Source organism: Helicoverpa armigera, chromosome 10 (assembly GCF_030705265.1).
Source record: "Helicoverpa armigera isolate CAAS_96S chromosome 10, ASM3070526v1, whole genome shotgun sequence".
Taxonomy (NCBI): Eukaryota; Metazoa; Arthropoda; class Insecta; order Lepidoptera; family Noctuidae; genus Helicoverpa; species Helicoverpa armigera.
Genome location: NC_087129.1, coordinates 8,583,701 through 8,655,789, shown reverse-complemented (window position 1 = coordinate 8,655,789; position 72,089 = coordinate 8,583,701). Strand labels below are relative to the sequence as shown.

Below are 72,089 nucleotides of genomic sequence, written 5' to 3'. Positions count from 1 at the left end.
CATAGCTTTGTCTATGGAAGGACCTTGACTTGTCTGTAACCTGATGAGGTATTTTACTTTACAAAGAACATGAATACTCCATTTTTGTTAGCGGTAAGTTCTTGCGCCTTTTTTCGTACGCATGCCAGAACTAAATAAACATAAATTGATGATGAGACAGACACCATACGTAGGTATTTGGATAACCATATTTTAAGATTAGCCCATAAAACTCTACGGGAACTTTTCAAGAGAATCAAAACGATTAGTTTCTTGTCTAACCTAAATGCGTTGGTTGGAAGATTCACGTAACAACTTTTTACTTAGGTATGTTTTTTTCGATAATGTTGGTATAGTATTGAAACAAAAAACAATTGAATAACTTCACAGGCGAAGTTTAAGGTCAAGCCTGTTTGTTTGGTTGCAGCCATTGTTTTTTTTTGTTTGCGATCACGGAAATTGAATTTTGAAGGAGGTTGTTGAGATGATTTTATATGGCTAGATTTTCCTCAAAGGTAGGTATTTGTTAGAACTACTTTAAAATATGTTGTCTTATTCTTCGTGCAGTCAACTAGGTATCTGCTTATCACGTCTGGGAATCCCCCCTATAGGATCGAAGCTGCACACCTTAATTGCCATATCTGGTTGCCTTTTTACGTATTCTTGATCGAAAACTTATACATAAATTGACTATTTAATAATATTTGTACATGTATATTATCAACTGTGTACATAAATTGTTATATAAATACCTTCATGTTAATTCTATGTGTCTATGTCGAACCTACTAACAGTAGTCCATTTAGCATATTGGGATCGGGTGTGTCACTTTTAATGGGAGGTAGTAAACAAATTAAATTACTCACGTCCTGTTAAAAGTGAAGGTCAGTTAGATAGTGGACATGACATTACTACTGTAATTATAACTGTTACATCCGTAGTTGTAATTGTCAAAACAGTTTTAGGTAATTTGTTAATTGGAACAAATATTCTTCTTTAGTGTATTAGAAGTTAAAATTTGGAGAAAAAAATTGAGAGTTAGAAGTTCACCATCATAAATGAAATTAGCCCAAATTAATTCATAGGCCACTGTCGAATTTTGTATGCTGCCATACCGGCAAACAAATTACACGTTGTTTTCTTTATTCGTAACTGACTTCAACATAATTTTTGTGGATTATTTGTTGAATATACTTATTAGATGTAATTTTGCAATCAATATACAAATGCTAACTTTTTGGACACGATTCCTCTAATTCTATACTTATGCAAGAAGAGTAAACCACAGAGCGACTAAAGTATAGACAAACATACACGCATGGTGACATTTCCTTACACAACGTGTAGCAATTACCTCTGTATAGTGTAACACACATGTAAGTGACCTCATTTAAACAATATTGAACTTTATTACTAACAGTTTAAGGCTGAATACTGTTTAAACGGCAAAATGAGAAAGTTGACAATTGAATACCTAGTTGGCAAGCATGTGACAGTGTACCATATTTTTCAAATAAAATATATTTTAGAGTTGTGGTTATCGTCTGATTAGTCGGGCGGTACAAAACATGAAAATCATTCTGTATTATAAAAATACCAACAGTGTAGGCATTAAATGATACTGGACATCCGTTTCAAGTTTTTATTACAACAACAGGATTAGATAACATAACAACCAATTCCATAGTTTTATATGTAGTACTAGTTCCTTTTATAGATAAAACTCCAAAATGAGTCCACTTCATTGTAAAATACCTCCTGTATTTGTGCAATTTTCATATCACACTTTTTTCACAAGTGGTCTGTGATATTTTGAAATAAAAATACGTATTTACAAAACAACACAATGATGAATGTTCCCTTATCGCCTAATCAATGACAAACAGTGCATTTTTTTGCATACCAGATGTCATGCCAGACCAGTGAAATGACTCACAACGACAATCTATTGGATACCAAGATAATATGACCTGATTGTCACTTCTATCTATGACTAAGGGCTATGGTCATTTCATCATCATTTATCATGAAGCCTTTTTGACTTTATTTTTATTGAGTCAACAGGAAACGTCAATTTTAATGGGAATTAGTTCAAAGTAAAGAGTACCTTAACATTATTTTCTACCTTTAAAGAAAGAATGGATCATTTTTAATCTTCGATGTGTATAAAGGTATAGCTAGTAAACCATTATTATCCTTAACTTAGTTTTATTAGAGTTTGGTGTAGCATGTTTTCTTCTCTACAAATTATATCTAGTAATGCTCAAGAAGTCTACTGGCTAACTTCAAAATTACAATCTTATGGTGTCTGTAGACGAGAATCGTAACATTACTTGTAGACTTATCGACGTTCACAAAATCTATCTATCGTTTCTCTAGTTGTCATCATTATGTCCTTTATATCTATCCACGTTCATGTCAACGGAAAAATATGTGGAATCAATTTGTCATAATATGGGCAAGTGATCAGAGGTCATCATCCTCTGAGCTCTTTTCCCAACTATGTTGGGGTCGGCTTCCAGTCTAACTGGATGTAGCTGAGTGCCAGTATTTTACAAGGAGCGACTGCTCTATCTGACCTATACCCCAATATATAATATATAATAGCTAGCGGACGTAGAAACAGCTAGACTGGTATATTTTAGTTACTTCCACAGCATCATGTCCTACGGCATTCTGCTGTGGGGACGAGCTGCTGACATTGAATGCATATTTATCTTACAAAAGCGAGCTGTCAGAGCTATGTACAACTTACGTAGTCGTGAATCTCTTAGGGAACTGTTTAAAAAAATTAATATCATGACCGTACCTTGCCAATTTATTTATGAAAATATCATGTATGTTAGGAAAAACTTACATTTGTTTGATAAAATATGTGATAGACATAATTATAACACTAGAAATAAAAATAAGTTAGCTATCCCGCAGTTTAGATTATCTAAAGTACATACATCTTTCATGGAGTTATTCCCAATTTGTCATTAGTACCGATTGGTCACCAACTATTTTTTCCATACACCAAATCCCGATTGGTCATTCGAGCAAAATAAATAATTTAATATTTAAATTTTGAGTTCCGATTCGTCACCCGCATAAAATTTCACGTATCAGAGTACCGTCAGAAATAAAAGTGTTAGAAGAAATTTTAAATGAAAAACTTCGATGTAGGTAAAGGTTTTAATAGCTCTCATATAAATATAATAAAATTTACATTAAAACACAGGTGAAGACAACATGGGCATTATAGAGGTATAAACCCGAAAATGTGACTCGATACTTTTTGTGCCGGTAACAAAAGTACCAGGGGCCCATAACTAGCAAAGAGATTGTATACATAAAAATGATGAATGATGGTGTAAATTGGTATGTTTATCTACAATTAGGAAAAAAACGTAAAATCCTGACACTCTTGACTGCTATTCTCCTGTAAGTTATGCGGTCCTAGTACACGGTGGGCAGTTCCATGGACACTCGTTGATTGGTATATTACTCATCTGATTTATGCGATCCGTATTTTGGTTTTGGCCGTGCGGTGTGTGACGCCGTTGAAATCGCGATTTTATTAATAGCGTCTTGCCATATTCGGAAAAAACATAACCAACATAAATAAAAAAAACATATTACAATATTGTAAAGCTTATCTTGTTGACAGTACTTTTTACAAAATAAAGTACGGATGACCAATTGGGACTAAGTAAAATAAAATATTTTATTTAATGACAAATCGGGACACGTTTTTTATGGATGCCAAATCACTAAAATGACGAATCGGGCATAACTCCTTTCATGGGATATTGTGTCAAATGTTATAATAAAATACCAGACAACATTCTGGAATTGAATGACTTGCGGTTTAAAACTCATATAAAAGCCACACTTTGTAAGCAAGCATATTATAAATTAGAAGATTACATTCAAGATAAAAATGCTTGGAAACATGCTGGTCCTGCTCCATAGGACATACTGACAATATCTAATTAATTAACAAATTAAAACTACACCAGCAAATAAAATTGTATTCATCTTTTGATTATTTGTTTGTAACTTTGTACCAAAATATAAACCAATTTGTAAATGTGAACACCATGTAGCATTTTAATTGTCACTTTATCCTCATTTGTCTTTGCGATTCTACATGATCTTCGCATGCTTTTACTGTATGTATCAATACATACAAACTGTAATACTATATTATTTTTAAAAAGAGTAACCATGGAGTTTCTTGCCCGTTCTTCTCCATAGGAAGCTACTTTTGGAATGGGCAACTAGAATCAAACTTAGTTATAATTTTGACGTTCATAAGTGCTTGTAAAGGCCTAAATGAAATAAATGATTTGACTTTGACTTTGACTTTGAATACCCCAATACCCCTTGGTTAGTCTTGTGGCAGACTTACTGGCTTCTGGCTACCCGTAACGACTGCCAAGGATGCAGAGGTGATGCAGAGGTATGAGGATCATATTAGGAGGCAAGTTTTGGCTTGTAAACCAATTAGCAACAATTTGTGTGATGACTTAATAAGAGTTATGTTAGTATCCTGTTCATAAAATGCAATTAGTTCAATTAAAATTGACTGCTTTATCTGTCTAGTTCAGACCTGACGAATGTGAGGTCAGAGTTCGATTCCAAGGTCAGGAAGTTAGGCTGTTAGCGGAATTTCCGATTAGCTACCTATATGTCAAGAATGAGTTGTGCCCAGTTGATGTTTCTCTGTTTGATTGATGTTTATTTGTTTAGTTAAGTTATTAAGTCATCGTTTCTATGAATTGAACCAATTCTTACTATATAAAGTATTGTTACTCGTTTTATATAGTGATCAGTATTTCCAACATGTAGGTATGGAAAGCATTATAAAATGACCATTTAATTTAATATCAGGTTTCTCCGCATAGGTATTTTAATTACATTGTTATTTTTATTAAGTCCCGTCTTGTTTTTCTTGTGGTCGATTAAAATAGATACAATGACGTTATGAATTCGCGTCATAGTAATTCAGACACTTGTGGAAATAAATCACCTCTTATCATATTGATTCATTCCTTTTTGAATATGAATCACCTGGTATATTTCTATGACTATCTACTAGACAGTATAGAAACGTAGACTCAGAGTCTAGGCTACTTTTTATCCGAGTGCAGGAAGATTGTTTCCTCGGGATGCAGGAGGAACCGCGAGGAACAGCTAGTTGTGATTATGTTGTAGCGTGACAAAGTTGGCATAGGTACCTATATGAATTCGTTAAAAGTTGTACAGTCAACTTCAGGTTTTATAGGAAAATCGTACTTATTACTATTGCGTTAAGGTGCATGACAGTTACCACTAATGTGCAGTCTACGTACCTATAATAACATAGTAATAACCTGTTTAACATTTTTTTTTATTATTATTGATCGAGTTAATTCTTTCGTCGCATAATGCCAAATCTATAGTATATTTTTTATTTTATCAGTTTACTTAAAAATAATTGCCAAGTCACAACATTATTTTATCAGATAAGTGTCGTTCCGCAAACCAAAAATATTCCCCTTATCTTAACTCAAAACAATTACTTATTGATTGATAAATCATTTATTAAATGACATATTTATCAAAATAGCTGTATGTTGTTATCATTAGAGATTGAGTAGCGGTCTAATCTAATTACCATTAACTATCACATACATTCTATGTATAAGTGGTTACATTACAACAAAGGGTTCTTATATTCCTTTAGTCCGTCTGCCCTTCACCTAGTTACTGTTACTGTTACAGCCTTTTTAACGTCCCACTGCTGGGCTGTGGCCTCCTCTCACACGGTATTACGTCAAAATGTAAAATTAATATTTCCAAAACTTTTATTTAAAAACATTACCCTCCTTCTTTGGCAGTCGGGTAAAAACAGCGCATCAATCTCTATTTAGCAAGGACCATAAAATATATTTTAATTAGCACAAAAATAGGATCCACAATCACATGTAAAACGGATAGGTAATCATGAGTATAATAATACCTACTTTATAATACCAAAGATAAAACATGCCCATATAAAACTTTACAAAATATTACCCGCAATATAGTATAAAGTAGCTATATTAACACTAACTTATCTATTTATTCAAAAGCAGCTTCCTCCTGCGGTTCACCCGCGATACGAGGAAACTCCTTCCCGTAAATGGATAAAAAGTTGCCTAAATACTGTTCTAATATAAAATCTATGTTACTGACCAGTTTCATCAAAATTCCTAGTTTAGTTTTAGCGTAAAAGAATGGCAATCATCCATATATACAAGTTTTCATATTTGTAGCACTGGTAGGATCATCTTTTAAAATAATGTATTTAATAAGACCGTGCTAAAAACAGGTGGATTCTTTTTTAAATTATTTAATTCTGAAATTGTTATCCAAACAGTGATTTCAGAACTGTGTGCCCACGTTTGACCTTGTACAGTCAACTTCAGATCAGTGGTAACAGTTTTATAGGAAAATCGTACTTATTACTATTGAGTTAAGGTGTATGACAGTTACCACTGATGTGCAGTCTACCGTACCATCAACTGTTTACACATTTGCTTATCAAACATTTTATTTGCAGATAGCTACCATGAATATCGTGCCCGTCGGACCTGAACCTTCCCAGATCACGTGCCCATCGTGTCGGGCGACCATCGTCACGAGGGTCGAGAGGAAAGCCACCACCAAGACTCATGTCATCGCACTGCTGTTGTGTTTGTTCCTGTAAGTATTTGTTTTTGGTAATAATTGAAGCGGTTTTTTTAGGAGTCACTTGCGATTTGAGGGAACAAAATAAGTAGCCCCAATGAAAATTATGAAAATATAAATATGCTATCCTGCCCCAGGGTGATAAGAATACAGTTCCTTTCGGATTTCTTACCGACTTCCTAAAACAAAGGAGATTTTCATCACGGACGTTTGTGTTCTAATAATTACTTCATTGTTATTTAAAACTGGCCGATTCACTTCGCATACCCTTATAAATAAAGTAGTTTAACTTTGTAACTTGTCTTATACCCAGTTCTTAAGATTGGCGTGTTCAAGCCAACGAACAAACATAGTCTATAGCTTTATGATATTATAAGAAGGTATAGATATAAATATAAAAAATATATAAATATCACGAAGATCACGAGTACAAGTTAATTTATAGATACTATTTTTAACTATTATTTTTTTTTTTTGTCATCAAATCTTTGGTTAATGTTTATTAATTACAATACTAATATTTACAATACATATTTACAATAAAAATCAAAAACTATCCTAGTAAAACAAACAACTAAAAAGCGTCAAAAAATTCGTCCCCATCGCTGTCAACTGGGAGCGTGCCCAAGAGGCTGGCAGCATTACCTCGTTGGATCGCCATGCTGATTCTTTGTCCGAGGTAATAGCCAGCCTTCTGGTCACGAGAAGCGTCAACCAGTCGCCTAGAAAGATCTTTAAATAGAATGTGGGCATTCGGACCCCACGACCCGAGGGTTTCAACCCCAAACGGTTCGAAAATATACTATACTATTAATTATATAGGATTATAACCTAGCTAATATCACATGATATGGCACCAAGAAAAATTGTATAGATGTAGATAAAAGTGCGTATCTAAATGCGGCTGCAGTGTATTTTTTTTATTTATAGTTACCGTATTTTATGAAGTAAGAACGCTCTAGAAAACAAGTTTTTCATTTTTCAATGCCTTGCACACTATCATAAAGTATATACAGCCATTTTATCTCAAACCAAACAGTAATTTTATAACATGCTATGTTCATCTGAATAAACTAGTATCATCTACGATAACAATGTTGGTTTTGGCTTGAATGCGATACAGTAGGTACTTACATAATTATTATGATAATTATAATATGGTCGTCTACCGGACTGGACTTTTATTTATTTATTTATTTATTTATTCGAGTTTTAATTTTCGAGGTTCCGTCCTAGAATATCACAAATAAACACACACATAAGGTTCTTAATAATATTAGTACATGAAGACGTACATATAAAAAATATTCAACCCTTTTATAGAAATTGCTGAAATTATTGTTTTAAATTATTCCAAAAAGTATTGTTTTAAAAAACTGTTGTTTAAATACTAAAACATTAAGGGAGAACAATATGCCACTTAGGTACATTATTTTGTATACCTGGTCGATATTAATATTTCTTAATTACCTTGTTCAATTACTAACGTTATCTATCACTTATCAGTAAGTGCATATCAAATTAGTGCTAATGCTATGCTTGCCCTGTAATTTATTATCTAGCTTGTCTATGCTAAGTGTTTACAATATATTACCTATTTGGTTTCCCCGTGGTTTCACCCACGTTCCGGGAAAACCATTTTTCCTAATACTTTTGGATTTATTATATTAGGCATTATTCACATAGGTACCTAAATAATATAGTTTGAGGTAGACTAAATGTCAAATAACATAATCCAGAATAATTTTAGTACCTAGCCATAAGTTTGGATATTTTAACTCACTAATTGAATTGCTAATTTTACCTTAAATGTTTTAGTTCTGTTATAGATATGCAAAATAAACCGGTTATGTCATCGCAAAACATGTGAAAATTGATACTAAAATGTAAAATTGTTATGTCACCGCCAACTCGATTCACATTCCTTATTTGTTTCTATGTGGGTTTTTAAATTAGCTAATGCCTAAACATTCAGCCGACAGTTGGCCAACATCAAATGTATTCAAAAACCATTTTTTTTTGAAGAATACGTGAATTCAATGAAAGTATTTAGTTGATCTGATACTTGTCAAACATTTGATTGTTGTTATGTGCACTCCCATACATCTCCGTATTTATCGAGCGCTCGATCAAACAGTCGGCCGACTAAAAAGTCTCTTTCGTAAATGAATTTTTGCCTGTCAAGTAAAGCATTTAACACTTTAGAAATTGTTCAACGTTCGTGACTATAAAAACGACACGTGATTTGAAAACCTTTTCCTCGGTTCAGATTTTGACCTTGGTTATAAACATCAATACACATTACTGTAATAGATTGTTGATACAACAATTCAAAATAAATCAACAGGTAATGTTATATCGATCTTCACTAATAATAGATAGAATGAAGACGAAGAATTCAAGCGATCTTTCCGATAGGTTGTTATTCTTCTCCACGAACTTACGACATGAATATATTAAAATAAATCTCTTTGTGTTACATACACAGACTTGAAAAGTCCAATGAAGTTATTATTTAGGTCGGGTAGAAGATAAATCATACAATGAAATAGGTAAAAACTAAAATGTTGTTTTATGTACCAATTGTTTACAATTTGTATTTAATGAAGCATAAAAAAACTAACCTATTCATATTCCATTATGAAGGTAATAATTATGTCTCATTGTTATGTATTTTATACATAATGATCAAAGTACAGTCACAAAATAGAACAGAAGTCAATCTCATGTATGTACTTCACTTTTCATGCCTAAACTCGGCGGTCGCGCTAGGGCTGTCAACTTTTTTATAAAACTAACGTGGTAGTGGTACTAGTATCTAATTATTTGATTTGTTATTGAGAATAAAACAGGAAAAATGAATTATAAACCAATACCTAATAATAAAATATTTAATGTGGCTTACAAGAGGTTAATAAACACTTTCAAAGGAAATTCGTTTGAACGAGATACCGAACTTTTTTAGAAACCGCAATTTATAATTTTGTTATTCATAAATATATACTTACCCTACTCTTTACTTGCGAAAAAAATATTTTTGTATGTAATGGGTTGGTACAGTCCCTGAATCTGAGCTTGCTTCTGCCTACAGAAACCTTGATGTGCGAGTTTTATTTCGTCTACCTTACAACATACTCTCGCCATGATCACAAAAATTATCAACTCCTACTAGTATCTAATAATCTTTGAGGGTAGGTTGGGAGGTTCGCCTGGGTCGACACTAGCAAAACTTATTACGGCATTGGGCGCTTACCTACCCACCTAACTGTACCTACCAACTGCGTTTATTAAACGAACCATCGAAATATGAGAAAATAAGCAGGTACATACTATAGGTAATACGGCAGGCTAAAAAAACGACTGTTCACTGTTTATAGTTGTATTAAAACAACCGTCCACTGAACAATTTAATACGACTTTTTTTGTTGCTCCATTATTACTTTTTCTTTTGTTATTAAAATTAAAAATATTACAGTCACATTACAGTTAGTATCACAACGCGTGCACATTTATTTACCTTGTGTGTGGCGCGCGTATCTCAAGAAAACGACAGCCGCGCTCGCACTGTTTTGAGTTGTTTTGAGACAGCGCGTCTGTGAACACGCACACATAGACACCTATGTCTGCGTGACTCGAACGCGCTTTGTATGTAGATTGACTTCTGTACCTATGTATTTTGTGGTACAGTCACAATCATTACTATTATTTAACTGTCAAAAACGGTAACTCTCTATGCAATATATGTATATGAAAACGCAAGCTATGACGTAATAGATTTTTTAAAATCAAACTGTATTTTTATTCAGTTTATATTATCAACAAAAAAAAATGAAATCAATTATTGAAAATTACATTATTCTAAGATACTTTACCAAATGAATATGACAACGTACCTAACTTATTTACTTTTGAACTAGCCAACTGAATAAATATGTGGCAACTGTATTATACTGTGTCAGATAGCTATTTAAGCTAAAATATTAATAACAAATTTTTGTTACAGTTGTTGGCCGTGCGTCTGCGTTCCTTACTGCACGAACTCGTGTCAGAACGCCGATCACTACTGCCCTAACTGCAGTTCCTACTTAGGAACGTACCAACGATAGTTCACTACAGATCTTCATACATACAGAACACTTGAGATGGAGAGAAAATATGCCTTGATAAGTACACAACATTAACCTCTTGTATGTCGCTAATTATGAAACAATAGAAAATCAATTGTCTCTCGCGTATCTGCGCTCCGACATACAACGGGTGAAGGTAATTTTTGGTGAATAGAGCGAGCATAATATATGAAATAAAAATAATGATTTAGGTACATATTTCTGTTACGGATTTTAAAATAATAGTCCCGTATTTATTTATTAAGGTACGGAACATACATTTTTAAGTTTGAAAGTACAATTTTACTCTCCCTCTCAAACTGTATTATGTAATATTAAGTATCGCATAAGAAAATATTTACCATATTTTGTACTTATAGAGTTTATAGTGTTCTTACTGCATTTCCCATTGTTATGGGGTTGAATTTTATCTCTATCTATTGTGGATATTTGTCATTATACGGTTAGGTGTTGTCGTAACGTGTGCATAATATATTTCCATGAGAATATTTAAATAAAGTGCCTGTATTGATGTGCACTTATAGATGTATCTTGTCAAACTTTTGTATTTATATTTTTATCTTTGTTTAAACAGATAAACTTTCACGTTATTTACATACATTATTTTCCATTTAAGAAGTTGCCAGAGTTGCAATTTAAAACTATATCAAAAAGTTGATATATAAGAAGAGTTTCTATTTTTGTTTACATCATATATATCTTTTTGAAGAATGTCACATGAGATTACACGAATTATAGGATAACAAAACACCATTATAAATCTATTCTACTCTCACTACGTAAATCACAACCAAGCAACGTGTGCTGCCAAAGCATTATGATCTTTATTCCAATGCAATAAAGTCGTAAATACTGTAATGCTATCGCACAACCTTGTCTTGCATTTTTTCAGGATTGATAAAAACCTATTTTTAAGGAAGGTGTTTGAAACAGATTGATTGATGATAATTGAAGTTGTCATTTTTTTAATAAACTTTTTGTGATATTGTTTTTCTGTGTTTCATTTTGAGCTAACGGCTTACAGTGGCTGAAGTTCATAGTCATTTACACAAATGTAAAAAGTTGTAAAGTAAAAAATAATACGAAAAAAGTCACCGTAGTTTAAAGGAAAGACCTAGAACACCTGATTTAAACACAGAAATCGTTTGTGCGTAAATATTCAAAGTTTTTATATGGAAACGTGACCTCACGAAGCCGAGGGTAGTTCCGCAATAAACTGAGCCGAGTGTTTCCGCACATAAAAATATCTGTCACGTGCTTCCCCGTGCGGCCGCTGTGGCGCTAGTGGCGCACGGAATGAGGTTTTATGTAAACGATAATGGTCTATGGTTGCCAGTATTTGTGAGCAGATATCGGTTCTGAATTCAAAAGATTTGGAATGTTTGGTAGAACTAGGATAAGAATGGTAACGATATTATTTTTTAATGCTATAGAATGGTTTTTTCGACGTCTTTAGGCTCATATTGCTCCTAGTATGTACAACATTGCCTAACATAAAAACCATCTTATTTTACAACAATATAGTATTTAAACGGGAATTAAAATTTCTAATGATGAAGTAGCTAAAAATGTGCCAGCCCTAGTTTAGAAACGATTTCTATTCTAAAGATAGAAGGCATGTGGTTAGGTTAGTACCTAGCCGGTAGTTAACTAGTCACTTCACAGGAACAGTCAGTAAAACACAGTTTTTCACGCGTGTTTTAATGATGCTATAGTTAGCATAGTAGCTCTTCATGTCGGATTTTTATGGTCAAACTCATCTGTCCTTTTTTTCATCTAACGATTGACGATTGATTTATCGGACCTTCTGTGTATGAAGCTTAAAAATCTACACACGTTAAAAAACGCAGTTTTCAATTCACAAGAATTCATGTTGAAAAATAAAGTTGCATCTGTGGTATTACAAATTCTGGGAAAAGTCAATTTGTAAAACGTCCATATCTCAGCTAGGTCCGATTCTCCGATTGTCATGTTTGCAGTTCGTTTGATGCTAGAAAAAGCAGTTAGAAAAATAACAAAATGCTCTAAACATACCTATAGCATGGGCAAGGTAATTATACAATTATAAATTGCGTTATACATAATGTGGAAATTGGCTATGTTTTTTATTTATTCACTGTTATTTAGGTTTCGTTAGTAATAACCCAAACTTGCAATAGATTGCAATAGATAACCTAAGAAGCCTAACACTACTAGCAAAGTAAAGCCCAAACAGACAGAGATGCTCAACTTGCTAAAATCATTTCCATAGCCAGCACATCGGCCGTTGTACACTCCCCTTTGAACTGCAATAATTAAATTGCACCGTCTCTACCAACCAAGTTGCGGCTTCACTTCAATAGACAAACTTTATCGCTAACCGACTTAAGATCTGCTCGCTGTATATGGTGTTTCAGGAATGTATTGAAACGGGTTGCCTTGCCAGAGCTTGCCTTGAGTTTGGTCTAAAGATCAGCAGTAAGTTGGAATTACATCAGTGGTTTAAGGCTGCGTTCAAACCAAAGTGACTATCAGCCGCCGAATGTCAGCGTCTATGCATATTACGCATGACGTATATTAGATGTGAACGAAAAAGTTGTAACGGTCGCTTATATTCGGCGGCTAACATTCAGTTTGGTTTGAACACAGCCTAAGTGCCGTAATACGGAACGTAATGTTAGCCTTGTACATAAGGTTAGGTTAGGTTAGTTGATGATTGCATCAGAGTATTGTGTTACACTTAGGTTCAGATATCTTGGTACAATTTTGCCGGAAAGTTCCCATTTGATAAAATGAAGGCTAAATTATCCAGTTACTGCGAATGATATTTTGTAAAGTCTTTTGAAAATAAGTATAAAAATGCTTTCATCATTAAATCATAGTATATTATATGAAGTATATTATGTCGGAAATACTGCGAGAGAGATTTATGAACGAAAGAGTATTCTGTTTTGAACATTTTATTTTGTAACAAGTTAAGTTTTTTAATAATTTTATTACCGTAACTGCTATCAAACCGTGGTAATTGTGTTGTAAATAAATAAACAGATAAATCAAATGTCTGTCTATCAAATGTACATTAGACCATGATATTTGATAAATGTAATTCCCTTTCAAGATATGATTTATCAATCTGCGATAAGAACCTTAGGCTGCTTCTCGAGTTAACCAACTTTAAAAAAAAAACTTTTTTGTATGTCCACTCGATGTTCGGGCTAAGAGGCTGTTTACAGCTTAACCGGACAATTCCCTCTGGATACCTAGAATTTAACGCCTTCAGCAATAGAGGCTAATTAAAAAAGTATCCCCATACACATTTAAATATACAACTAATGGTTAGTTGCTGAGCTCCGAATCAGCTATAAATATGATTATTTTATCAAAATTATTTTATTTCATTTGGCTATTTGTAGAGGACATTGTTTGCTTTCGCAATACATGGTTTTATATTGAATGATTGATAAAACTGGTAAGTATTTTCAATTTAAACGGTCGGGGGTTTCCCTTATAATTTACGAGCGTTGATAAACTATACTTGCATCACCGACAAATTGGTAATCATATTTAGAACCCCAGGTCTGTAGTGATAATGTTTGTGGTTATATTATGAAAATGTGACATAAGTATTTTTTTCATCATCGTCATAGGTTATTCTGTTATGAAAACTTGGAAAATATTAATATGTAAATATCTAAAACTAACGAAAGTATAACATAACGATTATGTTCAGTGTACTATACAATACCTAGACTTTATATTTGTAATTTGTCAGCAGAATAATCTATTAAAATATTGCCCATAAGGACCATAAGGTCAATATTGGAATGCTGGTAATGAATGGTAATTACTAGGTCTGCGTGATTATTCGAAAGAGTTACCGCGATCCTAGTAAATGAAGGACTACAGCTACAACTATGACTTTATATTCTTGAACTTCTTTTTACAGATAAAGCATCGAGTGGAAATATTTTTTAAAAGTTACTTGTAAATTGTAATCACTTCTAAAGATAAAATTGAAATATTTTCAAGACTCTGCAATTGTTTAATGTTTGCATCGTTATTGCTTTATCAGGTACTTACTGTTTATCCAGCTGATAAGATAGAAGAAATACCTAAATTACACTTTATGGTACACCAAATTCAATGACCATAGTCCGTAATAAATTGCAAGGTTTCATTAGGTAATTTATCAAACGATATGTTGGAAGATAGTGATAGATTAGACATAGGTTATAGATGTTATATTTCACGAAAGTGTTTAATTGTGTAAGTGAATTTATATTTTGATATTGTTATTTTAAAAACCGACATCAATTTGCTTTTAATAGATGATAATCATTTTGAAAAATTAAGGTCCTTAACCTGATGTACATGGTTTTTGATTGATAAGCCTTAACAGATTTGACCCTCTCACACAGCCGGTTATTTTGCTTAAATGTCACAACAAGGCCACTATAGCATAGTTTGTTGACCTTCCCTTTTAATGACTCGTTGCTACACATTTTCAATGGCATTTATTATCTCTATTTGCAGGTTTCCGGACTGAGATAAATATTTTATAATAGACATTGTTCCGAATAAAATTAAATTATAAATTTAAAAAAACCCCCGACCCAAAAAAAGTACGCAATAATTTTGACAAAAGGTTAAAAACTCTAAACCCTATAAAAAGCAAAAAATAACTTTTAACACTACGTAAACTAAATTTTGTCGTGTCGGGGGACCGCTCTAATTCATTACTTTAGATACGTGTTTTTTTTTTTAAACGAATGTTGTAATTAGGTAGGTATCATTTGATTTATGTAAGTATTTATGAAGGTAAAAAGCGGTCCCCCGACACGTCAAAATTTAGTTTACGTAGTGTTAAAAGTTATTTTTTGCTTTTTATAGGGTTTAGAGTTTTTAACCTTTTGTCAAAATTATTGCGTACTTTTTTTGGGTCGGGGGTTTTTTTAAATTTATAATTTAATTTTATTTCATGCTTTTTAAAGGAGCTCCTTAATTTTTCCTTCTTTCATTTAATTTATTTTTTCTTAAGATGGGGTCGCTATATGCGATCTTGGCCAAAGGAAGCTGTTTAACAATCCTCATGACAAACTGGCTCTGGGAGAATTGCATTCTAGATTTTCAGCAAAAATATAAATCGGTTTATCCGTTTAATTCCGGCATTCCAGGGTTTCATCCGCCACATCCCATTTCCAGCATCAGGTTCTCGTCAATCAGAAACATGAAGAGAACTCGTCAAGACAAATTCAACGAGCCCAAACTCGATGGGTTTACTAAAAGGCAGTTCAGGGTTACGTCTCCTACCTTCGTGCCCTAACAGCAGACCAGCTCAGTGGTTCCAAAAGACATTAGTGTTTCAAATTTCAGATCCCACATATACTTGCAAGTAAACTGAGCGTGTAACATTCCTATCACATCTAGCAAACGAGCTGATGACCTTGAAGACCTGAACCGATTTCCACCAAACATAGCTAAGAACACTCCCGACTGACATACCTTTTAAACAAAAAAAAACGCATTACAATCGGATCATCCGTTTGGGAGCTACGATGCCACATACACACACACACACACACACACACACACACACAGACACGTCAAACTTATAACACCCCGTCGTTTTTGCGTCGGGGGTTAAAAACATTTTGTGTTGAAATTCGAGTCACACTACATAAGTACATATGATGATAGCTTAGTGGTACCATTTAACAATCAAACCTTCCTTTTCGATTCACATGCGGAAAAAATACTTTAATATAAAAGAAAAAGGAATAGAAAAAGTACCTAATATTTTTGTGAAAGTTTTAAGGGCTACATTTTAAAGATAACGGTTATCACAGACGTATGTCCAGCCAAAAGTATTGCGCGTGTCCGAAATGAAGGTCGTGATAACAATTGATAACAGTAAGAATAAGACTAATCTTTATTTGCTAAAGTCAAGGATTTTTCAATAGATAATTTGAACTATTTCACCTATAAGACCGAACTCACATATTTATGTCTGTTAATTTAGCAATGCGTCCAATTTCTCGGTCTATATCTATACTAATATTATAAAGAGGAAAACTGTGTTTGTTTGTTTGTAATTGATAAACTCAAAAACTACTGGACCGATTTTAAATATTCTTTTTTCTTTTTACCATTAGGAAGCTGTACTATCTGCGAGTAACATAAGCTATATTTTATCCCGGTGCGGGCAGTAGCCCCCACGGGACGCGGGTGAAACCGCGGGAAAACGGCTAGTCTACTATACAACTGCAGTTTACTTTGTTGCTTAGGAGTTCCTTTTTCAAAAATGTTGGTGAAGCCCGTACAACCTAACGACCAAATCGTGTGATTAGAAGTACTATCCACAATCCACATATCGTAAAGGACAATATATTTGAATACTTATAGAATCTTTTATCAGTGCTGTAACAACAAATTCTCGTGTGTTTCGCCCGTCAAAGGACACTATATTTGCATTGTCGCCGGTTCCGACTGATAGTGCCCGATCACATGCTATTGCTTTCTATCGTTGGAGTCAGTTCTGCGAATAAAGTTGACCGGATCGACAACAGTGGATAATGTTCATTTAGGAGAACATTTAGTAGTTTTAACATAGGAATTAAAGCGGCTAAGAAAAAGTTAGAAAAACGTAAGATAGAGGAAGAAACACTTTGCATTCTGATAAGAACAATCAATTGTTTCCCTACAATTAGACAATGGTACCAAAGATTCTATAGGAAATCAGTTTTATTGTATCATGTAAGTTAGGGGTCTATCAGTGCATAATTTCGTTACAGTTCTGGATTGCCATGTCTGCTTTACAAACTTAGTTCACTGTTAATGCTTACACTCATTACCTAAGCAATTGGAAATATTTCAATCAATGGTTGTTTTCGTCTTTACACGTGTGGATATAATTATAAATAGAAATCAATTTATAAAATTATACTGACGTAAGTGACGAAATAAGCCATGTGGCGTCAAAGATTTATTGAAAGTATTTTTAGATAGTAGAGTATTTGATAGAAATAGCAGCTGTTAGGAGCTTGCCCAGAGAAGTCACACTACCACTACTATGTCCATAAATAAGTATCTACTTACCATAATTTTGCTGCCAAGCGTTGATGGTAAGTCCCTGATAAAAGACAAAACGACATACTTTAATATTTGAGGATGGTCTTTAGGATGTCAATGTAACTTCAACGAAAACTTCAATATGCTTAACCCCATATCCCCGCACTAACCCCGTATTGTCTTAGACCACGGAAGAAAAAGAACGATCTTTACCTTCCGTCGTGGTTTGGTCAAGCAGTAGGTCGCTCTAAGCGCTATAAACAAAGAACAAACGCTTTTGAAAAGCTATATTGATTACTGCTTACCAGTTCTCAAATTACATAGCGAACCAGCCACTCAATAGCAATTCGATAAAATGCTTCCAAAAACAGCAGATAATCCAGTGAGCTATCACCGAACAATGAAAACAAAGGCCAGTCACAATATCATCAGAATTGCACGGCACATGCATTTCAATGATTTGAAGTATTCGTGCATTACGCCAGCGACAGTTTCAAGCGGTATTTTTGAGGTATTTTGTAAATTGAATGCTGCATACAGCCGCTTCAGCGCTGCATTTTGAACCCCTGTTATGTAGGAAAGCAATAAAGCGATTTATTGTGTGCTTGTTGTTCAGTTGGCAGTTGTTTTGTGTAGAACCTTTTTGGAAGATTATCAGTAGAAGCTTCAGGTTTATACGTAGAGAGATAAGTGTTAATATTTTTTTTAGATTGTTTCAAGGAAATGACTGCTTGTCTTTTACTAAGGCATTTGATGTAAAGTATTGAAGAGTGCATAACAGTCATTGTTTATCGGCAGAAACTATTTGGATAACTCAAAAGCTTATTTTAAGATTGACGATCAAAGAGCAATTCTTTGTAAAGCTTATGTAAACTTCATTGCAGAGATGCAACAAGGTAAGAAGGTAAATACCTATATGAAAATGTTGGAAATAGAATAGTAGATAAATATAATAAATATAAAATGATTGGTAGAGTAGCATAATATAATAACAACAAATCGGATGTATGGAGAGATTTTGAAATTGTTTAAACTTCAAAAACCCGGAATACTATGTAGGCATGTCTTCCACCCGGAATTTCTATGGCCCATAGAAACAACAATTGGCGCAGCAATAGTTTATAATAGCGAAAAACAAGAATCGCTTATGATCAGTATCCCGATGTTTTAATTGGACCGCAGCCAAAGCATTGGTTAAAATTGTCGGCTAACCTTCAACGGTTTTAGAAAAAAACTATGCAAAACCAATGTTAATGTTATTGAATAGCAACATGATTGTAGGAGGAATTTATAGGCAAAATATTATTAAGATGTTTTGGCGCAAACACGTGCGCAGATAAAGGTAACCACTTTTTCACACCGAGTTTGTTACTGGAAATTACTCAGCAGTGTTCTGCATCTTTTGAACATTCAAATTTTAAGGACTATCCTAATTTTTACTTAAATATGTGTATACTTTTTAGCTGTTCCTGTTTTTTATTAAATAAAAAGTATCCTATGTTAATTCTAGTACCATCAAGAATATGTGTACAAAGTTTCATGATGATTGGTTAAGTAGTTTTTGAGTGAATGCTTAGCAAACAAACGGACTTTCGCATTTATAGGACGATTTGAATCTATTCATCTCCCTTTTTGTTTAGATTTTTTCGAGTCAGGGACGGGGTCAAAAGATAGATAACAATTTATTGATAATTGAAACATGACCTAATCAGTGGTGTGAAATACGCAATTACGTATTCGGCCAGAAAGGGAATTTTAATTATCTATTTTATTTAACCCTGGGTCTTCTTTCTTTATTTGTTAAAAGTGGTTCAATTCGTATCATTTATTATCTATCTACACACGCGTTGGAATTTATATACAAAATTACTCATAAAAAAAGAATTTTGCAAATTGGCCCGGGAGCCCCCGACTAAACGGTGAACATAGGTAAAAAACATATAAAAGATTAGATTAAAAAGGTATTAGCTAAAGACTCAGCTTAGTTAAATGCTTAGTTATTGCATAGTAGGTATGCATGTAAACATTATTTGGCATTTTTATAACATTTTTCATCAAAATAAAATTGAAAACTTTGTACTCGTAACTATATGTTATGCGGAGGAAATAATTACATTGGCCAAAGTTCAATACTTCAGTATCTATCTACAGATATAGATAATCTATGTTTGCAATTATCATCATGTTATGGAAGAATTTAGTTCCGAGTATTTATATTATATCAGGCAATAAAAACATAACTCAGATAGATAGTGATTGGTAATTCCTAGAGATTTTGTTCGGTCATTGACGTTAGTAAAAACAATATCTACAAGGAAAAAAGGTGGGAACAGATTTTTCCATTCTATTGGAAAACGAAAACATTATTTATTATAAAACACATACTGAAGGTTGTATTGTGTACTATATTGTATAGTATACTCACAGTATATTATTAGGATTTTTAATGCTTAGGGGATACTGATTCAAAGATTAAAAATGTACCCTGTGTTTTCTAAGGCAAATGTAGGCTCAATTACTTTATTAATTGTCGTTTTATTTAAATCTCCCAAATATATTGTTTTACCACATTAATTCCTTATTTATCTCGATTTTTTGATTCAATAGAAACAGCTAACGTAAATCAGTTAGGTACCTATGTATCTTTGGAACCAACGATAATACCAATCTAAAACACAAATAGGTAATTCAGCCGATTTCATCATCATAATGACACATACTATCATTCCAGGGTACACGATGAAACATTAACTTTTCATATATGTACTTGTACCTACACAAACATACTGCATGGTGTACTTATGGTAAGTACACCATACCATACCGTTGTTCATTAATACATTGTCAAGACAAGCATGAAAATCGCAAGGGCGCTTTCAGTAATCAAATACGGAAGGTAAATAGGCACTTGGGGCGAACAAACATGCTACGTTTGCTCTGCATCTACGATATTAATACATTATTTTGATTTGGCTGAGATTCCCTGATTAGTTAGTGCGATAGACTGATGGGGATTTTTGATTGGCTTACTGCAGTTAGGAGAAGTTGGGTTTAGATAAGATGACCACCAGAATGTTAGGGAGAAAAGGTTTTAAAATAATGAACCGTTCATACGCATACGTAGGGTAAAGGCGGGATAGATGCCGCAGTGGGATAGATGCCCCATTTTTAAAAAACCTAACTTCCCATGCTCGCGATTAAGAAACAACCGTTTAAATAGAAGCCACAAGCACCCCGCACCTAAATTAGCCACGCGCCATCGAGGGGTGAGGTCGCGTTTCGCTCGTGTGTGAATTCATCTCCGCGGCGAACTTACAGTGAGCGTAAAATTTTTAAAGGTGAGTATTTGCTGTTGTATAACTTTATAAGTAGATATTAATTCCATCAAATTTTTTATTACGTATGTATATTGTTTCATGAAGTATACATTTTGATGTAAATAGTTGCTCTATTGTATTTATTTATTTAAAAAAAATATTAGGGCATCTAACCCTGTCAAAAAGGATAGTTGCCCTGATTTTTTACGGTATAGGTGCCCCTAGGGGCATCTATCCCTCCATACACCACGTGTACCCTGAATGTATTATAAGTGATTTGAATATATATTTTTTATATTTTTCATGTGTTTATGTATAGGAATTTACACTTTTTATTGATTACGAATGATTTACAGTTCAAGCAGTGAAGATGAAGACAATTCACCTAAGAACAAAGTTAAGAAATAGAAAACTAAAGGTTTGCCGGTGAAGAAGACTAAAAGAGATGGACAGGATGAGCCTAAAGGTACAAATAAAAATAACTGCATAGAATGCTTTGAAAACTATGAACAAACAAAGTCTAAATCCGACTGGATTCAATGTGTAATGTGCTAGTTACATGAAACCTGTATACTTTTCAGAAAACTCAAAGCACTGTCCGGTTAAATATTATGATGCTAAGTATATTGTGTTATTTTAGTTTTTAAGAAATAATGATTTTGCAAGTTGAAACTAAATAATTAATATTGTATAATAAGGGTTTGAAATATAAAATACATTATTTTTGTTGAACAAATACTTTTAGAATTTTATATTTTAATTAATCTGATAATGAATATAAAAAGATTTTAAAAACTGCAAAATACTTTACTTTTCATTTCAAATAAATTAAAGTAAAAAAATATATAAATATTATCAATATAATATACTTAAACAGTATGAAGGGCATCTATCCCGCACCGTAGGCATCTATCCTCGCTAGTATTTTCAAGGTGGGGCAACTATCCATAGGGGTAGGCATCTATCCCCAAAAATTGAGGTCTACAAAAAGCTAAAATCTGCAAAACCTGTAGTATATAGGTCCAAAAAGACAAATCACAAATAAACATAAAGGATTAAACTAGTTACATTCATAGGTGTTATTAATGTAGAACCAATATTTATTAAATTATAAGCATATTTCAAAAAGTGGGGCATCTATCCCGCCTTTACCCTATAGATAGCAGAGAAAAAAAGAAAAATTAAGATCAATAGTGTTTGAAGCTGTTTATACAAAAGTAGCAGTTTCTACATACGTACCTGTAAAGATCGACATTTCCAGAGCCTATCTTCTTAATAAATTTCACCAGAATCATCGAGTCATATTTGAGTTTTGCACTTAGCAAACTATAATGACATTAACTACTAACGGTTCTTTTGATTGCCATCAATCTCAATCAAACTGAAATTGCACTTAAGCTATTCAAGCACAACCATAAAGGGTATTTACCTAAGTATGAGCGCTTACAGGTACCAATACCTCTACCATGGGTTTGAAGCAACAGTATTTGTCGGTACTCGACACAGACAATGCAATTTTTTTGTAGGCATGGCAAATTTTTGTTCCGTAAATAACCGTTAGAGGTGCTGTAAAGGTATTGGGTTACCTGTGCAACTGGGTTGAGGAGGTCAGATAGGCAGTCGTTCCTTGTTAAACATTGGTACTCAGCTGCATGTGGTTAGCAACAGTAGTAGTAGCAACCTAAACATAGTTGGAAAAAGGCTAGAGAGATGATGTTCAGGTATTCTTAAGCAATAGCATTGTCGATACTCGATAGACATCATGTAAATTTTTTGTGGGTATGGCAAATAGTTCCGTAAGTGACCGTTACAAGCGCTGTAAATGCTATAATAATTTTACATAGTAGATATCGAGTATCGACATGAATTGATAGCTTTAAACCCATGGTAGAGGCACAGGTACAATGGGCCGAGATCAGGGCTTTCAGGCCGACTCATTAGTGTAAGGCCCTATTGAGTCTTGATTACTGGCTATTTGACACGAGTGTGTAGAGGACAAAGCGTGCACATTAGTGCATCGATATACCATTTAATATGTTGCTTATTGAAACGGTATATAGAATTTTGCTTTGATTGACAGATCTATCGCTTAAGTTTGGCAGTGGTGGTGTCAAGAAGATTTTCATATGAAAAGTCGCTGCTACATGTTGGTCGTGGAAAGTGTAGAACTACGTCTTAACGTGCAATTTTGGAGAAGACGACCAGAAGGAAAAGGCGTAAGTATAAAATTGTGAACTTTTCTGATTCATAAGCACCATGCTCGGGGAAACCTGGACTATGAAGTTTGAAATCACGAACCCGTATTGAATAAGCGAGTAATCCTTCTCTGTTTGAGAGGAGGTTTGAGCCCAGCAGTGGGACGATAAAAAGGCAGATGATGATACTATTTAAAAACTGATAGAATTCCTGACATAATAATGCTTCACGTATGCACTTCATTCCTTTACAAACATGATTATCTACACTTTAGTTACACAGAGTACTCCTTGCGCTATCCTTGTGATTTTATAAGTAAACACTCCACATGCCTACCTGCCACTTATGTTCTACTGAGACACGCTATACAAATACAATTATTGACGAAGAGTGGACGCATTTTCATACTTAGATTTATTAGAGGGTACTATTTTGTACGATTGTAGAAAGTGAGTCAAAAGTTACCTAAACAAAATAATGTTACTACCAATACGATCATCCAAACTTTCACAAAGAAGGAATGAGTGTTAAACATCAAATTCGCTCAAAGCGTATTGACGATTCCAGACTTTAAAGTCTAGGATTCCTTCACGTTTGCTCAGTCATTGGTGTCCAAGATATACTTAGAAAGTACAGACTAACAAAGGAATAAATAAATAAAAATTATAACTAACTAAAGTTTCATTAATATTCTCTTGATATGAAGTCAAACCTGAACACTCGTTCTAAAAGAGCTTGTACTTTTACTATTAGGTTTCCATGACAACCATATTAAAACATCATCGAAAGTTAGGCATAATGAATGTATGAACTTATCTTTCAAGAGAGGTTCTATTTCTATCATACCTATCACACCCCTATGACATTTATAGTTGCAACACCACCCCTCAGGCTATCATAAAAGAAATTACACGGCCATCGGCCATTAGAAACCGCCGCCATTGTTCCGGAACTAATCAATTAGTAATCAGTCCAGCACCGTATTGACTTTACAATATGTACCAGTGTACACGTATAATGAGGGAATGTTCAACATTAATTGGTTTGCAAATCCAATTAGGTTAGCTCCGATACGCATTAAGCACGTACGGATCATTATAGATCACTAATGACCGCCGTCTGAGCTCCACTAGCATTCTAATTTTAAATTTAATTGTTTAATTTAATTAATTTTCGTATGTAATGTTATAGTCGGCTGTTTATAATTGTTTATTGGATGTTGGTTTAAGTTTGAATTTGGAATATTATTTTCTATATTTTGTGGAAGCTAAACAGAACAAGACTGCGTCGTGTTTTGTTTTTGGTGGTATGTTTGTTTAAACAGTGTTAGTGGTATTGGGTTGCCCGTGTAACTGGGTTGAGGAGGTCTGACAGGCAGTCACTACGTGTAAAGCACTGGAACTCAGCTGCATCGGGTTAGATTGAAAGGCGAAAAGGCTAGGCAGTTGACATCATTTGACATTTAGTTCATTTTAAAAGATTGAAAATGGATATTATGCTTAAGTTAATTAACTATTTCGAGAACTTTTGTTGTTACCTGAATAGAATATTGTAGCTACACTTTAATACCAAGGTTGATAATAATTATGATAATGTATACTCCATACTCATTACTCATTGTTCAAGGAAACAATTGAGATTCGTTATCAGACATTGTTAACTAGAATTAAGTAGATAGACATTATGAGTATATTTTGTAACTATGTAATTTCCTTATTGCTATCTGGATTCATTTTATTGGATTTAGGTATATTTATTTGTAACTTTGATAGTGTGTTTATTATCATTTATAATGATAACAATGATGTTTTTAATCGTGAAAGTAAGCTGCGTTTCTGATAGTTTTATAGCTAAATATTGTACGTAAGTAATAAACATAATACTCAATTATCTACGCTTGAATAATAAAGTGTCAACATTTCCTTGTTTGTATGTTTGAATTCTCAGGGCTTCGAAACTACTGAAACGATTTGAAAAATTCTTTCACTGTTAGGAAGTTACACTATTTTCGAGTAACATAAGCTATGTATTGTCTGGGTGTGGGAAGAGGTTATTCTGGGACACAGGTGAAAGGGCGAAGAAACAGCTAGTTAATTCATAAAAATAAGAGTCTGAACAAATTATGTCATCAAAAAAAAAGCGCTGAAAATACTGTCTTTCTAATACGAAACAGACTGAAAATGATTGCCATGACATAAGTTTGCAATATTATGTTCATACGTCAGATTTAAACGATATTATTTCCCCTTCCCGACTATATCAAAGGGGAATGTTTCAACAAACACATAAAGATCTTAATCTGCGACTGTTTTATGTTATCCTAATTCCGGCCACAATTGGCTGCATTAAGTTAGAAAAGATTTATTTTCCTGTATGTAAATTCGAAGTAATAATATTTGTTTTCTTAAACAAGTTAAACCTATTGATACATTAATTTGTATTAATTACAGTATTCATCAAAATTTTGATAGTGTCAATTTGAACAGTCTCAAATGATTGATCGCACAGTTTAATACACGAACTAAGTTGTATAATGCATTTCAATTTAGTAGGTGCTTACTACGATATTCTGTGTCGTAGCAATCTCGTAGCTCGCGTAGCCGGTCGTAGCTCAAACAAGCATACGTAGCGCTACGATAGAATAACTTGTGCTACCATCAACAAATATTGTTGTTAGCAAACCAAACAACTGGCTTGTACTTGCTCCAAAACCGTGTAACTTAAAATCGGAAAATTAATTAAAACTCCATTCTTAACCCAATATTGTGTATATGAGAGTTTCATTTCATTACAAATTAATTATTTTCTAACGTTAGGTAAGAAGTTTTTGTGTAATAAGTGATAGGTATGTTATAAAATATAAATAAAATTTCCGTTAATTGAGTAGGTTTTATTAATTTCCAAATAAGTTGTTGTATCCATTTATATTAGTGAAATGATGCGGGTATGTTTTGTAGAGCTGCGCAGGATCGATCGATCATAAAGTTAAGCATTACATAAGCATAAGCAAAGGCGCGATTGGTCCGTGGAGGCAGTATTCGAATATTCAGCTGTTATTTAAAATTTTTTGTCAGTAGTTACGGGTAAACAGAAGCCAAAAAGTCTGACAACCAGTCTAACCAAGGGATATCGGGTTGCCCGGGTAACTGGGTTGAGGAGGTCAGATAGGCAGTCGCTTCTTGTAAAACACTGGTACACAGCGACCCCAACATAGACGGGAAAAGACTCATGAAATGATGATTAGCGTTTATTAATTTCCAATTAAGTAGTTATGATTTTTGCTATATTTTAGTCAAGTCAAGTGGGTCTGTTTTGAAGCTAGTTTCCATAGAAGTAATTAATGAATGTCGATCAAGTATGGTCCGGTTATTATATAGCCGGTCGATATTGCTTACACTTGAGCTATTGTTAACTCTAGCATTGTTCTGTGTTGATGTAAGGATGCATACGTGATGATTTTCGGCCTCCAATGTGTTGTGAACAATTAATGGTGTTGTAGTATGTTATTGTGTTGGGAATCAGTTCTAGCTTATGTAAGAGAAATTGTTTACGATAAATTCGTGAAATAAAAAACTTATGATAGCGTTATTACAAAACTTAAGGAGGCGTTTGACTCTCAAAACTTAACACTAAAACTTAACACACGTCCTTTTAACTTCACAATATGAGGTTTTTGAGAATTTTATTCTTATCATTTTATATCGTTTTATCAAGATAATCCAACGACTCAACTTATTGCTTTAACATATTTTTTAAATGTATCTATTTATTTATTTATTAGGATTGCCAATAGGAGTCAACACAATTACATAACTTATGTAATGTACGAACACATTTTGGCACACTAACTGAGGCAAGATGACAAGAGGTGTTACAACTGAGCAAAACCACTGAAGACATTCTACGATACTGACTCCAATATCAAAGTACTACAACAAAGAAGGCCAACATAACACGAGCTTCATAAAACAAAAGCCAACCGCCACTATAAGATGTTCATAAACTCCACGACGGAATTAGGCGCAACGCATAAAGTCTATTGAAATGACAGCGGTCCCTCCCCTTATGTCGTTGTAGGAATTACGATGCACTTGACTTTTAATGTTCTGAGTAAAACAGATGTATTTGTTCTTCAATTGTTTGGTGAAATTTTTTTTAGGAAGGTTGTATGTAGACTTGATGATGATATTTTTTATAAGATCACTGTTTGTTATTTGCCTATAGATATTCTTAGAAAGGTCTCAACGGTATATAGGACTGTATACATTTCTTCTTAAAACACTTTTTTCAGAAAAACAATTCAGAGAATGTCCCGTTTTTCAATTTACTTTTTTGTGACATTATATTACTAGAACTGGTTTAAATGACTTGGTAGAACTTAACTTAAAACAAGCTGCAGAGGAAAAATAATACTTTTTACTTTTTAAAACGACCACTAGATTTCCCTTTTAAAGTCCTCAAATACCTAAACGTCCTTTAGAAATGACAATAACGAATCCGGGCATAGGCTCACGTTGGTACTTTAGTGACACGGGCCGACGTGGGTACATCGTGGTCACCCTAACACTCGCTAATGAAAATTCTTTCGGACATGCGAACACCCTAGCGTAGCGGGACAGTTTCGGTTCAATCGTTGTCACAGTTTTACAAACTTTGCACCGCAGTTTAAAATGTTTGATGAACTATGCCTCATGATTTGCTATGTATGGTGAAATGTTTTTGGTTTTGGTAGGATTAATAGTGGCTGGTGAAAATATGTTCTAAATTAGGTAAAATGTGTGGTACAGCGAGCATCAGGTACCAAAAGTATTTAATCACTTGTAATTATAACAAAACTTCTGAAAGTAAATAAATGCTTCTTACTTGCTAATGCTAATTTCAGTATCGGAATCCTTGCATATTTGTTAGTTTTCGAATGCAATATAAGTTTTGTCGGTCATTTGACTTTGCCAGCGATAATGATTCACCAGCCAGAGACTCTCTTAAAGTTTTCAGGTATAATTAATTATCTAGCCGATTACTACGATAGATCTAAGTTTTGCCCAGATTTTCCCATAGTCCAGTCATATTTCTAAGCTCTCACAGACAAGTAGACGTACAACCACCCTCTCGGATTGGTCGTTAAACTGCGAGGGGCTTCGACGCCCTCTCAATCGGAGCCTGCTGACGTGGCACCCGGCTTGTACCACTGACGGCCTCTTGTACCATGCTCGAGTGTTTTGTATGGACCATGAGGCGATGGCATGACAAAGTGATGTGACCTAGAATCAGTGTACCTAAGTACCAAAATAAGTAAAATAAAAAATATAATAACATTAAAAGTGTGTATTGCCACACTCTTATTATAGTCATAAACATTTGCGCTATACCATCCACATACCACTTAAGGAGAGCAACATTTCTTACAGTCAAAGTGTGGCAGTAAAGTGTTTAAAAGGATAACTTTATCAAAGTACACATATTACCCCACTAACCTACGCTAACATTACCACTATTAAAATCTACAATACCCGATCCAACTCAAAAGCAAGCTCCTACAAGTTTACGCATAGCAAACAATCCTTCCGCGGTTTAGCGATACACGGATACAGTAGGCGTTACAAAATAAAGGTATGTTATAAAAGGTAAAGTAAACTAGCGTTAGGGAAACTTGGTTATGTCAACGCTATCAAAGGACTCACTAAACTCTGCCCACGGCTGCCAGTGACAGATAAAAACGTCGGATTTGGTGGCGCGGTGTACCCGTGTCTTCGTCAGCAGTATTTACTTACCCTGGAGCTGTTTGCTCCTTTACCCTTAACCTAACCTTTAGGGCTGCTCTCCAAGTGATCAGAATAAAGCGGGTAAGTATATTAGTAAGCTATCTATCTGCACAGGTGTTCTTCGTTAGTCAGGCCGTAACTTTTAAAGATTAACTATTTATTAATAGCGTGTTGTTGAAAACTATTTTATAACTTTTAACTTTAATATATTAGTAGGTAGTTAATTGTGATGAAACTAGTTGCGAAACTTACCCATTAGAGTGGTTTAAATGTGAGGAGAAGATTTTACGGTTTATTATAAGTAGAGTATAATTCACGAATTCTGCGAAATTCCAAAACAAGTCCTGTGTAGATATTTCGTAGGCTACTTATAATTATTTAAAATTCAATAATGATACTACACTACACTGAGATAATACATAGGATCCGAATTATGGATACAGTAAGGACTTTTTCCTCTTCAATATTGGATGCTAAGTTCGTGACTTGCACCGCTCGTCCTATTGATTCTGCACTCCTTCTCCAACACTTTACATATTGCTTATTTAGCATTATTTCATTTCGGCGTGCCGCTATTTGTCTTTCGTGTTTTGCTGATATTGTTATCGTTGTTCACTTGTTCCACGTGAGATTCAACTGCTGACATTGTGAACGTGATCTTGTATGAGAGTTTATTTTTAATCCTGATCTGAGATGTCTAGTCTCATTTATTGTATGGAAAGTGTCAATTCATACAATATAATGCCGACGTTGTTTCGTTCTTATTTTTATCTGAAAGTCGCGCTTTGCTTGGATTCGTTTTGCTCGGCGCCTCATTCGAATTGTATCGCAACGGCTGACGTTAGAGATATGAAAGTGTGAATGCACTCATTATTTTTCTTTGAGATTATTCTAGCGAGCTCTTCCCAAGCGTATCAATATTTGTGCAAAATATTTGTTTCAATTTATTGTCTGTTTATACAAACAGAGGTGGGCGTGGGTACGTTTACTAGTGTTTGTACAGGTTTGTATTTTGTACTTCAAAATCAGTGTTCTAAAAGATAAATAGAACAAAAAGTACTTTTTCTGCCGCTGACATTTAAAAAACTCTTTTGATAAAATTATTCTCATTCTTTGAGCATCAAAAAAATCTTTGTTCTATCAACAACAAAAAATGGGCGGAAATCTGGAAACCAAACTTTGGAATCCGGCCATCGAGACCAAAATAAGTTTAAACAATTCTCGAAAAGAAAGGGAAAGTTCTGGACCGAGGGGTTAGGGGAAAGTGGCGTCTTACGGGGAAGGCTCAAGGGATCCCTTGGCTCCGACACGCAAAGCCGAAACCGCGAAATCTCCGGGTCCCATCCGTCATAATTTCAACGAAAAAGCCTGCTCCTTTAGGCACGCTATGTTTGTTTGAATTGTCGATATAAATATGATATAATATTAGTTGTAAAAAATCTCTGTTTATATGAATTAAAATACGTGTATGTATACAATAATTAAAATATTGTGATTGTAAATGCTAAGCTCATAGTCATCCAAATAGTGTTGTTTTTAACCTGTATCATTAAAAATGGGAATATTATTTTAAGTATTTCTATACATATAAGTACTCGATGTATATCTACCAAATATTTTACATAGATCTTTTAGTATAAAATAATTCCTTTTATACCTTTCTAAACAAAATAAAATCCTCAACATTTTTTTATATGAAGTAGAGCCAAAACGCGTTCCCCTTAAATAACGTTCTACCAAACATACTCGTGAATTTTTACAACGTGAAACATAGATACGTTTTCACAATGTTTTTTGGACATTTATTTTATATCATAGTCTATGGTTATGATCGTAAAAGAATATGTATTTACGAGGTTGCATTTTACGTTTTAAATCAAATTTTGTCGACCCTTTTGTAGGGGTGTTATATTTATGTTATTTATTTAGGAAGGAGAGGTACACAGGAACGCGTAAATATTTATTAGTACTTATATTTATAACCGTCGCTTGTCTTATGGGAGAACTAAAAGAATGCAACGTGTCTGATTTTTTCATTTGTATTCTTTCTTTCTTCCTAATAAGCTGAACGTATTTTATATGGTTGACTATATGCAGTGTTTCTTCCTTATAATCCTTAATGCAGTTTTTAACCTTTTCAATTAAAAAAAAAACGTTCAATTCAGTTTACGTTAAACTCTTTGAAGAGCTGAAGCAATTATTATACTGTCCTTTGTTTTTATTTTCAACAAAACATTATAAATTCAAAAATCAAATCACATTCATTTGTTTTACTCGTAATTATAAAAGCTTCCAGCCAGCCATTTGTCAAAAGGTTACATACATATTCGAAATTCAAGCTTCGTTTGTTGGCGTACAAATTAGAATCTGTCAAACGCTCTGTAAAGTCATGGTAAAGTCGCATTCATTACTGAATGCAGTGGTCATTGCGATGGTCGAGCCCTCTGGCGGTATGTTTTGGAATTTCCCTTTTTATACTAACCTGAAAGGTAGCTTTGGTAGCGGGATTTCTATAGAATTGGTACTTATGTGGGAAGCTAAATATTCGTTGCGAAATAATGGATGTATTTGGCAATGGATTGGTTGTACTGTGTGATTAAATTACGCTATGTAGTGAATCGTGTATTTTATCGTCACATTACGATGTTATCTGTAAACTGGCATTATAGAAGGCTGTTAATATACCAGTTATTTTGTTAAATATTGATGATCAGCCACAATTTGGCCCACTAAGCACCAACCTCAACCTAGTTGGCAAAAGGCCCTGTTGATAAGCAATTAAATTTGAACTGTCCATGTATACCTAAATAGTGCCAACACTTCAAAATACATATTATGAGTTTTTATAAGATGTAGGCACGTAGTACCTAAAAGTCATTCTAGCAATAAAATTATTCACCGTGTGAGGCATTCATTTTAAATTTTCTTTTTTTATACTACTTCTCTTTTAAATTTTCTTTTTTATACTACCTCTCTCAAAATCAAAGGATTGCTTTAGTAATTCTTGGCATTTCTATAGACGGGCAATGTAGATTATTTGCTATTCAAATTCCGATGTAAAAAGATATTGATCAATATGATGAGATGTTCGAAGGGTGCTTGATATTATAGTTTTTTTTTAAGACATTCTTGTGTAGAAAGAAGCTGTTTGATGTTTTTTTGTTTAGTTTTTGGTCGCAAGTTTTGCATGTTTACTATTGTTAATGTAAAGCAGAAAGTTTTACTATGTAGGTATACAGCAGGAAACTGACTTTTTGACTGATTGCTTATTGAAGCTATAACTACAGGGTCTACAGAAGAATGGAAGGATTTAAATTGTTATGAGTTTGGTGAAACCACGGAAAACATTAGTGTATCGATTTCGGTGACATCGAATAATGAGAAGAGTTCTAAACTAGTTCTGAAATCAGTACCTTTACTTAGAAGTATTTCATTCTTCTATTCAATTCTTCATTGAAAGCTAATTACTTATGTTTTCAATATACTTTTCCTCGACCGAACAAGGCACTCAGCAAGAGTACAATTTATCTTAGAAACTTTCATTGCATTACCGAGTTGACATTAAAAACCGCTGGTTCCCGTACAGTGAAGTTCTCAAGAAAAACTCGCAAACTGGCTGAACATTAGTTAACTGCGTTCGAGTCATTTAGCGAAGTTGTTAGTACTAGTTACGAGTTGTTTTTGCGAGTTTCTATTGATTTTTAGTCCATTTAAGATGTATTACAACATGAGAAACTAGTATAGGTTATGTTTTATATGATCGTAATACATTATCCCAAATTAGCTTATTTAATTTAAGAAATTTTAAAACCTGCACTTAGCATTGAAACTGAAAACAGATTTTGTACCAAGTCAGACTGAGAGACACGTTAGGTAAAGGTAAGTATGTATATTTATTTTTCATCCCACCATCTCGGAAAGAGTAGTTTTACCCTTTGATATCTGAGCGCAAAAGCCGTTTTTATCCTCTAGAGCGGCAAAGTGATTTGAATTTAGAACATCGTGTGCAATACTCCATTTGTGACAATGTTGATAAGACTTTTCAAACAAATACATATTAAATAAATAAAATACTGCTTAAAATAATTATTCAATTAATTAAGTAATTTTTATTATTGTTTTTTCATAGATTGTTAACCTCGTTTCATTTTTAAACTGCGTTTTCAAATAAATGAACTTTAATACGTACGGTAGACTGCACATCAGTGGTAACTGTCATGCACCTTAACTCAATAGTAATAAGTACGATTTTCCTATAAAACTGTTACCACTGACCTGAAGTTGTCTGTACTTCTATTTAATTTGATACTCATATGTGCGCGCCATTTTGTTTTTTTTCCTCGATGAAGTGGGATGAAAAGTTACGTGTTGCACTCGAGTGCAAAGATTTTTCACCTTGTGCTCTTTTGATTCCCTCGCTATCGCTCAGGATTCTAATTATTGAAACACTCGCTACGCTCGTGTTTCAATTTTAGAATCCTTCGCTTGCTCGATCGTCAAAATGAGCCCGCGGTTAAAAACAAAACTTTGCACTCTTGTATAACAAATAACTATTATTTTCACTGGCCATATATGTCACTTACTTGGTTCAAACAACCCAAAACAGACAGAATAAAAAATCTTATTTTAATGAAAAATTCTCGAATTTATTAAAATTAAATTCTATGCTATGTACCTAACATGTGCACTTGTACATATTATGTACAATTTAATTAACCTCTAATAATATAATTTTATTTAAAAATCTTCCAAACTGAAAACTCCATTTTTTAAACAAAATACAATCAACTTTACAACGTCATTATTATCTTCATTTCACATTTGATTACGTAATAAAGTTGTAAATTGAATCCATTGAGCACAAACGTTGTGAGGAAACACGTGCTGAGCATGCATCAATATGCATATGAAAATGAAAATCTGTTCGCGCTAATAGGGATATGAGGGTAGGTATCGATATTTTACTACTCGATACTTTTATACCGACTCGATACTTCTATATGTACTCTATTTTTTTCAGTTTTAGTTTTGAGTCAGTTTTACTTTTCCTGTAATTCATATATTGAATATTTTCACTATTTTAGTAAAATATATATTCTTCATGTTGAAAAAGATCAACCAATTATAATATGTTTTCTAACATTGCTTTTTTTTACTCTAAACTTATTTTACGCTGCTTCTAAACTCTTTCCCGTCCCCGAACAAAATATAGACCTACACAGAGATAGTGTATCTAATAAAAGAATTTTGCAAATCGGTTCAATAGTTTTGTAGCCTTTGTTTGTACCCAAAAAAACAAATATTTAATATATCATGTAATTTACTTATTTTCTTTATTAATGTGCTAAAACAATTATAACTACTAACTTATCGATATATTTTCGTCTCGATACCATATCCCTACTCGCAAGCTGTTGGAGCAGTAAATAAGATCCGGAATAAATATCCGGCCGCCAACTGAACCCGTAGCCTTCTGTCTCTGTCTAACTAGGTGCGAGAGAAAGGGAGGTAAGAGCCACCAGTGTTGGTGACGAACTGTGATAGTCCCTACGGCTTCCCGCGAAGTGATTGACAGTGCAATCGATGCACAGTGGGTTGGTAGTGGTCTAAGTTTGGTCATAAAATATTATGGCATTGTTTTCTATACAAATCTTAATATCTTGCAGAAAAGTCAAGAAAACAACGACATCATAATGGTTTTGAATACCGAACACCAACAAAAAGACCTATATTTTTTTGCAGCAGAAGTTTTTATTATACGTTATATTATAAAATGTCTATCTTATTTTATCGTCATGATAATGAGAGATGCTAGTTTTAGTACAGATACGGCAGCAAAACAGGAGAAATATTATTTTGGGAGCCGCAGACAAGCAAATCACAACAAAACCTGCACTTTAGTATACTAAGTAGTCAACTTATCAAAATTAACATAAAATTATAGTATCATATTAATTTCTTGCCTGAAATAAAATCAAATATTATTTCTCCTAACACAACCAGTTATAACCACTGTGCAGCGTAACGTTGCATCGGAAATAGAAACGTTAAATTCAGTACTGCGCGGTGAGATTTGGAAGTGAAAGGTTTATAAACCTTCACTTAGCAATTTTGCACCGATCAATGCACCAAGCCCAGATTACATACTCTACAAAAAATATATATATTTACCTACACAGTGAAAGGAACTTGAAAAGGTATTAAATATAGCAAATAATAAATATCAGGTGTACCAGAATATATTTTCACCTATGCCTAAGAAAACACACATCCACTTCTAAAATTAACTATCGATCTACGTAGGCTTTATCTCGACAACCAAAATATCTTGAAACAGCAAGCCTAAACTAACCCTAAACATTTAACCGCCTATTCTGCTTACCAAGACACGACACTGCGGACGAAGGTGTTATCATGTACTAATTAATTTTATTAATATCGATAGCTAAGCACCAATCTATCTTGACACCTTACCCCCCCTTTTCATTATACAAATTCGCGAGTACGGGGCAATATTAGGCGGTAAGTGAGAGGTCTCATTAAGCTGGGCGAATGTAACAGGTGACGTGTAGTGATTTACGCTGAACGATAAATCGGAGCGTGTACGTAGGATGTAGGTACGTAGATTTATTGTTTTAGATGAAGATTTCGTAATCGATTTGGTAGTTTGTAGTTGTATCGATTGGGAATTTAATTTAACTGGGTAGTAGGTTTGAGTGCTGTGAGTGAGTTGACTAGAACTCCTTTTAGAATGATTTTTATATTGCAAGACTGAAAGCCAAAAGTAAATAAAAATAACCTGCTTAAAAATAGGTAGATATTTCTTTACCTACCTTTTTTAGCAATACCATTTTATGGAAAAGTAAAATTCAAGTGAATCATAGAAATATCTGTGAGAAATATTTATCCAATAAAGACAACAAGTACGTAAATCACTACATACTTACAACAATCATTTGATATTCAAAGTAATTTTTCAAAGTGGGAATATCGCAGCTTGCCACATCATCACGGGAGAGGGTAGAAAATTGCAGACTGCCCCCGCGTCACGTATGTTCCTCACATGAATGTGCGAAGAAAGCCTACCTAGAAAGCCTCTTATATTATTTTCAGTTGGTTCAAAAATATATGTTAGCTCCGGATTTTTTTGTCTAATTTGTTTTTATATATTATGTTGTCGATATGTTTAACCCGTTGTATGTCACTACGCGAGACACTTTTTAATTTCTGTTGTTTTATAATTAGCGAATTACAAGCAGTTAATAAATAATAAAATTGATAGTTTTTGTTGTAATTCAACAATGTATTTTTAATGATTCGTACGTGTAGACGCAACTTAGTTATTGCATGTGTTATGATTTGTTTTGAAAGTGACTAAATCTGTAACCCGTACGACAAGAAAGTGAATTTTCTTTCAAAAAATCTACTTTTTGTGCACGCGAATTATTCCTGCCATTTGTCAAAAAATACTCTTTTCCCGGTTATTAAGTTTATTCAGTACATTTAATTTGAAAACTTCAACAATAAACTTCCGACCTTAAAATCTAGGTACAACAGAGTTTCAAATAGTGCTTTGACATAATTTCTAACTGAGCCTAACTTTTGGGACCACGGGGCTTAGTGAAACTTGTATTTTGTATATTTATTTAACTTGAAAGGGTAAAACAATTAGGTTTGTAGGATTACAAGTTTAAATATAACTTTGGGAACAACGATATGGCTAAACAAGTAATTTAAGCATTGGTTCTGTATTACTTTATTTAATGTTTGAGTGGTTGTAAATAATCGACCATTGTACAATTTTGTGTTATTCGTCGTCAAAAGTCATAGCAAATATTATTCTGAACTTACTAGACAACAAAAATAACACTCGTCTTTATGACGGGGGAAAGTTAAACGTCTTAGTACATCAGCAACATCTTGCAACGCAGGTGTCGCATGGGGAAAGTTGGGGTACTCTGACACCCCATACCCCCACGAACGGGGAGACGGGGGATTTTTTGTCGATTTAGACGTAAACACCGTTTAAGACTCGCCGAGTGTTATATCCTTGTTTCGAGTATCGCTACTGTATAAATTATAATGTATGAAATATGGTTGTTTGTGAGTTCGTTCAAGAAGGTAGTGTTTTGTTTTATTACCTTCGCGCTGTGTTCGAAATTTGAACTGTATTTGTTAGAATGTAAATATAGAACATAAATTTAAATATCGAGGTCGTGTAATTTTTTTTTTCTTTTTGCTTTGTCAGTATCGCGATTCATAAAAAAATAAATAACATAAATGACGTATGTAACTAAAGATATAATCAAGAAAATAAATAAAAACCATGTCGCTTAAAAATGCTCGCAGCACTATTGCTACGCCCGCCGCAGCGTTTCGTAACAGTTTTTAAAGAGTCGCGTCGGGTTAATTGTGCAATTATGTCAATAAAAGGCTTCTTAAAAACGTGCATGCTTGTGAAACTTTTGTATGAAGTTAAGGTAAAGTAAAAATAAATGTACCCATGAAGTGAAGTATTTTTTTAAGTGTAACTTTGTCATAGGCATTGTAAATGAGTGGCAACTTGAAAAAAGTCAGTGACTTGTAATAATATTAGGAACTTGATATTTTTAATTTTTGTGTGGGATTCATTTATACCCTACCGTACGCTTTAAATTACTTTATTCTCTTAACCTTTTCTTACCTTTAATATTTTTTTGACTGTTCAAATCTTTTGTTAATTTTAGGTTGTGTGTATTCTTACCACCAATATGTATTACCCAATATGTATTTAAACAGTTAACTACATTAAACTCAAATTAACATGTGCAATATGAAGTTATGTCATATGCTAATTTAGTACACAATTACGAATAGTGAGGGGTCTATTAACGAGGCGTAAGTGTCTGCGGGGCGAACTGTTTATCACGGTGTATTGTCGTTTCCTACAAATATCCGCTTTCGGTGGTTAGACTGAACATGGAACTAGACTTTCTAGATAGTGTACACTATCTTAGCTTGTACATATTAATGAGCAACATTAAATGCGTGATAAATTTTTCTATCAATTCATCTCACCACCCAAAGGTAAATTGGTACTGAATGCTTATGGCGTTAACATGTAATTGTACATTGTGTGCGTATATGTAATATTTAACAAATAAATAATACCGACATGGGTACCTGATATAATTGTATTCAATAGAGCCTTGATTTTACCTTTGAAAAGAAAATCGAAAAATACATAAGTACTCTATACATGCCATTTGAATTTTTTGTGTGGAAGTCACTTACACAAACTTTTCATACAGAAGACTCTACTATCCACTACAACATTGTGTAACTACTCAAATTAACTATACTAAAACCTTATTACCCCAGATTAGTACAGAACAAAATAAAAGCTGTTCAAATAAGGCACAATACCCTTGAAGATAATTTTAATTTAGTAATAAACAACGCTTACGCAAATATTAGAGTTTGCTCGTCCCTAATTAAATTCTGTAGTATGAGAATTAATTTGCGAGGATATTTAAAGCTAAACAACTGTGAAGTGGGTCAGGGATATACATTTGAAAGTTTTATATGGCCAAAGTGGTTCTCTGCTTCGTTTTAGTGCGGTCTGATGCAGTCATTTAGTGTGGTGGATTTTTATGCAGCTTAAAATGTTTTGAAATGAATAACGGTTATTTTGTGTTGATTTATTAAAATGACATATTTTTTATCAAATAATAAAAATCTGTTGCATATTTTTCTCATAGGTAGGTCTATAAGTGGGCAATTTTTTTAGGAATTAAAGTAATCTGCAATCTCAATACACACACACATAAAAATATATAACTATATTAATTTAAAATATGTATTGATTCTTTTAATGATAATAACGATGACCTCCTACCCGATGGCTGTTCCCATATAAGAAGATGAGCCAATTGTTCAGGATATATTGTAGCGCACAAGTATATGCACAGACACAACTGCACTCACTATTCCTTCACTCTCATAGTCCGATGGGACGGCAATCCGACATGACCGGAGAGAGATGTCAACAATCAGACAGACCAGACAGACAAACAAACAGACCTGTACCAGAAAACCACCGTATCTACCACTTTTAGTCCTATCCAGTAGTAACAATTCCCCGATTAAAAAGATTTACGCTCTCTTCCGAATTAGGTACCTTCACCGTGCGAGGCGTACGTCGAATAAATCAAGCAATGCCCGTTCAGGCCCGTCTCACTCTCCCCAATAGTCTTGGCCGAACGTGACGCGTGCTTTGATGGCCCCGATTTGCACCTGAATATTTTATTTGTTGCATCTATCGTGATTTCGTTTTGGATTGTATTGTTTACATGTGAAGTTTTAGGGGGCGAAGATAGAGATTTTTCGGTGTTCACTTTGCTATCAATATGTCAATATATGTTGTTATATTTCAGGCCTTTTATTTTAATATTGGACATACTCGTTAGAGATGTGATGCAGAATATGATATAACGATTAAAAAAATGCTGCTACATAATTAAAAATAAATTATTCATTTGTATTGTAAGCCTTTGATATAATACATTTTCCCGGAATTTTCCTATACAAGTACAAGGCTACCAAAATTTAACTTGGTAAATGTTTACCAATTTCACCTATCTAAACAGGCATTTATGTATAGGGAAATAGTTTTGCTTTATATTCCATACATATACCTTGTATAACACACCAATTAGCCAAGGTTAGTGTTGTCCTAACTTAGTTTGTAAGTCTTACTGTAACTATGTTAAACTCGGCCGGGAACTAAATGAGATCACATGTAACTTTTGACTTAAGACTTTGCTTGTTCTTGAGAAAAACAATAGGAAATTTTTCCTATTTATTATAGAATATCTAGGTAAAAGAAAATAAAACAGTCAAAGTTTTGATTACTTTTTAGTTTATAGATATTTATTTGTCCTAAACATAAACAGGTTAATTATGCGTAAATTAACCATTAATTACAAAAGTTTATTTGCAACACATTAAAGCGAAAATAAACAAAGCTGCACCGCAAATTAATTAAACTGAAAATGTTGCTACAAAGTCAATAAGCCCTCATTAAATATTAGCCAAATACTATAAACCGCAGAATCCATATTCCAAAAACAGTCTAACCAAAATGTACATAATAAACGAGCATAATTTATTAAATCGGCCAGCCTACCCTTTTAAGATGCACCGCTCATTATATAATTCAACACTTCATAATCCGCCTGGCCGCTACAACTTGCACTGAAGTTTTAACTCAGCCAGGCAGCCATTTTGATTCCGTGCTCGAATTAATCCTGCGGCATGTCCGGCCCGCGAAAATTATTTAGACTGACGAACGCCTTAAATAAAGGATTAAAAGCGAACTCTAAATGCCCGTGTATTTAGATTTTCACCCTCGCAACCCTTTTATTTGTTCACGTCAGATATTTTTGCATTAACGCACAATATGGCCGATTAAACAGGCTGTGTTTGTGAACGTTGAAATACTTTGAAATTTGTTTGCTGTCGAATGTCAAGGTCGGTGACCCCGGAGGGTCGTGGCGGCACCTCCTAACTTTTGTTGTGCTCTCGTATCGATCTATTGACGTTTATTAGACAACTAAGACAGTGACTGTGTATTTATGTATCTACAATGTAATAACAATGGACGGTATTCTCGGTATGAAATAAGCTTGTTATTTTTCCTGATAAAATAATAGAAGAGAAGATCCATCCATGGCATTCCTTTATGAAAAAGCTACGGTAGGTATTCAATAAAATGGTATCAAAAGAATACTGTCGAGTTTTATAATAATTGCCTGCAATAAATGCAAGTGCGACATATTAATTCAGTGTGACATCTGCACGGAATGCAATGTTTTGCTCACTTCTGATAAACGAGAATTCCGCTTAAAATTAATTTAAAATGGCTGTTTTCTGTTCTTTTGTTTGTGCTAGTTCTGTTTTTCCTAGCTTTTAATTTTAATTTAAGTGTGCCTTGAATAAGAAAATATGGTTTATGGTTATTACTTCACAACAGAATTAATATCGCTTCTATTGTATTTTACATTACAGTATGTTATTATTTTTCAAAGAAACAGAAAAAAAAACCTTCTGCTGTAGAACGTACCACACTTTATGACGATCGGAATGTATGCTGCTTAAACATTACACATTTACATTAGTTAGTTAGTAAACATTTTTGGCACTTTACTTATCACCAAACTAGCTAAAAACACAAACCTTTATGCCGACAAGATTCTGAAAAACTTACTATCACTATGAATAAGTTAAGCGGTGCCTTCCAAACACCGAAAGTGACACCCATTCACATCGCCACATTCGTCATCGCCGTACAATGTCGAAGGAACCACGCAAAAGATTTGGTTCACTCATGAATGGAATAGACCGGGAATCCCTTGAGCCGTCTGCTATGATAAATGATGTTGTTCTTTTCATTCGTACTTAGAATCGTGATCTTTTGAGGAATATCTTGGAATAAATAACGCTTTTTTGCGAGTGAAGGATGGTGTTTGTGAATGTTTTAGCACGGTGGTTATTGCGTATGTAGTAAGTTTTTGTTGGTTTTGAACATTACAACAGTGACTTTTATTAGGTCTCAAAATAAGTTAGTTTGTCGAATTAGCGGCAGATCATTAAAATTAAAACAAGTAAATATGTTTATATTCGCTTATTCCAAATGGTGTTAGTAAATTAGATACATAGCAAGCCCGAATAGTACATGTACAAGTAGATAAATCTAAAACATTGCCAACTTTACATAAAAATATTTTTAGGGACGAAAAGAAGGGGAAACAGATTATGCAGGTATCGCTTATCCAAACAATTATGTGAACCTCTCAACAAATAACCGCCCTAAAATTAATAAAAAACCAAAAGAGAAAAATTGCTCTTGTAATTGAGAAAAGCTTGCTGCCGACTTTTATTGGTGTGTTTTTAAAACGCGTATAAATATCTCAGCATGGGTCCTGGAGCCCCCTTAGTTCCTTACAGGGGCATCGATTGACTGTAATTATATTATCCTACCCTAAAGGTAAGGTGACTGTTAATCTATGAAAATAAGGGGAATGCGGTGGTGTCGCTTGTTCATTTTACTTAAGGATACAGCCTTAGGAGAATTGCTTCGTGGCTTTGATGTATGTTTATGTTTTAAGGTGAATTAAAAATGATGTTGTTTGAGGTGCTTGCAAAAATATACCACAATATAATAAGATTACTTATCATAATATTCAAACTTTGGATGGCACTTTACTTGAAATAAGTAGCCCCTGAATAAGAGCCAATACATAGTAGAGCTATCTCCGTGTATTGAGCAGGTGATAACCTAAATCTTTTACTTGCTATAAGTCGTACTATATGGCATTAAGGCTTTACCAGGAAAAACAGTGGGTATAATAAATTATTCATATGGACTTTAACACATTTAATTGTACTATTACTAATTTAAAGTGTATTTTTAGCATCAATCGAATAACATCAAACCTTTCACAAGAAGGTTATTTTAAACTAATTTACTCAAACACCTTACTAATCCTTACGTACAAAAATGCCCCAAACACACTGTTATCGTAATTAATGCAGGAACAAAAACAAAGTTTGTATAATCCTATTAGATGTTCCGGTGCCTTTGTCCGAGGATTTATCCGGGACTACCTCGAATAGAGTGATCATCGGCATTAGTGAGGCCGCGGGTGAATAGTGCTGTGCTGATGTGATCGCGGTTAAAATACGGGAATAAGATATTGGCAGATGGATTTAAGGGTAAAGATTTTTGCGAATAAAATTGTGCTTGGTGGTAGATGATTTTCGGAAGTTAAAGGTAAATATCATAAGTTTGACTGAAAGATAAAATGAACGACAAGAGAGTAGATGGGATGGTAGTATGACGACTGACAGAAGAACGAGAAGCGGAAAACATGTCACGTCGACCCCAAATAATTTTGCCACAGAGAAGGAAAAAGAAGCAAGGTGTAAGTATGTTTTTAATAAATTGTTAGGGATATATGAATCATATTTTATTTTACTGTGATTATTCATGATATAGTTGTAAGAATCTATGTTATTTAGCATTGAGAGCATCTAATTTACTATTCAGTATTCAAAGTTTTCAAACACTATCTCTGTACTATCTCTTGGGTTTCCAATTATGAGTAGAGCAAAACCGTTTCTATGCACGGGAATATCCGAAAACTGGGATTACGCAATATCCGAAAATGTACGACGCAAACAACACTAGTGAGAGACCAAAACCGTTCGAGATAGGGTACATTAATATTCTAACTTTGTCGATGGTGTTTTGTTTTCAGTGACCATTTTGTTTTTGTTTTAATTAGTAAGCTTGTCTATGTATGTGAGGTGTAAGCCATTAAGTGGTGGACGGAGGCTTCTAATTAAATTGTGTACCGGCTAACAAATAAGAGGGACTGGACGTAAGTTTAAATTAAAATGTTGTCATGTCTGTGTATTCATTGAACAAGTTGATATATTTCATTTGTCGCTGAAGCGCTAAATATTTTTATTAGATACAATGGCAAAAAATTACCACTTATTCGTATATAAGCTTGGTGTTCAGTTTTATGCTGCTGGTTGAATCCCATATAACTATTTAGTTGATGAAACATAGATAGAAGATTCCAAATTCAAATAAACTCCACCCCTATCTTTTTAAGTACGTTAATCAAAACAGCAATTTCCATCCGTATTTAAAAAGGGAACTCAAAACAAAAGGTTTAAAATGCTTTGTGTACCAAACGTGGGTAGAAGAAAATCCTCTAATTGCGGCGTGGCACGGCCGGGCATTGAGGCGATAAACATGAATAATGTCGCGAGATGTCCAACACTACTGGCAGAGAGTTTATTTTCTCGCTTTTCTTTAGGGCTGTGACTTTCGGATCACGGGTAATCGATATAACTTGAATCGATGTTTGAAAATCGAGTCGTGAAGCTCGTTTGTTTAATAAAAGTGATTTATTTGGTGAAATCGTTATTGGATTTTTTCTGTATACTTTACAAGAAAGACCCACCAATGTGTATTGAAAACACTGTCACACAATGCAAATTAAATTTTAGATAACTTTGTATGAAATAGTAGGTATGGTTATATTGACCAAACTTTACAATGTTCCACTATATCAAGCAAATACAACAAACTTAAATGATTATTAAAGAATCGATTCTAAACCGTCAACCCTAAAATGTCACCTGGTTTTGCGAGATAACACGCGCAATACGAGTCTAGCTTTCGCATTTCTCTCGACGTTTTGATTAATAAGACTTTGTAATGACACTGAACTTGCACGGGTTACAATGTGATTTATAGGATTACTTGTAATTTATTACGTAATGGGGGCGAATATTAACTGGAGATTATGATGCTTAAATCTTTGTGCCCAACTTTGTAGACGAGACTTGCCAAGTTATATCACTTAAGTACGCCTGAAATGAATGACGGCTGTTTGTCAGGGGAAAAATTACACGTATGCTAATGTCACATGTTTAAAATGAACGTCACGGCAAAAGACTATTTATAAAATCGTCTAAATTGAGCTGCAGTTTTAGCCAATTTAATTTCATATCATACATCACATCATCAGCCTATCGCAGTCCACTGCTGGACATAGGCCACTCCAAGTGCACGCCACTGAGATTGAATTTAATTTACAAGCCATTAAAGTACAAACGCGTAAAGCAGCATTTAGCATAACAAACAATTAAAACCTCTTTACTGCCAAGAAAGTGAAACAATCAATTTGCATACAGCGGTCGGCCATCTTGGATGCAGCGTCACCAAGTCACCCCTAAACAAAAACGGTAAAGTTGTAACGTTTATTTAATGGCGGACGACTCCCGACGCAATAATCCCTGTAATTGCGCTCTTGGCTTGCATGCAGAACAGGCAGATGCTCCCAAATTAGCATTGTTTATACACAGCGACAAACGGAATTTGTTATAATTATAGTGATTTGACACGACTCGCTTCGCAGCTAAGGTTGGGTGGTCTTGCGTTTTGGTGAATGAATAAAGATGGTGGAAGTGTGAGGAGAATTATAAAAAGACGAACAATGACCGAAGAGGGAATGACCAATATTAATAGACTAATTAATAAGCCTTTGCAACTAAGGATTAACAAATTCTCAGACTAAGTACAAAAGGTCTCTTCTTAAACAAAGATATGAGTAGCATGAGCATTAATTACCGACCTCACCAAAGAGATTACAGACATATTTCGAAGTCTATGCCTGTTCTTCAGTATATCATTCGCTAAATTCTATGAGTTAATCATAAGCGCAGATTACTTAACACCCTCTAATCCAGAAATATGATGATTTCCAAGATTGTGTCCGAGACAGCTTGGCTCAGACGTTTATGATATACACGCCTGCATGTGCATCCAAATTATGCCTGTTTTCGTGCTTGGAGTGGTGCCAAACTTGACCAATCTTATTTATGAAGCTATAAATGAAGTTGTCATCCGAGCAATTTTCAAGTAAGAGCTTGCTGTTATCTGCTTGTTTGAGTATTTTTGCTTTATCTGTGCATGTCTGCCAAAATGATTAAACGGACATGAGAATGTAGTTTAGCTCCCGTACTCAGATGCCCGTTTTCACCAACGAATACCTAAATTTAGGGAGCATTTACGGAACACTTAATAAGAATTTCATTTTCACCAAAGCCTAGGTGTCAAATTATAACCTTAAAATTTGACTTCAACTTGGGGGCCCGATTGATGCCTGCTTAAACAACCCCTATCATTATCATTACAGAATACAAACATATTTTGAACCGTGGATAGTGAAATGTACCTTTATATGTTATGTAACACCAAAAATATCATGTTTAAAAAGCAAAAAAATACAAAAAAAAATGAAACGTAAACTTTTAGAAAGTTTAGAAGCTGTGGAGGTTGTGGATATGTAAAATAATAATCATTAGAAGACCACGTACCTATCTTACGTGAAAGAGCAGATGACTGAGAAATAAGTACGATGATCATGACTTTTTTATAAGACTAGCCGTTTTCCCGCGGTTTCACCCGCGTCCCGTGGGAGCTACTGCCCGCACCGGGATAAAATATAGCCTATGTTACTCGCAGATAATATAGCTTTCTAATGGTGAAAGAATATTTAAAATCGGTCCAGTAGTTTTTGAGTTTATCCATTACAACCAAACAAACAAACATTTTCCTCTTTATAATATTAGTATAGATATAGATTATAGGTTATCACTTGCTATGAATGCACTTGCTAGGTCGTGATGTCGCTGAATTATTCAAAAATAGGTAGTCCTGCATGTCCATAAATATACAGACCATAACAGATGCAAATCTGGTAATCACTGATGTAGTTTCGCGGTGGCCGGGACATCTATAGGCCTATTCAGACCTAAGCGGTATTCGCTACCGTCTACGGCAGAGAAAACCCTGTGGGTATGCGGTAATATGACTGTTCAGACCTAAGCGGTATTCGCTACCGTCTACGGCAGAGAAAACCCTGTGGGTATGCGATAATATTACTGTTGATGTTCGGGACGTATGCCGCTGCTGCCGCGCGGTATGTACTTCTACCCACAGCGGCAGTGAATATCGCTCAGGTCGCTCTAGCCGCGGTAGGTATAGTTATTGGCACGGATATTGAGCCCTGACCTTAACCTGCGCAGAAGCCATTTATTGGTTTATTGCCTTGTGTACAGTGCGCAAAGCGATCCCCACTCTTCCGCCGAGAGCTCAATATCCGTGCCGGTAACTATACTTGATACTAAATACCTGAGCGAAACCCGTGCGGTATCTACCTCTACCCACAGCGGCAGCGAATATCGCTCAGGTTTGAATTGGCCTTAAATACCAAAACTGCAGTAGATACCAATGATTCGAAAATGGTGAATATGGAGGAGCCTATCTCCTAGGTGATAGGGGATACCCTCTGGAGGTAAGAAGTAGGCTAATATTGTACATAATAAAATATATAAATTAAAACAAAGATAGTAAACAAATATTTTAATATTAGTCCTCATATGATGTACCAAACATTATCATCATCCTCCTGCACCAATTCAATTTGAGGTGGGCTGGGCGCAGCATGTTTTTACACGTCTTTCCAATTTCTCGCACCACCTGAAACTAAATAAATATAATAAATGTATAATTTTAACCCCATACTTAAATCCATCAACTCATGGAGAACAAAAATACAATGAAGTCGACAGTAAAACAAGGAACACAGTTGAACGACAATATCTTATATTATTATACACAGATATTATTCACATTTACCTGTAAACGGTTCCTATCGCATTAAAACTATTTGTAACTGGATCCAAGCTTTGTTTTTGGCTTCGTTCGTGGTCCCATCCGTTTTTTGTTTAATATTGTGTCTCTATGAGACGTCAGCAATTTCACTAGCTTGTCTTTTTCTTCTGCAAGAAAGGTTTATCCTCGTTTTCTCTTCTCTGCCAAAATAAACTTATCTATTCAACAATAATAAACCCAAAATTAACCTCACTCTATGTACACATACACATCAGTCAATTTGACAAACGCGCGAATAACATAGGTAAAAATTCACCTATAGAAAACCTCTTTACTGTTTTATTGCATAAAACATAGCGTAATGTAGTTTAAGTTAAATTAAAATAACATCACAAGAAAAAAAAACTCACAGGCTTTAGTAATATATACTCGATAGACGTTTATTTCTTAAGAAGTAGAGAAAAATCATTTTATCGATAAAATATCGACTTTGCATTATCGTTTGTAGAACTAGTAATCTGTCACTTACTTAAGGGATCCATGTACAAGTGTGGTGAAAATGAATTTAGGTAGGTGTCAAATTGGGAGGGGTCCTTATTAAAAGTAGCTTTTAGATAGGGAAACGGTAAGAGGTTGTTGGTGAAAACGGGCAAGAGACATTTAATGATTACTTAAGTCACTCCTTAGTGACAGTTTCTCAAAGAAAATTTCCACTAAGGAACGGCTTAAGTAACCATTAAATGTCTCTGAGTGTGTCCATTATTGTTGTGTTTGTACACAAAATATCATTTTTTCTTATTAGAACTATAAGGCGTACAGACAGTTAATGAAAAAAAAGCGAAAGTTAAACATTTGTTTTGCTCTAAACTGGTTTGGGAGAGAATACAGACGCCAGAAGAAAAATACGAATATACCTTTACACATGATCCTAATGGTATCTTAAACAAATATCCATACTAGCAACATATGTACAAATGTGTTTATTCAGCAAATACCGCTAAAGTCATAAGTACTGCCAAAGTAAATCGTACGCGTCGTAACTCAACGGGACCACACCACCACCAAAACGTCCGAGCACTTCTTTCAAAGGTAAATAGTACAAAATTAATGAGCTTGTAATTAAACCTGTGTTTAGACAAACATGGGGACGTTACATCAAAGGCAAGGGATGAAGATTAAACAGGGCTGCGTCTGCGCCACGTGGCAGTATTAGTCTGCTTTGTATCACAAACTTTATTCTGCTGTCCGAAAAATGTTTACATCACCGTACCTTCAAGTGCATAAGGTCGGAAATTGCATGTAGACGTGTTGCGATAGGTGGAAAGTTATCATTGTTTATAACGAGAGTTGACAATGCAACTAGTCTCAACTATCATGGGATTTGCCGTGTAATAGGGTATCTCTTACTAGTAAGCGTTTAAAAGCAGAGATAAGGCTGTTTGCTAAGTGCTGGGGTATTGGGTTTTTGTGATCTCACCGCGATTTTGTCTGGCCTCAAGTTTGCAAGTCACCCTTATGTGGACAAAGTTTATTCAGTATTCTAGTCAGGGGATCGGTATTAGTTTTGGCTGATGTCTTTAAACTGAAAATGGTTGCTTTAAAAGTTTGAGTTTTAACGAACACGTCTAATGCTCAATTTCAAAAGGGAGGTGTGAAATTACCCGGCAAAGTCTATTCGAAATTGTAAGCAGAATTAATTTTTCATGGTATAGTAATTGCCATTCATTAGTACGATACAATTTTACCGTTGGTAAAATGAGAGTATTTTCTTTAACAAACCTAATGTTTACTCAAAATATGGAAAAACATTTTAACAGCGAGCCAAAATTTGAACAAAACTCAAAAAACAGAAAAATATGTCGCTTAAAAATATAACCTTATTTTTATTTCGCCGCAAAACCGCTTTTATTTGGCAAGAGCACATTGTTTTTTCTGCTCGGAAGCCAGATTTCCATTTACGCAATCTGCGGTGAAAGCGAGCGATATTCGATACAGTATATCAGCATATCGAGTCCAATACTGTTACAGGGATTTGTTCCTAGTCGTCCCGAGTTGATTTTCCGAAATAACAATAAGTCTTATGAAAATATTGAAATACATGCCGTTTGCTAAATACTTTTTGAAAAGAAAAACATAGTAAAAGATCTTATTAAAATGTAAGATAAAAAATCTTACTTCGTATTCATTGACAACAACAGTACTACAAATCCATTTTCTTATAAAAGCGTAATCGATATCCTAAAGCTTTCAGCCAGCATTTCCTTAATGAATAAAACATGAAAACAAAAGAGGATACTCAATGCAGGTTGCATCAACAATCTTTCATAATACTTCCCAGCGGACACATCGAACAAATACAAAAGGAACAGATCTGTTAAAGCACAATAACCTAGATGCGTAAGCACTTAGGGATATGGTAGAAAGTAGGTCGGCCCCCAAGAGGTTCGTCTCGGGATAATGCTTCGAAGACATGCGAACAATGGTCGGTGCATCGAACAGAACTCGCACTTGGCACGTTGTAATATTCCACTTTCCCAATAATGCTGAGCACTGCAGCTTTGGCATATTTGGTTGGATTCTAGAGTCTTGTAGATGAGAACGTGATAGCGTTTCAGGTGGGATAAAAGAAGTTATTTTTATATCCAATTAATTCGAATTTAAATAAAAAGCTCGTCTATTTTTTGAGAGGCGTATTGGTGAACTCGGAGAAGCGAACTGAATTGTTACCAGTGTGTGTTTTTGATTTATCAATTAATAAATATGTAATACATAAGCCACAGTTTTCTCTGAAGGATTAGTTAGAACCGTAGGCTACCTCAAAGCACAAATACCTACCAAAATTCGGAACATAAAATTCTTAGTTAGTAGCACATTCCACAATCTGTTATTTAACTATTCGCCCAGTATAAAGGAGCTACATAGTTCATGGCCTATGTTTACAGAGGACTCACAGTATTTACAATCCAGTCTGGCTGGTAAGCGAAGTGATAACGCTGTTATCCTCCGTGCACGTTCGTTTGGGGATTTTGCGTTCACGGTTACGTTTACAATGAATATTTTCGTAGGTAAGTTATCTGTAAATTAAGGTAAAATTACCAAATAATAATTTAATTATAAATATGGGAACGGTTTTCAACGACAAACTATTAATATCAGACTTCGAAGATGATGTTAGAATTCGAACTTGCTCTTGAGCTAAGTAAATGTCAATTTATAGTGACTTGGTTTTGGTTAAATGGGTAGCAATTCCTTCAATTTCCTAACTCCTATTTACATAGCCTATTACAATAACTGGTTCAGTGTATTACATGATTTAGACCCTCAGTGGGTAATATGCTGTTATCAATACAAGGGCAATCAAATAAAATATATTTCATCATAATATTATTCAACCTTTTCACTTCATTCCGTAACAGGTCCAATCTCCGTCCACCGTTTTACATATTTCCATTCGCCTTTATGAACGCTAATCTCTTTTAATCCGTCCAATACAGCATATTACGAATGTATTACTGGGCATACGTATTTTCCGATTTAGTATTCAAGTCAGGTCATTTTGCGTGCACCTCTGTCTGCCGGGTCCGAAAGCCCGATTATATTAATCCTACGTGCGTTTTGTGTCGTCCGAAAATGCTGGTGGACCGCTCTCATTTGAATGCAGCGTTCTGATTGGACGGTTTTCAATGCGTATGTTTTTAATTAAGTAATTAGTTGGATGACGTAATCGTGTGCAGGTGTTGTTGTATGTTTTTGAAAAAAAAATTGATTGTGAAATGTAGTTATCTTCATTTGAAGTATTCAGTTGAAAAAGGAATAAAAACGTGTTCTATATCGAGTTTAAAATTATTATCATTTTAGCTAGTCCATCTCCAAGGATTTCAATTACATTTTAAATTCAGACTCAATTTAATGAACGAAAATGTTCTAGAGCTTTGATCAAATATTCAGTTAAATTGAAATACATTGGTCTAAAATATCTCTATATTTTTTTAAAAATAAATCAACCAATCTACTCCAGCAATTTTAAAAATACAAATTCAAAATGAATAAAAACTAAACACTAGAAATGTGAATTTCCTATTTTTAATATCCCGCACTCGCCGGTGAATATCCGATTCCATTCAATGTAAAAATAAAGAACTGAAGAGTAATCACTGTCCGTATGAAAAGTTCCCATTCATAGCAGAGTTAACGTTCAACTAAGTTTCATTCCACTCTTTTTGCGAGGCCCGATCGAATTCGCGAAAACTGCTTCATTTCGCATTTTTTTTTCAGACAGTACCAATTTCGCTAGGCCTCCCGCGTTGCTCTGTTTTCAAACAACAGAAGGGCAGGTAAGAGTTATGAGGGGTCATGGTATGTTGGTGATGTCGTTGGAAGTCGGGAGTGCCGTTGAAGCCGACAATGTGTATAAATAGGCAATACCGATTGCGATCACGTCGCTGTAACGAGGCGTCGCGACTATAGCTGCTATCGATCTACACCATGATGGAATTTACTGACGGATGCTCGAAGGTGTTGGCGTGAATGCTGTGTTGCCTTTCTGGGAGTTGAGATTTAGGAGCGTTTGGGGAGAAACGAGACTTCTTAAGCGGGTGAAAGCTGCAAATGTCATACAAACGTGTCGTGTTTATCCGTGACGAATTGGAAGAAGAAAACTGCATTTTTCTAGATCCTTTTTCAGACTATTGCAGGTTAGTGGAAAAGCTTTTCAAACAGTAAAATAGAATGTTTTTGTTACCAAACAAACTAAAACAAACTTATGATTTATTTGCAGGCTCGGCAAACGCATATGAATTCAGAGTATGTCTCACTATATTGTTTGTACAAACTAGTTGACGTAGTACACAACAGATGGCGCCACCGTCGTTTTCCTTCTATCGCACTTGCTTAGAATTTATTATTCAATCCAGCGTTTCTTCACAATTGTTTTCTTTCTTTTGTTTTTTTTTTCGTATGGGAAATCGTGGCTTGAAACGACGTGATAAGGAATATTGGTATCACATGTGTTATTATTAGTAAGGCAGAATTGTGTTATTTATTTTAGCTTATAATTTGGCAAAGTAATTGAAACCATCAGTATATTATTTTGAACTTAATATTTTATAAAAGAGCTGTTAAATAAGTTTTAAAAGAAAATTGATTCATCATCTTTATCCATACGAATTCCTCCAAACTTTCTTGGCGATAAGTCACAAATACCTCTTTTATTTAACCACTTTGAACATTTTGTAAGAAAAGACATCACATTTATTGCCTTTTCAAAACTTCTGAATCGGAAGACTCAAATACATTTTTTAATATTATCCTTGAGGTTTCTCTTTTTATAAGAAGGCTTGTGTCACATTTTTTTCGTCCTAACTTTGTTAGCTGCAGATGTTTCACTGTTTAATATTTAAGAGTTCAAAAAATGTTGAATCTCAAAGTTTTCGCAACTAGTTACCTAGTTTAATTTGATGTTGGAATGATATTTATTAGTTACTTTATTTTACCACTTTCTCGACCTAATGATTATCTAGAACCATACATAAAATATACACGCAGTCTCACTGAGATTCTTATTGGGAGGTCGGTTTAAAAAGACATCTTTGTAGTAGCACTGGTCAGTCACTTTGCAAAACTTCGGACCGACGGACAGGTAGACATGACAGACGTACAGACTGACTGAAGATGGACATGGCGAAACTGTAATGGTTCCTTGTTAGGAAGGAATCCTAATAATTATGTGACAGAATTTAGAAAACCTACATCTTTAAAATATACCTAAATGTGAAATAAAGATATATCGAGAACCAAATAATAAGCCTCTATTTAAAAAAATATCTTCAAAATGCCGTCGAGAAAGCTATAGTTGGCACTCTGAAGGGTCCTATTAAACTGGTTACGTAAATGCATTGGCGTTTTTCATCCTTTAACCATAATAAATGTACGGCTAGTTTCGGTACAACATTGATTTATAGGGGATCGGCGATATTTAAATTTGCTTTATAAATTGTAGTGGTTGAACGTGCAAGCTAAGGGATAGAAAGGGGTGTTTTGAATAGATGCAGGTCGGCTGAAAGTTTTGACCAGCAGTGATTTGACAGGTAGGTCAATGAACCAAACAAATACTGCAGGTATTTATTTGTTCAAAGAAAATAAACATTAGCAAACTATTACCCAACTCTGAAGCACAATTACCTGATCTTACCTCAACAAAAAATTACTCACTCTTCACCTGTTTTACGTACTTTTACGTCAGTATAAGAGTTATTCATCCAAGTTTCCCGGATGAGCGCCTGTCGAGTGCCCAATAAAAACGTCGGCCAACTTCCCAAGACTATAGTGAGAGTAATAAGAAACGTGTACATTGTCGTAAAGAAAAAACTTGGATTATGTTTTGAGAATAACCCCCCTAATGTTCTGAGTTGAGTGTTTTTACGATGATATTCGATGTAGTTGGAATTGCTTTCGTGATGGTTTTGCTGGTTAAAGGATGTTTCTTGTCTGGTGGATGAAGTAAATAAAATTTTGGTTTGTCTAGTTGAATGTAATTTCGTTATAAATGTCAAATGCTAAAGGCTGAATGGACCTTCGGAATGGTTCGAAAAAGTCACCGAGGTTCAGGTACAAGAAGGGTAAAGAATAATTATCTTTTGGAAGCTCCTTTTTTGGATAAACCTAACTCTAACCACAAGTGTCTGGCTACGCACCTACTTCTAGCCTGTATGATAAAATCTATTTCAAGTTGTAACCAAAGAGAAGAGGATACCTACACCTAAGTTTAGCCTTTGACGTTTACACCTAGCTTTAGCCGGCTACAACTAGGTGTATTCACACTTCGGGCTTTAGGCCGGGCTTTACCGTAACATACATACCTAAGTAAAGGAAATGCCTCAACAACTAATTAGCTATGTAGACTAAGGCACGCCCCAGTTCGCCCAACCGTTAATGAAGTTAATTGATACGAGCGCAATTACATGGCGACGGTTTCATTACATGTATGCTTTATTGTGGTGGATTTTGGATTATCCTTTTACCTTACTGCATCAGTTTTAAGGATAAGGCTTTACTCTTCATTTAATGGTTTCTGACTTGCAAACTTTAACGAAATATGCATTTATTACAAGAACTTTAAGCTAATGTTAATTATGTGTATGTAGGATTTGATGCACTTGTCCAAGTGGAAATTTGTTCCTTTACCCCACTTTACACAATAAAATCGTTAAATAAGTGAAAGAAACGTCTTCAACTTATTACAATCTTAATTCGTCTTCTTTCATCTTTTTTCTTGCTGCCCGTGTACTCCTAGCTTACATTATTTACTGCTCTTTCATACGGACCCCCATTACTTAGAATGCATTTCACTCTAAATAACCTTATCTGTCACTAAGGATGTCCAATCCTAACTGCATTTCCATGAAAACCAGCCACATCTCACGAAAATAACCCAACGCGATCGAATAGTACGAACGATGTAATCTGCACAAAACAGGTATATTGATTGGTTCACAACTGTTTTCCATTAGTGCTACACAATCCGGCACATACCACGGAGCAAGGAAAGATGAACAGAGATGCCATAATGCAGGTAGGTCAGGCGCTCTCTTCTAGGTCAAATTCACACGGCGAACATGACCAAAATAGTCAGTTACGAGTGAACTAACGAGACGCTCGGGTTCCTAGGGACATTTTTGTTATTACACAAAATGGTGGGGTCCGAAGAAGGTGTATAAGAGCGAAAACAGTAACGTTCCTCGTCTCCCGCTCACCCGAATTTTGGCGCGCTACTTTCTTAGGCGATTTTCAGTTACGGTACCTCCGCTAGTCATTTTGTTATCCATGGGCACACACCTACTGATGACACGCTCCGAGCCATTCGTGGACTTTAAAATTATTATATACTCACATTTTATATCATACGCGTATGTTCTGCGAAGTAATTGTATTAATATTTTAGTGTACGGCGTCATTAATTCTGTTCTTTGTGAATATTATTTCGTTTGTTCTGTTCGGTTCGATGCCATCCATTATCGCGACGGTGATTTTTCTTTGTGGACTTTTTTAAGTACGAAATGGGTGGGGATTGATTTAAGATGTACGTTTTACGTGTGCTACCACAAAAGATCAGGCCTTTTTATATCTAACGATCTACTATGTACAGCTACAATAATACTACAGTTTTTGCTAGCAGACTGAAGTTCAAAGCAAAAACGAATTTTATGTGTGTATATTTTGCCTGTCAGCATACACCTTCTGTAGATTCAAGATTCCTCCTAACGTGGGAACTCAAATACATTTCCAATACGGTAATTCCGCAAACAAAGTGCACTCGCATTACAAGCACCAACCACACACAATCCAACTATTCTAATTTGTACTAGACCAACCAATCTCCTGAATAAAATACACCGAAACTTGTTAAAACACGCTAGTGAGCACAGGACGGTTAAATTTGGACGTTTCATTACAAGAATTTGATTTATCGGACGAACTCTGAAATACGGGGCACGTACAGAGCGTTCTACAGAAGTAATTTGAATACGATAGCTGTGTACCGAGTTCATAATGGCTGACAGCTAAGCTCGTTTGATAGTTCTACAGTTTATTAATCGTGATGGTCAATTGTATTGGCAGGATTTTCGCTGTCAATTGTAGTGTTCGCTTCTAGAATATATGGTCCACATTTTCTATGTTTCTCATCTATTTTACTGTTGCATATAAGAAAGTTAGGAAGCAAGTTAAATTCAACATATCTATATAAAAATAACAAGTCTACAATTATTTTTAACAGCAATCCGTTATTAAAATCCAAACAATAACAACGAAAATAATAAACTAAAGAAACAGTTGTATCAGAAGCAAACGAGACGAGATTATTGCACTGCTGAACATAAAAATTGAAACAAATTATTAACTGGCCATAAATAAGGTTCGAAGCCCGATATCTGGCAGCTCGCCAGCTACGCTTTAGATAGGAAAAACCTCTTGTTCAAGCTTCGAGCTAGGAAGGACATTCGGACATGGAACTAATGGGATTCTGTGATTACAGCTCTGATTTATGCTAAGTATTTGAACCTCTTTTAGAACATTTCTTAGTATTCAGTTGCTAAGAGAAGGATAAATTGCTTAAAGACAAAGACCATTTTTATACATTTAAATATTCCCGACCTTCCCTGATCTTCATTCGGTTAATTCTTTTTGGTCCCGAAAAATATTTTATCAACTAAAGCCGACATCTCTAGAGAATGCTACAAAGGAATAAATTATTCTTTTAGTTAAAAATAAACACAATGGAAATACTTAGTTTCGAAACGTAAAACACTTAATGGACAGCCTAAGTAATTCTTGCTAAAACGCTTAGTGGAAAATAGAATTTGTTTAAGAGAAGTAATTTGGGTAAAAGCGTGATAAATTCTTGTTCTATTTAGAAACTAAGATACAAAAAATGCTTATTACATAAAATAAAGATTTATGACCTGTTGAACAAAAAAGGTATTTTCATTATGTAACCAACGAAGGAAACGCTCCTTGGGTGCTATTAATTTTGCACAATTTATTTTATCATGACTTATTTATAATTTATTTCTAACATCTTTAGCAATACATAACCGCTCGTAGCTATCATTTAGTACCCTAATAGTTGATCAACCTGATAATTTTCCCTCTAATAGTTGGCACCAAAAGACGAACCCCAAACATTTCTTCACCGCTTGACGTGTATGAATGTTAGAAACTTTTAAATCTCATCTCTAAGCTAATACCTGCAAGGGGTTTCACTCTTCACGCATCATCGTGTATTCGCGTGGGGTGTGCCAATGGGCCGGAAAAGTCGTTAGATAGTGCCTTCCTGCGTTTTTCCCCTTAGCTCTTATCATGGCGAATATTTTTTGACATGTTGTGGCGTTCAACTTCAATATTGTTGAGTTGATATGTGATTCAATACTTCCTTACCTACGTTTTATTTGGATTGTTTACTTGTTAGGTAAGTTTATAAATGTTGTATATTGTTTGTTCCTTTTTTAACTTTTCGTTTGTGAACTTTGATTACCCCAAGCTTTGTTAAATTATAACGTTTAAGTTAGCAATTTTGTTACATATTGAATTTTCTTTCACAATATTTACAGCGAACACTTTTCTTAGCACAAAGCTGACCAACAAATATATACCGGAATAGGGGTAGGTGGTATAATTTGTCAAAGGATAACGTCCATCCGAAGGCCCAAGTTAATTGTCAGGCAAGATAAGAGCTCTCTGTCAACGTTAGGTGATATTTCCTGAGCTGACGTCATCAATCTCAGAGATGGGCTGACCATAGTGTTAGGATGAGTTTTGGTCAACGCAGTTCGGATTGCAAACATTTGTTACATTTTGGTTTATTGTTGTTCTGTGGAAACTATGCAGATGATGCACGAAGCCAATCAATAATTTTAGTAAATAGTTTGGTTGACTTAAAAGTTTGCTCAAAAAGCTAGGAGAATTTGGAATGATTATCCATTATAGTGAGTTTTTTTTTGGCTTTCGTGCTGGCCACATTACGTGAGATAAAAAATGCTTAACGTAGGTAATTGCTTCGTTATATTGAAATCAAGAAACATATTTTTTTATCAAGTTTGGATCAAAGCCATAAAATTTTGGCATACAAAAACCAAATTACCAGCCATCTACATATTTCAACTCTCATTTTAATATCTCCCATGGCCCAATTTTCAGATTTGTTCACAGCACACTTGGCAGCTCTAGTCTCTGTCTACTAGCCCATGAAGGTTGTCATCAGTTGGGGATGCGGGCAGAATAATTCCTACCCGCTTTTGTGGCAAGATAAAGTGTCGTACCAAACGTGGTCACGAATACTGGTCAAGAATAATGTGACGGCCTAATGATTTATGGATCTGCATTCGTATTATGGCGGTTTTGCAGGAAATTGTATGTTTTGGTTGCTGTGTGCCTTGAAAGGGGTAGTCGGTTTTTGCTTTAGTTTGTAGGGGCTTGTTGTCTTACCGAGTAATGGTCTATGTTTTGGGGATTAATCAAAAGCCTTGATGGAGCTATTAAAGCAAAAAAAATAATGTAATAATTATTTTTATGTATACCTAACGGATGTATTTTCAATCCCTTAATGTCAATGATAAACCCGTCGGTAATCATATAAGATTCAATTATCAATCCAAAACAGCTTAACCACTTCCTTAACAATACATTAATACACTTAATTACTTCTAACAAAGACGAACATCTAAACCTCCTCCTCTCGGGTTCAGAGCGAGTATTTCGCCAAATCTCGTGGTCATAAGTCGGCGTACTAAATCTGCGGATCCCATCGATTGCCAATAATGTCTGTAATTACTGCCCTCGCCGCCTCGGCCGTTAATCTTACTTAGGATTATGCCCTCCCGTGCCAAGTTTAGTTAAAAAATATTGGTACAGGTAGCCAGAGTGCTGTTTAAAAGGTTGCCGAAGCTTGCGATTATCGGGTTTAGATTGGAATGTTAGTTAGGACCCAAAACTAGAATGCTGTTAGGTTTTATGTATTGGTCCTTAGGTACGGATTTAGGTAATCCTCTTAAATCTTCGTTCGGCTAAGTATGCTAGTATTTTTTTGTCTGTGTTTTTAACAATATTGTTGTTCCATTACAATATTAGTTTCCTTAATAGGTTCGAGTGATACCTAATATTTTAAAGGGTTACTTTGCTTCTACTAGCTTTAGTAAATAATAGTCAATTTTTTCTTTAAACACCACCGCTTTCCCAATATTTACAAAGCTAAACAAAACTGTTATGTACCTACACATTTGTACTCAAAAACAGCTCACAATAGCCAGTCAAAATCGCGCATTATCGCCACAAATCCAATAACCGACCAGGTTATACAAAAACTCTAGCAAAGCAATAGAAAGATGGCGGACGCGGGACCAGTTCCCGCCATTTGTCTGCCGTTGGAAGGCTGGTCACGTGGCTCCGTTCAGTTATACGCGCCAGCCCCGGGCCGCGGTTTGATACGGTCTCGTAAGTGCCCCGGATACTGCCCACTTTGGACATGAAAATATATGCACAGCTGCGAATGAATTTCGAGATTTGAAAATGGAATGTGTGTTAAACGCGTTGTGTTGGATAAATAGACTAGAATGATGCTGTGGTTGTAAAAGGAGTATTTAGTATTGGGTTATTTGATAGGTTGTCAACTATACTACCAACCTCGGTGATTGGCCAATAGACCAACATTTTGACAGTCGTTGGACTTTTCCTATTTGTTGTTTGAAAAAGATCTATGCAACAAGAATTACTACAATTTCGACAATATGATGTTGAGGTGGTTTGAGAAGTGTAGCGAGTTTCAACATTCTAAGGTGTTATTTATGATCATTGGATCGGAACTGTCTGTATTTATTTGTACCCAATTTTATTAAAATAAGTCATGATTGTCTTTAAACGGAGTGCATTGCTTTATTTGAAAAATGAAAATGCCAAATCTATTTTCTCCCGTTTCATATGACTGTCTCAAAAATCCACTAACCCTTCAGTACGCGGGCAGCCTTAACCCGTTGGTTACGTAGTCGCCCATCGCAGATATAAACGTCTGAAACGTCTCAAGAGCGACATTAGTAGTCGTGAACAAACTGAGCTGTCACTTTGGCCCAAATATCTACTTTTGATTGAGACAATCGCCTGAAGCGACCTTATCAGGTTACGCAAGAATATTGTGAGACATAATAGTTGGGAGATTACGTGTTTTGGATTGATGTGCTGGGTAATGGTGGTGAATTTTAAGTCAATTTGAACGTGGAACGTTTTTGGAGTAGGTATTTAAGTTGGCATGAAAAAATAAATAAAAACCAAAGAAAAAATTATGTAAGTTTTGTAAACAAAACAGTCATCGTCACTTTTGTTCCCTTGCGCAATGCCTACCTTGGTACTAAGAAATTAGTCTGGTATAACAATCACACTGTTCTTAACTTTCATAAGAATTGCGACCATTGAACGTTTTGATATTAGAACTAGACAATCAGGGTGCCTGAAAAAAAAGAACAAGAAAATATTTTGCCTTCTGTAGCATCTATTCTGCAGCAAAGGGATAAGACCACTCTAATATTATAATTACACTACATAACTACACAATACCTTAAAATATTCACACACACGTCTTTCAAGCCACCCATTATGATACCCACTGGCGTTTATATGCCCTAATAGACAGACATGAGACGGTCAATGTGACACAGGACACCCTCGAATACACCCCAATGAAATCAAATAAAAACATTGCAAGTCGCTTATCCGCGGTATCTATAACGTTTAGCTCAATGGGGAACAGACATAAACTAAGTAGGTAGGTATTATGTTATTATTCTACGTGTTTCATAGGGGGCAATAGTTACGTCAATTTTATTGTCCCTTGTCCCCCATTGTTATCTTGTCTGACCCCTGCAGTTAGGAAAATTTCTTAAATATTTTTTTATGACATTCTTAATTTTCATGCATCTGATAAATGGTGGAGATTTTATGCTCTTTTTATCTTAATTGTTAAGGGTTTTGTATCCAAGGGTGAATACTGCCTTGGGCAAAATTTAAATGACTTTTCGATGCGTCTAAAATTGTCACGTAGGTTTATTCTGGGGGCTTTAGAAACTAGGGTACTGATTTGAAGGGTGCGTTTTCAATTTAGGATCGGAAGAAAAGGAAAAATCAAGTCCAAATACAAAATCCATTTTTAAATGTTATTTGTAAATGAAATTATAAACTACTTACTTTTGTGTTTGACATTTGACACCCGTAATATATGGATTACCTCATGAAATAAAAACAAGCAATAGAAAACTAACTAATAAAACCAAAATATTCATTTTAGAACTAGATATAATATGTCACACATTAATCATATGTTTGTTTTATATTTAGGCATGTAAGCAGGAAAAAAAGAAAGCAATAAGCAACCAATAATTCTCAAATTTCCCTAAAAAGCACCACCCATTTTTCTGATATACTACAACATCAAATCTAACCGACCTTGTTTGTTCAACACTGCCACTCTCTATCCGTCGCGACACAAACTTTTATCTCGTCGGGGAAACTAAAAATACCCCATTGTGCTACCATCAAAGAGTTTGGGGTGATGGATTAAGCCTGTATCGACATTCATGGCACGTGTTCGCGAGAGATAAGAGATGTAATACTAAACGCTATAGTTGGGAACCCCTGGTACTCATTGTGAACTTGCCGATTTGCAACAGTTGATACGTTGTTGGGCAATTATCAGATACGATTTTTGTTCGATGTGGGAACTTTGGTTTGACGAAATCTGCATGGTGGTGATCGATTTGTCGTTTTAGAAATGGGATAGTTGGTTCTACGTTTTGAGTTCAGCACACTGCAAATTTTTGGTCGGCCTATAGTTTGTTTGGGCTCAGAAATCAGTATTAAGATGAATGATCAGGTATTTTGCCGGTATAAGACCGACTGGAAACTTTGATAGGAATCACGATTTTTTCTTTACTCAATTTATCGGCCGACTGTTCTCTAAATGTTATATTTCTGTACTCTCAATGTTCTATTTCTGTTGTCAAAAATAAACGTAGATTGAAATCTAACGAAACAAATTCAATATAAATATTCAAAGAAATAATCACAACAAAACTCGATCGCTGTTAAGATCCCAATGTTACATAATACCACATACATCATACGAATAAATGAGCAAAAAGCTCTGCTCATTAATATTGATGCCGCCATCAATTGTTTGGCAAAAATTAATTCAATTTTTTTGGGGAAATTCGCTTTGAGTGTGCGTTATTTAGGCCGAGGGGAGATTTATCATATTACCGATTACTTCTTGCACCGAAGGTCCCGGACGATATTAATGTGCTGTTCTATATTACCAAATTGTAAATATAAATTGGGATCTGTGAACTTCGTGCTAGATATTAATTTTGTTTGCTCTTCGAATTTTGTAGTCGGATATTTTGTGTTGGTGTTTTCTTGTTTTGGGTTTATTTTGTGTTGATAGTAGATAAATTTAATAAAGCCCTAAATATGAAAAGGTGAAAACATAGCATTTTTTAAATCCTCTTTAGGGCAATATAGGCATGTGTTCTATGAGGATTACGCAATAAGGGATGAATAGACTACGACATGACACATAAATAAAAAACATTGCAGCCTGACGGAACTATTGCTCTCATACCGCAGAAACAATTAAGTAGATATAACAAACATTGATTCACAATTTCAAATCAACAACCTTCAAAAAGACTGAATCAATTACACCCCGTCCAAAAAAGTCCTCACCGCAAAACAACTTCATAATGACCAACAGCCCGACAAATATTGCAATTTAAAATCACAAACTTCACAAGCAACATTATCAGGGAATTCGACCAAAAACTGACGCAACCATTTCTAATTATGATGTAAAAAAGTTTTCTAATTACGTCGCTCAAACCGCTAAGTTGGCCTCTAAATATATAAATGTGAAATAAGTACCTACTGGGTCCTAATTTGATTCCAGCGGTGGCGATCGGGCAAATGTTAATGAGGTACGAATTAACGGACGATTCTTTAAGTTTAAGGTTGAGATGAATAAATTATTTTAAGTTCTCAATTTATGATTGTTTATAAATTCATACACTGATTAGTGTCGAGTATAAGTATCGTTTGTCATTGACGGTTACATCGGGTTAGGAAGAACTGTATGATCGAAATAAAAAGAAATGTTTTTATTTACCCTAGTTGAATAAAAATACAGAAGCAGACAAACAATAAAGGCAAAAACTAAGAAACAACATGCTAAATAGGAAAAAAAATAAACAAGAAACCGATCCAAACTTCTTTCATAAAAGGGAACTAATACATTTGAGTTGCAAGTTTCTTTCTCTTCAATTTAATATTGCTGAAAGGGTAAAAAAGTGTAGGTTGGTACAACGGTGACTGATGTGTTTTCTTTACATTATGTAATAGCTTTTTGGGAAAATCGACTTTCCTGTTTTTGTATAAATAAGATGAGAAAAAAAGAACGTCATTCAGAGCTGTTGTGTAGCTTTATTTAATATGAGAGCTCAAAGTTAAAGTGTTTGAAAATGATAGCGGTTCTTGTATTCTACGATTTATCTGAGCCCTGTGCTTTAAAAAAATCATAGTAATGTACGAGCAACAAGGTTTTTATAGGTAATTGCCATATGCAGACATGACTGGCGCCAATGTAGAAATTATTGTGTCACGTTAATAGTTAATGGCAGACTCAAGTGAGTCATAAATAATGTAGATAATTGTTATGTATGCAGACTATCATTATGTGGCTTGCCACGCATTTTCTTTAAAACATTCCATACAACAATTTTACAATTTTATTAGAAAAGCAAAACAACAATAAACCGTAAGATAATCGCGCACAAGCATACATACAGCTCAAATTGAGAACTTACTTTTTTGAAGAAGGTTAAAAATAATCAATTTTGTCAAAAAACCTCGCTCCCAACAATCCTATTCAACTTAAGAAGATCAAAATGAAAATCGAACTCCGAAATGTCATTACCATCATCTCGAACCGGTAATGACGAACAAACGAACTCGCATCAATCACGACTGTAGTAAGCAGTGTTTTAATGACATTATTTCCTAATACCCGAGTACAATTTCCCTGCCTAACTGTGTTATGGGCGCACGTGATTTTCGATAGATGCCTCGTTTCAATGGTAATTAACAAAGGCTTATAGAATGTCATTTATTATCGAGTTGATGACGTGATCTGGTTGTTTTAGTACGGTAAATTGTAATGTATAAGTTAAAGTTAAAGTGAAGAAATGTGATTTTATATTTACAAATATTATTTCTTCATTCTAGTTGTGCTAGTGTATAATGGTGTTATTCATAACTAAGGTTCATCTAATTGAAATATAAAAAATAGTCCTAACATATTATGAGCACGTGTTTTTGAAATTCTTTATTGTATTATTTAAACTAATTACCTAACACTAAACTTAAATTTAAAAAATGCGATACTATGTATCATACATATATCGATAATTTTACTTCACGTTTTTATTATAAGAGATATCATCTACTTTTAAAACATGCATAAAACAGTACTAACTACATACATATATACAGCATTTGTCAAACAGGAGTCAACATGTCAGACATAATTAATCATCGTATGTACCTCAGGGAATACAAAGCAGTTACCACAAATAAACGACAGGTATTCTGATCAAAGCGAACTTGAACTGGGACTATTATATTATATGTATATGATGGTGATGGCTTCATTCAGCTCTACGTATAACATATTCACTTCTTTCATTAAGATCAATGCTTAAAAAACAAATGCCGATCTACGCGCTTTTTTGGTCCTTCAATGAGAAAAGTTACATACGGTGAGTTGCACCAATAAAACTATAACGATGACCGAACCATTTTCTAATGTTATATCGCCGATTTGACCAATGGGTGGCAAGTATTACGTCGGTTATGGTCTTATTACTGTTATAGATAAATGGTGCAACTCACCCTTAAAGTTTGAAAGGACACAACGTAAACCAATTTCTTTAAACAACCTTAAATAATAATTTTCAACGCATATTACTACCAAGGAAATTGTTCCAAAAGGTGTTTTAATAATAAACGACGACACGGTTCACAATTTCTCCAACCGAAAAGATATTTACTGAAGATTTTCCTTGGCAAATGGAATTACCTGCCCTCGACAATATGCAACGGGGAGAAAAATTATGCCAAGGAAATCAGCCGGTGCTCCTTGCTAGAACAACCTTTATGTAACGTGGGAAAAACGGGGGTAAAATTGCTTTTGTAGTTTTATAAATTCATAAAACTATGAATGTATTTGTGGGTCTGCGTTGGTTAAGAGTGAGTATTTTAATTTGATGAGGCAATTAGGACATGAACAGTATTATTACACATATACACACATTATTAATTGTTTGTCTCATACAACTCAGAAACCTGATTTATAGGATGATAGAAAAATATTTATTTTGTTATTTAATTCACACCGGCATGAATATCAAGTCTATATTTAAAGCGGAAGCATTATTTTTCTCTCACCTAGAAAGCTTCAAGAAACCATTTCACAAAAACATAAAAACACTTTACTTTCCCCCACATTTAAGCCTTACTACTTCAAAAGAAATTATAATCCTGCAAAATAATAAGCAGCTTTATTCCCCTACTATGTGGAGCTATGTCAGCATCACTCGAATTAGCTGGCTAACCACCCCTGTGCTGGAGCCGTGTAAACACGGTATGTCTTCATTTCATTAAGGGGATGCGTCTCCCGTCAGGTCCATGTTAAGACTAACGTTAAGAAAATGGAGCGTGTTTTGCTGTTGTATAATAAAAAATATACATTTTACATGAGCTCAGTAAATTATGTATTTACTGTGAGATAATGTTAGGTTTTTCTTACAATGTTTATCTATATAACTCATTATTCGTCTTACAAAATTGGACTGTTGATTTTTTTCTTCACTAGCTAAAAAGTATAATTTTAATTTGATTATGTTTTTTTTAAAATTAGGTATTTTTAAAAGGTAGTTTGTTTTATTCTAAGCAGAAATACGAAATTCAGATTTTTCAGGTGAGCTGGATTGTCACGTGACTTATAACTTATTTACTTTCACGAACTCTTTTCAAAACGGGGTGCGTATACCCCAGGGGATTATAACATCAGGTGCGTACACACCCTTAAAATCTGTGTATGGTGGGAGGGAAAGCGTAAAAATATTATTTTTATTATCTTCGAGTTTAAAAGGGCTGAATTTTCATCAAACAGAAAAAAATACAATATGTTTTTTTGTTCAAGAATTTCATGGTTTACTGATAGAGTCTCTATCTATAGATAAACTTTTGGTTTCACAGGCAAAATCTGGTAGAAAATATAAGCAGCTTTAACCTGGTAGATATCATTAACTATCAGATACTTAACTGACACTTTATCGGTAACCAGTAAAATTGGGAATAAGTATTGTAGGTTTTCAGTAAAATAGGTATCGTTATTGAAAAATACATCAAATAAATTGAATATACAGTCTACGATGCTACGTAGCTACGGCGTAGCAATCGTAGCAGATAACGACACTAATGATATCTTTTAACTCGGAATCCAATCGACTTCGGCCCTCAATTAAAAGTAACTGGCGATATTCCTCTAATGATGCTATTTATCTAGAAGAAAAGGGGAGTTCCTTTAACTTTCTTACGTGATGCGCTGAGAATTAGAACCTTTAGAATCTTTAAAAAATATTAAGACAAAAAAATCAACGAGTTCAATCATGTGATTTTGTTAACAAACTAATTATCAATACAAAACTTTAGATTTTGTTAAAAGAACTTTTAGTTTTAGATTTTAAGCCACTAACTATACACTCCATTAACATTGTCACAACATCAAACCCAACAAAATTCTAACCAATTCACAAACTTATGAATAATTAGAACTACCCCACATACGCTACATATCTTTGTTTCGACAGCCTCACACAATGCCGTTTTACATTATGTACGAAAACGACCAACTTTGCCTCGGTTTACATTATTTAACCCCACAATAGGGTCACAGAAGCAAAAAATTAAGGCACAAAGCTGCGAATATGTCACAAAAAAGTGTCAAAACGTGACACGACTTTCTATTATACTTGCCTTAGCAAAACTCATAACATGGGTGTGAACAAAAACGTACCTACGTCTCGTTAAAGGGTTAGGGTCTGGATAGATTGTTCGATTCAGTGATGGTGATGGAAATTTTTACTATTATTTTTTTCCGACTTTCTAAAAAAGAAGAGATTTTAACACTCACTGGTGGAACGTGTCGTTGAGATTTTTTTTTGGAATACAGCATGGTCAAAAGTAGTACCAAAATAAATAAATAAACCCCCCCTTACTTATAAAATCTCTAATCACCTTCTAAGCAACGTTTTAACTAATCACTACTTAAAGTATTAAGTAGTTGTAAATGTTAGTTAAGACATGCTTAAGAATTTTCTTAAACAGCCCTTAAGTATTACTTATATGTAAGTCACGTTTATAAGTAAGGCTTAAAGTGTTTAAAATTTACAACAACGTTAGGATTTCAATAAAATTGCATTTGCAAACATGAATTTTGTAGAAAGTTAAATATCAATTACCAAATACTCTAAAATATGACCGAAAAAAAATAACTAGACATTAAAAATTAACACACTTTACTATTCCGACTTGGAAAGACTGCAGAAATCGGTAAGTCTAAACCATCCTTAATAAAACTAGAGAGTAAAAAGCCACGAAGCCTTACAACAACGGGACGATCGAGGGCGAAGCAAAAAGTTAAATTGAAACATCCTTCGGTCCGCTCAAGCTAACGTGGCCATAATTAGTGCACACTACTGTAAAATATATGTATGTTATGTGTGCAGACATCCGATATCTATATTATGTACTAATATTATAAGCTGAAGAACTTGTTTTTTTTATTTTAGGAACTACTTTGGCGGTAAATAGATTACCCGCTTATCGATGGGGAGAATAACCTTTTTTCCGAATAGCTCGGATGTGTTGTATCAAATTTTAAATTACTCATATCTGAAACTTAATATGATTAAAATATATGGAAGAAAGGTTATATTAGTAGTAGATAATAAATATATAAAAGGACCTACCTCTTACGGATAACATTATCAACAAATCCAACAAAGATCAACAAAATCCTCACGAATTACTTGACGTAATCTCGTTAAGAATACACGAACAACATAAGCAAATAAAGTTAATAAAAATAATTAAAAACATCAACTGCAAAAAGAAACACACAAGTACTGCGCTGTTACTTTTAAATTACACATCCCGGAGCTCTTACAAAGAAACTTGGAATCAGGTTAACGTAACAAGACCAGCTAACAATTAAAGTTTGACGTCTTTCGAGTAAAAAGCCAAAGCTCTCTCTAAGTGCTTCGCTTGATTTGTTTGAGTTTTAGGACATTTTTCAAAAGAAAAGAAAAAAGTTGAGCAACAACTTTTCGATTAACCAAAAGTACGTAAATGATTTGTTAAGCGGATGAAGATTTTTTGTGTTATGTAAAGCTTTTTTTCAGATTAAGAGCACACTGTAGACTAAACAGTTTTTTTTAAGAAAATCTTGATTCCAGTCTAAGTTTTCAGTCGGTCTGATACTGGCTAGATACCTGATCAAACATCTTTGTAATGTGCATACTACCATTCATATTCATACTGATTCATGATTAATTATGATGAAATCATTTTGTGCAGACCGTCGTTAAACTGTTTTTTTAATAGTACTGCCTGTTGCATGCCATATTTTTTTTTTAATAAAACTTTAACTATACCCCGTGACATTGATAACCAGAATTAACACAAAAAGCATTATTTACAACCCAAAATTGACGCTCAAACTTTGTCACTCAACAAATCAGCTCAAAAAGTAGTCAATTAATATCACAAGTTTAACCACGTCGTTTCGAAGTAACATTTGTCAACCTTAATAGCAACCTCGTAATTCGGAAACTTAAAGTGTTCCGCGCTTTCGTCTCTATAAATTAAAGTGATTTATAGACACAAATTCTGAGGGTTAAAACTTTTGTCGTTTTAATATATAAAAACCGACCAAGTGCGAGTTCGACTCGCGCACTAAGGGTTCCGTCTTATTATTTAGAAAATGAGCAAAATCACGTTTGTTGTATGGGAGCCCCCAAAAATATTCATTTGATTCTATTTTTCAGTATTTGTTGTTATAGCGGCAACTCAAATAAATCATCTGTGAAAATTTCAGCTCTTTTACTATCACGGTTCATGAGATACAGCCTGGTGACAGACGGACGGACGGATGGACAGAGGAGCTAAAACAATAGGGTCCCGTTTTACCCTTTGGATACGGAACCCTAAAAAGGCAGATTTCTCTCGAGGACTAATGAAAAAGGCTTTTTGTCTTCCAGTCGCTCTGTGGTTTATTTTACTCGTATACTGAATGGCTCGTGATAAAAGAAATGCTTTGGCATGAATTTTATTTTCCTTCCTTGTTTTATATCTGAACAAGTCGTTGGTTCGGCTTTCACTTGCTTTCTATCTTTTTCACATATTGTATTTTTTTTGTATTTTTTTCCGTCGTTCTTTATTTCAAGTCCTAATCTAATTCCACGACTTAGTTGGTGCCCGATTGAAGACAGTTCTCACAGTGTGGACTAGATGATGAAAACTTATAGTCAAGAATATTTTTTTGAAAGGAACAGATTGACAGAAGAATTACTTATTATTAGGTAGCGATTTTTACGACAAAGTTGTTTACTTTTATGGATACACAATTTGGAGTCAAACAAGAAAGATACAGAGGTTTTTATCTGCTTGTTCTTTGTACCTCTTCCTTAAGCTATTGTTTCTTTTACTGGATTTATCAGAGTAAGTTCTTTTGTTTTGCCGAGAACGTTTATTAGCTACGTAGCATAAATCCTACATAAAAAAAAATGTTTCTCAGTTATGTGAAAATCGAAATTGTTCACAATGTAAAACCATACCTACTCATGTAAGTTATCATTTCGTATGTCAGCAAAATATGGCAGAGAATAAAGCTAGTAGGTATATTTTATATTAAACATGTAGATATAAAGATATACCCATGTTCAACAAACAAATGTTTCTTATGCTGATTCAGTGCTCCTCTTCCTAGATATACGATTCGCAGTAATATTGTACAAACTGACTACAATATCACGTAATACAAGCATCATAAATACTAAAATCGTCATACTACATAATACATAGACGTCGTATGAACATTATAATATCATAATAATGTATATGATCCATAAGATATCTACTTACCCGAGTAATCATGTAATCCAAGACACTTACAGTGAATCCCTCGAGGGCTCGCAATGTAGACGACAGCCTACATTATATACAGCCTTGACCTAACTATATGAGAAGGGTTTCGTATGATCGATAACGTGCTAAGATCTTACATACGGCTTATGTTTCCTGAAATAAGTTTTAACTCGTGTAAGGGATATATTACCTCTTTTTTGTTCGACATGACATGTATTTTGTTAAAACTGTAAAACGAGTACCACTACCATTGTAATATAAGTAATACTTGGTCGAACTGAGGTGAAAACCTATTGAGCGATTCAGTGCTCGAAACCAATGCTGAGATTACCATACGCAAGTAGACAAATAGACAATCTTTCTCACGATCTTTTATCACCTTATAGCTTTTAATGAACACTGTTTGTTATCGAAGACTATCTTGATATTTTTCAAATGTGATAAAAATGAAGATGTTTTACATTTCCATCTACTTTTTTATCTTATCAGTTATCTGTCCATCTTCTGTCGGAGATATACACCATTAGATTAAACATTTCTAAACCTATTAAAATAAATTAAATATTATTTTGTGGTCTATGTGGTTCAGAAGAATTGTTCACAACTTGCACCAAAAGTTACTCAAACACAATTCACCTGTCGAAATCAATCACTGCAGTTGATTTGAAAGTAGAATGCCTACTTTAAAAACGTAATCAGGGAGACAAAAAACAAAATCGCATCGTTTTTTCTTCCCGTCTATAGAGCATAGGACTCGAATGCTTCCTAAGGCACTTCTCACACTTACCTGCGAAGTAGTGTTTCGTGTACCGGATCTATCTAATAAATGGAATGATCAGGAAACAAGTGTGAACGAGCCAGAACCGCTCCCAGCTAACTTATAGTGCTGCTCGTAAATTCGTTTGAATATCTGTTTTTTTTTTGTTAGTCTTTGAATCGGTACGCTGTTTGGAAATTGTAGAAAAGATTTTCTAGATAGAATCGTTGTTTCTGTTTGAATGCCGGCATCCAATCCTTATCGTAATATATGTGTTTCCAGTGGGGCAACATTTATTTTAAGTTGAAAAAAAGCGACAATGGAATTTATCGTTCTTTTTAAAATCAGCAATCTCTTTAAAAGCCATGTTAGCCTAGCAAATACATGAAGCAAAATCTGCAAATACGCAGCGTGTCACGTCGAGCCATCTGAGGTGAGCTTTAAAACGCTTACTTCGACGTCCCCACAAGGCGCGGGCGTAAATTTTAATAATGACACAAAAGAAAACACCAGAACCTCGGCTATAATGAAAACAAGACTCCTCCCACGGCATTACTCGCGACTGCACACTCTAACGGGTTAAATTCTGAATAAATAAATACTCGAGCACCTGCATACGGCAGTTAAGTGGCCATTAGCTTCTCAGAATGCTATCATTGTTATTGTAATTGTATTCTTATGGGAGGTTTTCGTTGTTGGCGATTTGTTGCTTTTTTGGCATTTTTTTATTTTGATTTTTTTAGAAGTCAATATGTGAGAGATGAAGTATAATTTTTTTCAATAAATATTTTGCTTAAGGGTAAGAATTGTTAACACATTTTTTGGATAATCCATGTAACAGTCAGAGTGTTTGACTTTTAGCTAGAACAGTTCCTATTATCTTCTAACTAGAAGTGACTAATTTACTCGTAGCAGATTTTCTGCATTTGCTAGCCAGTTTAAAAATATTCACGGTATTCCATTCTTCTACCTACTTGTTTAGCATCAATCTCCAAAACAGTCCTAAAATTACATAAACGTAAGAAAATTTAGCTGAGCAAGACGCGGACGTTTTTCTTGAGCAGTAATTTAAGACGTCTCTCAATCCCGGTCTTTTGTACCAAACAGCATGACCGTATTATGCTAAACAACTCGGGGCAATTGCACAGCGCCTCCGCTTGCATTCATGGG

At 34.5% G+C, this 72,089-nt stretch overlaps 1 protein-coding gene and 2 long non-coding RNA genes across 3 annotated transcripts in view; 2 read left to right on the top strand and 1 right to left on the bottom strand.

Annotated features, from left to right (window-relative positions):
* The window catches only part of LOC110378353 (lipopolysaccharide-induced tumor necrosis factor-alpha factor homolog), an 11,884-nt gene extending 1,084 nt beyond the window's left edge, over positions 1–10,800 (top strand). Inside the window, exons 2-3 of the mRNA XM_021337568.3 lie at positions 6,551–6,693; positions 10,682–10,800. Coding sequence (XP_021193243.1) covers positions 6,560–6,693; positions 10,682–10,784 — 237 coding nt within the window. The 5' untranslated portion in view covers positions 6,551–6,559 and the 3' untranslated portion in view covers positions 10,785–10,800. The remainder of the gene's footprint in view (positions 1–6,550; positions 6,694–10,681) is intronic.
* A 35,462-nt stretch (positions 10,801–46,262) lies between these two features.
* Positions 46,263–47,529, bottom strand: LOC135117380 (uncharacterized). The gene is made up of 3 exons (XR_010276863.1): positions 47,390–47,529; positions 46,573–47,236; positions 46,263–46,502 (listed from the first exon to the last, which is right to left on the bottom strand). It is a non-coding gene; the product is annotated as an uncharacterized LOC135117380 (long non-coding RNA).
* Positions 46,613–47,534, top strand: LOC135117381 (uncharacterized). Its single transcript, XR_010276864.1, has 2 exons — positions 46,613–46,710; positions 46,941–47,534. It is a non-coding gene; the product is annotated as an uncharacterized LOC135117381 (long non-coding RNA).
* The last annotated feature ends 24,555 nt before the right edge of the window (positions 47,535–72,089 follow it).